Source organism: Argentina silus (genome assembly GCF_951799395.1).
Source record: "Argentina silus genome assembly, chromosome: 15".
NCBI classification, from domain to species: domain Eukaryota; kingdom Metazoa; phylum Chordata; class Actinopteri; order Argentiniformes; family Argentinidae; genus Argentina; species Argentina silus.
In genome coordinates this window covers 3,316,985-3,388,905 of record NC_139669.1, presented here as the reverse complement: position 1 = coordinate 3,388,905, position 71,921 = coordinate 3,316,985, and the positions used below count along the sequence as shown (strand labels likewise).

The window sequence follows — 71,921 nt, the reverse complement described above, 5'->3', positions numbered from 1 at the left end:
TAAGCCTTTGTTTTTTTAACTAGCTTTACTCAGCGGAAGTAAAAGGGATTATGAAATACGAGAGAGGATGCTACGTGACTGTCTAAAGTTCACTATGTATTTACTGGACTGTGGACAGATGCTCAAATTTCAGCCTTAGCTTAGCCTGATAAAAGTTTTTGCTTTATTTTGTATCACTTTATAAGTGCTTTTTTGTATATGTGATATAGGTTTTATATCTGAGTAAAATAGAAGCTACTGGAGAGGGGAAGGTGAGCTCCATGATTTATAGTTGCTGCACTCTCCTTGTCATCTAGATTTGTTTTTGTTTCAGCAAACATGAACTCATATCATTGCAGACCCGCTCTCTCCCTTGTCTATCCCTGTACTGTTGTCACTGTCTCTGCAACACAAAAACAGACAAGAACACAAGAAACTAAAACAAAACAAATATCAATTTTAAGATTTCAGGTATTCCTCTCTGTGCTCTCCCTTGCCTTTGGTCTTTTCAGTAACATCCTGTTTGTGTGAGCTCAGGAGTAGAGCCCCTGTCTGCTTTGTGTTCCCATCTGGCTGCAGGTGAGCAGGTCGCCAGGTAGGTATTTAACATCCCCTCCACAGGCCTGTCTGCTCCACTTAACACCTGACATACCCCCTCCATGCCGACCTCTGACCCCTGACCCCTAAGTGACAGCCCGGGAGACGTCTCTTAGATACCTTCCTCTCTCCGCGCCCCTCTCCCTTTCTTCTCGGCCGCTCTGTGAGTGCTGCAGAGTGAGACAAGGTGAAAGGTATCCTGGCGTTTCTGGAGAGGGGGGCTGCACAGGTGTTCCTGCCTCCACACCTCTCAAGTTCAAAAGTCATTCAGTCCTTAGCAACCAGGGTAACAATGCCCCCAGTCAAACAATGGCCCCACCCCCCCTCCCCCTCCCCCACCCCCCACACTACCCTCACCCTGAGGCAAACAGTAGCCTCTGTCACTTTAGGGAGGGTGTATGGAGTGTGTGTATGTGTGTGTCGGTGTGTGTCAGTGTGTGTCGGTGTGTGTGTGTGTGTGTGTGTGTGTGTGTGTGAAGTGCACTAATCCATGTACACCTGTACAGTATACCGTTTCATATACCTCTATGCTCATATTTATCTTGTCCTTGCCGCTGGCAATGAAAACACACATGTTATCCCGTCTGCAAATGCCCGCACACACTACATATGCATGCAAATGTTAAGTGATATCACACAATATTATTCTTATCAGACCCTCATTCCATCTTAAAACACAGATCACCAAAAAAGCTCTCAGCCACAAAACATCTGAGGAAAATGAAAATAAAAACAGAGAGTAGAGGACAGGGTCATGCTTATCTAACGAAACAACCCCCTGTATCATGACTGAATCTGTCCTTCATCTAATATATAAAAAATAAAAAAAATCTCAAACTCGTCCACATTTCCTGGCTCCTACAGGTTTATGGGGTTCAGAGAAATGGGAGTGGGTCCAAGCATTACTAGTAACATTAGTGTCAGTAATTTAATGCGCAGGTGTGAATGGATTCTCAAACAAGCCGGGGAGGCCCCCGGCGAGGCCTGCGTCGGACCTCCAGGGCCAGCGGCAGGTTTAAATAAATACGCTGCTGAGCGGACATGTCGGCAGCTGGGGCTCGATATGGCCGCTGCTGTTTGTGTTGTGGCTTTGCTGGGGCGCTGAGGAGAGCTCAGGAGAGAGCAGGAGAGAGCAGGAGAGAACAGGAGAGACCAGGAGAGACCAGGAGAGAACAGGAGAGAGCAGGAGAGAACAGGAGAGAACAGGAGAGAGCAGGAGAGAACAGGAGAGAACAGGAGAGAACAGGAGAGAACAGGAGAGAGCAGGAGAGAACAGGAGAGATCAGGAGAGAGCAGGAAGATCAGGAGAGAGCAGGAAGAGCAGGAAGATCAGGAGAGAGCAGGAAGATCAGGAGAGAGCAGGAAGATCAGGAGAGAGCAGGAAGAGCAGGAGAGCATGTTTCTTGGGAGAAAAAAAACCCTGAGGGAAATAAGTGGCACCTGAAAACGTGCTACGTGCAGCTGCCGTGTGTGTGGACAGTTTATGAAATGTAATGGTTTCTGTGTCAATGTTAGCATTTAGCGCAGCTCTCCTGAATTCCCTCCCTCAAACCAACCCTTATATTTGCTGTGATTTTTTTTTTTTTGCAGTTGTATAACCCTCTTCCCTTGATCAGTTTACTAACCATATGTGTATATGACAGGTATATTTAGCAGGATATCTAAAAATAGTTTGACGCTTATCTTTTTGGTAATTTACAAAAACAGGTGTGAGGCATTTATGTGTAGACCGAAAATGTTTTTTTTACAGTAACAGAAAATGAAAACATACCATAGTTTGCTCTCATGGGGGGAGGAGGGATGAGGAGAGGGTGAGGGGGGTGAGGAGGGGGTGAGGAGGGGGGAGGAGGGGTGAGAAGAGGAGGAGGAGGAGGGTGTCCAGATGCCTGATGGGTCTGGTTGGTTCGGGGTGGTTTACGGATTAAGAGCTGAAAGAAAAGGAAAAGAGGAGGATCAGTTACAATGTTTCTTTCCAACCTGCCAGAAATCCTTCATAGATGGTCTGTCATTAAAACGATTAGGCCTGTTGATTCCTTCAGGCACTCAGCCAACATGAGGAAAGTGCACCTCTAAGTCCTGCTCTAAATCCAACGAATCCACGGAGAGCCAGGGAGAGACACCTGCAGGATATATGATAGTGTATATTTCATCCCATTCTTAAGGGCCAAGTGACTTACTATCATCATGCATTAGCTCACCTGACACCGTTATCATGATCACATCTGTTTTCATTGCAACATTACATACTGTTGCTTTAATATAAAAATATGGATGTGTTGAGAGTAGAGCCTAGCACTAGCTGAAATAAGGAGGATGTGACTCAAAGCATTGTAAGCCCTTCTAAAACTCAAAACGTAAACATGTCTAAAATCTAACAACTAAAACAAAATTACAACAGAGCATTAATTGCATCTGCTTGCGAACTTTCCGTTCTCTACCATGGAAAAGGCCCACCAAGATTGGTCTTTGTCAGTTAAGTACATACCTCACATTCAACTACAACATGCCTGAAAACATAACACCCCTGTACAAAAGGAGTTGATTTTGTTGTCATAACTTGGCCCTTCGAGTGCAAGCCTGTTAAGCTGTATGTTTTTGTTGCTACAGTGCTTTAGTTTGAAGTGGGGGCAAGATGGTGGTGATTGTCCCTACTGTGGAGGGGAGGCGTTTCAGATCATTATCAAACCCAATGGGCAAGACTGGGTGGTGGGAACCAAATCTACCAGCATCACCAAATATATGCCATTTAGCTGACGGTTTGATCCAAAGTGACTTACATTGCAGTGAGTGCAAACATTTTTTAGTATATATGGTCCCGACGGGGAATCAAACGCACAACCTAAGCGTTGTTAGCACCGTGCTCTACCCACTGAGCCACAGAGGACGACCATAAATCACCTCATCCCACAAACTGTCAGTGTAATCAAAACACATAGTATGTCATACACTCTGTCACTGTCAATACTGTAGGCTATGTTTGGCCAGGGCAAGACATGTCTTCCAAAGTACTGATGCATCTTGCATGAGAAATAGGCAGTTTGTTAAATATTTTCACATTGAAATGACAACACCATCATGAGATGAGCCTTTTGCAACGTGGACCATTGCATGGTATGTGGAGTTGAACGGTTTGTGTTATTACCCAAGTGGAAGGAGTTACTACATAGGTACTGGGGCAACTTAATGTAAAGTGTGACCAGCTTTTGCAGCATTTGCAGAACTCACACTAGCCAATAAGCTGGGGTTTTTTTTGGGGGGTGGGGATGGTGGGGGGGCCTCAGGTGTTCACAATGAGGCCAAGGCTACTGTAGCTAGCCACCTTTGTTAGCCTGACATTCATTGTGTTTCTCTCCTCAGCGAAACTCCCAGAGTGGGAGTGCAGGGCGGCTAGAACCCAATCTCCCAGCCTATGAATAGCAGGGCCAGAGAGAGGGAGAACAATGGCGAAGGGCTTGGGTGTTCCCTGTATCAGACACTCAGAGCCAGACCTTTGGATCATCCCAAGTCCCTCATCAAATATTCAGCTTCCCTGTCACTCGTCAACACCTTGGGAGACAGGGCCTTGGACGGGCCAACCCTTTTCACAGCTGGTGGGTCCATGCCATTGGATAGGCTAATGAGGGCTGCTAGCCAAACACGTCTATCCACTGACTGGGTTCCTGGACCTCTCCCCTCTGCTACAGTATCCTGTAGTTCCTGTAGTGGAAGATGCTGTTCTCCCCTAGCCAGACATGTCTACCCACTGACTGCATTAGTGTAACTGTGGACTGATGACTGTTGATACTGTATGTGTATGTTTGTGGTATGGTATGGTTGTTATTGTTGTTTTTACCACAACAAATTTCCCCTTGGCGACAGTGAAGACATTGATTTATTGATTGATTGATTGATTGATTGATTGACTGATTGATTGGTTGGTTGATTGGTTGATTGACATGTCCTACTGTATGTTCTTGTAGGGGAAGAAGCTGCTAGTATAGCCAGACACTGTGTTCTTACATTGACACTGGCAACAAGGCTCCAGTCAAAAACAAGAACACACTGTTTGTTGAAACACACTGCATTGTTTGGTACTGTATGTTTATAATGTATCCATTTACAGTATGTTGGTCCTGCTGTTGCTATGTGGTCAGATAGGCATCAGTTTTTTAGATGCCAAATGCCTGTAGTCTGGAGGGATCTGATACACTAGTATAGTATTTGTCCATCAAGAAGGAGAGGATTGGTTGATCGCTGGATCCTTCTGCCCATCAGTGATAGCTGGGCAGCCTACAATGTTTAAAAACCAGACTAAACAAACGGATCATAAAAAAAAAAAACTCTCTCTTTTGGCAGCTGCTCCTCCTGCTCTTTTCTACTCTATATCCCTGCGACGAATTTGGCCCTGCACCATTGTCAGCTTGTTATAACCCTGTGGCATTGACTAAGGGCTCACCTTCCTCCCAATGGGGATTGATCCCTTTTAAAAGGTTCTCTTGTGAATTTGTTCTGGAGAGGAGAAATAAGAAGAATACAAATATGAGGAGATAAGAGACAGGGTACCCGCCAGGCAATACCCACACCTTCCCCACTTCTTTATTGTGCCAGTTTTGGGATTAGTTACCAGAGACGGCAGATTTCAGTCAATGAATATGTGTCCTTGAATCCCCCTGTTACTCGATTTAATTTCCGTACAGCGGAGCATAATGAAGGGAAAAATAATTCCAGGACCTGTCAAAAAAAAGCTGTAAGTGGTGTTAAGTCCTGTCAGGTGAACAAAAGGGCCGAAAATATTGTTTGTGCCGACGATAACGACGATAATGTTTCAGGTGACATTCTCCCTCGATACACCTGAGACAGGTGACTTTTGCGTTGGGAGGATTATCTGTTATGGAGGATGGTGAAGTCCCTATTGTCCACAGCCAGGGATATGAATAACCCAAAGAGTTGGCTACAACAAGAGGGAAGACGTTGGCCTCTCAACACACTGAATGACAACATTAGCTCATCAAAATATAAGCATGAATGAATAAGTGAGGAAAGAAATACTTCAGGGTGGGGGGGTATACCTCCAAAGACTCTCTAAGGCCCCCTGACAATGTAACACTAGCACCGACTGGTTTATCAATAAGTGATTGGGTTTCCAAATTTGACTCAATAATTTAGAAGATAATTGGCGCAGCTTAATTGGTTGTGGAGCATAAAAGATTTACGGCGCCTCTTAAGTGTGCCACATCAGACCCCACTTATAATGATGACAGATGGCTGTTTGTTGGGTAAGGTGTCAGGTGGGACGGCTTTGTCATATTCACACTTCTTCTTGTTAGGGAGAAGATCAGGTTATTCCTCCCAGAGCAAGACACAGCTTCTCTTTTTTTATGGCTCCAACAGTGACGCTGGTGAATTATTAAAGCCCTGTTCACTGATTAAGTGCCAACCAAAGGTTCTGAAGTCAGACACCTCACAAGTCAAATGTTTGGTTTGTTTTTATATCAGCTTAGTTAAGTGCTTTGTGGAAAAGTTCTGCTGTGCCTTCAAGGTTCGAGAGGGAAAGGTTTTTATGGCATGGACGATTCAGATTTCAAAATGTTTTTCATGCCATACATTTTTGGGGGGATTAATTGCATCGCAAAAACTTATTAGAATTACTTTTGGTGATAAAAACGTTCGCAAAAGTACGACAAAATATGTCTTTGGCTTATCCCGGAAACCTGGTTAGCGATTGAATTTCCCTCCATCCCCTCACACTGACATTGCTCACATCACAGCCATGGTCGATGACCCTCCCACTGAAGGGACAGGGTCACTTTGTCAAGCCTCTGACACACAAGCAGGCCCTGTTGGAAATGGTCTAAGTTATGTAACAATAATATTCTGCAGTTCCGACCTCCACGAACAAACATTGCCCTCCAGATTGCCAAAACCCTCACGAGGAACATCCATCACCCTATTTTTATTCATTAGCACTACATTAATAAAGGGGTTAATTGCCCCAATCATTATGGCCAGGCGCATTTAAGCAGAAAAAACATCATTATTTTCAACTTTGCCAGTTCTCCAAAGCATTTAATCACTAATGATATGATTAGCGTTCAAAAACACACTCGAAATTAAGAACAAGCTTGTTGATTTTTTAAGAGTAGCTAGCTTGTGAAAACTCAACATTGCATAAGTGAGCGACACACACATATACACACACTTAATTTCTTTGTGTGTTCAACGTTTTGTACATTTCCCCTCCCTAATGGCCTAATAATTTGGGTCAGCTCATTAGCGGCGTATGAAGAGTTTAAGGGGAGGAAGCACCTGTTCATTTAGTTAATGAACTCCTAAAACACCACACTAAACTCTGGGGCATGAAAATAAACAGAGACATGGCCATGACAACATACTGCTCTCAAGACACACAAACCTTTAATGGCAGGCTGATACTGAAAGGTATATATCAGCTTTTGTATTTTTTCAGACCTACGTACATGCACACAGACCTCAGGTTCGGAGCAGCAGAAGAGGATTATAAATCAACTCTCCCCCTCGTTCCCTTCCAACAAAATAATAATGAAGAGACTGAAACCTCCCTCAGCACTGTTGAACTATTGAGTTTGGAATAATGTGAATATCCAAGAGGATCACTTTAATGTTTATGCATGTGTAGTGTAGTGTAGTGTAGTGTGTGTGTGTGTGTGTGTGTGTGTGTGTGTGTGTGTGTGTGTGTGTGTGTGTGTGTGTGTGCGTGCGTGCGTGCGTGCGTGCGTGCGTGCGCGTGTGTGTGTGCGCGTGCGCGTGTGTACACATGTTACCTGGGACCAGCGGCTCCACCCTGTCACCGATGATCGATGAGGTGACCTCAGGACGGACTTGGCCCGTGCAGCCAGGACTTTTGCCGTCATCACCACCGCCCCTGCTCACACCTCCCCGTGCTGGAAACCCAAGACCGCAGGCCACAAAGGGTGGTGTAAGGCATCCCAGCCTCTCCTCTCAGTACAGTAATTAACCTGGCTATCACCTCCCTGTCCAGCAGCATCCACAGAACAGCCAAGCAATCACCAGACACTTCACACAACAGACTCAGCACAGCAACTTGACCCTCAGCTTCTTTTCTTCTTTTGTGTCCTTTTTTCTGGAGTACTTCTCTTTCCAAATTAGCAGGGACAGCGGCACCTCACACTCCGACACGCAAAGTCACCACATTGAGTAATGGTCCAGTGTCATGGTTAAAAAAAGCTGATAGGCAACAGTACATTTGCATGACTGATTTCATATGGGTAATGTGGGAGAGAGAAGTCAAATTCCAGTGTTTGAGCTTAATAAATCATGGACTGCAATTTCTCTCCAGACCTAGGCTACTTTCATAGTAAGAAAACATTAAAGAATGATTAACTTTTAGTGACCCATTCTTGCAATTCAGGTAAAAAAATATATATAACCGTACTAAATAGCCAATAAAAATCTGAAATCTCTCATTGGCCCGTGTCACGACAAAAGCAGGTCTTAAATCAAACACGAACAAGTTTGCGTTGTTCTCAGTACACACAGGCCGTCCAGGAACTCCAACTCTCCCGGTCAGGTCACAGAGGAGAACCCTCACGGCCAGTTGTCCATTCCAGCACCTCCATTTTCACCAATCATTTCCTCTTACTCTGGATTGGTGATGACCTCAGAGCACGCTGGTTCTGATTAGCAGTGCTGGGCACCATACAGAAAGATGTGGAAGGTTATGTGAACCTGTGATGAATACGCTCCGAAAGAACCACATGCCCCAGGTTTCCACACTGCCCACATTGTGTTGGACAGAAAAGGGAATTCTTGCGTCATTTCACATTATGTCAATGCTCTCTTGCCACCCAATGTGAATGGGGACGATTCCATTTTCCAACAAAAGAGTATTTTATCTTCAATTTATCTTTATCTTGCATTACATTCAAGGGCCAAAGTGCAGTTTACTGTAAGAAAATGTTATTTAATTCACTTATATTTATAAAATCTTGCTTCCATAAAAAAGGTTTAATGCTGCAGTGCGTTTAACAGTATGAAGCCTCTGCGTAGCACTGTTAACTAAACATTCCTCAAAACACCTGTAAGAAAGCTGATACTCCTAACTCTTTTGTTAAATGGAGTCGGACAGGACAGAAGGACCACACATTTCTGTGTTTTAAGAGCTGGTCCCAGGAGAGAAATGGACACCTATACCACGTCATTCACTGGTGTCAATGATGGACACTTGGCATTGACATGTCATCTCTCCCTGATCCATTCTCTCTCCTCAGAGGAGTCTGTTGTACAGATGGGAAGCCTCAGTGAGCCTCAGTATAAGGCAAGGCCTGGTAGACTACACCGTGCCAAATTAATTTTCCAGCAAAAATGTGTAGCAAATGTTCCACTCTGTCACAAGTGAAATGGGACGTATTTAAGGTGCCAGTGAACATGGAATTAGCAGACTTGCCCAAATCCAGAAATGTCGTGCCCTCTATAATAAGCAGTAGTAGTATTCAATTCATTTTGGCTATTCCCCATAAAAGGAATAAAGTTAATCCCTGCCCTGCATATACTTTATACCACAAAATGAAATGTTAAAACGTTTCAGAGTACACTCACGTTTTCCTGTGTATAATACACTTTAATAACCCCTAAGTACACTTTTGACGAGCTACAAAGCTTCAACTCCAGACAAATGCTATTTTCAGTGAGGTGTAATGAATAGCACTTAAAGTCCCTGAAAGACTCCTGTATCAAGTTTTGGATCCATGGTATTTTTGGGAACAATGAGAAATGAATCACAAAGCGAAAGAGATTACGACGGGCGGATTTGAGTAATGTGCTTGTAATCTGCCTCGCTTCTGACATTTTAGCCACACATTATAAACTTTTTTTTTTTTCATGCCTCTCTGTTTATTGATGGGACAAGCGGTGACATCCAACTCGGGTCCCACCCGCCTCATTGTCGAGGCACGCCACCCAAGCTTGGATTGAGGCACTGGGAAGTGGATAAGTGCCCAGGTGTTTTGTAATTGCAGTCATTTTTTTAGTAATAATATCATTGTGGTTCCATCTAATGGAAGAGATCTTTATCAAACACATGATCCACACAGAAAGGCCTCTTCAGTAATGAGAGCCCTCTATTATCACCATAGAGAAGGACATGTTCATTAATCAAAGGCTCCTAGACAAGTTAGCCTTGGAGCGGACACACACACACACACACACACACACACACACACACAAAAACTGACTCACTTACACACGCACCTACGCACACACGCACGCCCACACAAAAACACACAAACACACGCAAATGAATTAGTAACCTACCATCATAATCAAATGTGTGGAGAAATAATACCAGGAAGAAGTGTGTCTGTGAATAAAAGAACTAAAGAGGAGACTTTCAGTCTTCTGTCCCTGCAGTGTCTCTTTTGGAAGTTGTGCTTTTTCTGGCTGGTCCTTTCACCAGACCGACTGACTATAAATATGACCCTTCTGATTGCCCACATCCTCGCCCCTGAAATAAATTATCCTCTATTCAGCCAGAGCAGAAACCCGGCACCTTTGAGGGACAGTGCAGTCTGGCACAACAAACCAAATATCCACAGGCTGCAAATGAGGGGAGCAGAGTTCTCAGAGCACAGTCCCTCTGGACGCACACACACACACACACACATACATACACACACACACACACACACACACACACACACATACATGAATGCACGCACAAACATACACACATACGCACGCGCACACACACACACACACATACACACACACACACACACGAACGCATGCACAAACACACGCACATGAATGGACGCCCAAACACACACAGAAACACACTAAATGACATCCAGGCCCTCCTCAATCCTCTGAACTTGCATGGGAACGTAGTTCTGGCACACCTCAGTGTGCTGGCTGGCTCTGGGTGCCAGTAATGGCCACTGTGGGGCCTGCCTGCCTTGCCTTGCCAGTCAGTCCCCTTCCTGCTGGCCCGATGTGCTAGAGAATAGGATCCAGTGTGGGGACCAGGGGAATGGGGCTCATCACAGGGGTTGACTCAGTCCTCCCGAGTCCCTCAACGCTGTGGGTCTGGCACACAGCACAGGTGGAAAACGGAAGAGAGTGAGTGGGTAGTCGGTAGGGTGTTGGCCCCGCTCTGCCCACCAACTTTTGGCCACCACAACCATCGAGCTCTTACTTACTTGTCGTGTGTGGTTTTAAGACTGTCATCGCAGGAGTTTCACCAAACGAGAAACCCAGTCAGAGAGGAAGGAGAGGAAAGAAAGATGGGGAGAGAGAATAAGAAACAGCAGCACTGCATTAATGGTGCCCATAGACTCTGAGAGAACACAGAACAGTCTTCAACACAGAGCGGAGAGTACTGAGCCTCCCATACAGAATTATCATGAGACCAGTTTTATACTAACAACCCCAAAACTTCTGGAACATTATTGGAAAATTATTCTCCCTTTTCATTTAGCCCAACACATTTCTCCTCGTATGGGGTTATCGATTACTGTGTCGGCTAATAACTGAATATGAAATGGAAGCAAATAAATGACAAAGACAGTAATTTACAAGTAATTGACTATCGAGGAAACAGGTAGACAAATAGACAGGCAGACAAATTCATTTAGACTCAAATCCCCACTCTACCCTCGGCAATCTGTCAAAGCCTTACCCTTTTCCCTTTGCACTGTCATCCTCCTTCTATTATTCTTTCCTGAGGTCTTTTTTGGGGGGGATCTTAAGTTAGGTGTTGTGCGTATTTAAGCTAGAAACAGGCTGCAGTTGTTTTCTTTACTAAAACACCTGTCCAAACAGCAGCAAAGCCAAGGGTGAGCCTCAGCTGTCAGCCTTGGTGACAGCTCTAGACAAAAATTCAGCAGAGACGACTCCAAAGACGACCACTCAAGCGGAACAATGCACGTGCGCTGAAATGACTCTAGCTGTGTTGCAATGTCTCATGCCTCTTCACGCCAGCGGTGGGATTCATTCTTCATATTCATCTTAAAAGTCTTTGTTTTCCTCGTCTCCATGGTTCCCACCACCCTTTGTAATTTGTCTAAATACGAAAAGGTTTTAGTGACGTTGACTCAGCAAAAAAAGTTACACCTGAAACCAAAAACCCTCTTTTAGTTTCGTGGAGATGACAAAAGCCCAAACTATTTAGTGATTAATTAATACAGCTTACAACCGCTTATAAAGGAATTTGTATCATCTGTCCCGAGTGGGCTTAGGACCTGTTTTCAGTGAAGATTTAAGGAACAAAAGCCAGGTGTCTCATTAGCTTTTTGAGTCTTAACTCGGTCTGTATAGGTGGGATGCTTAATGGTGGTCGAGTTACACTTCTTATGCTTGAATTTCAAACACATGGCTCCTTAATCTGCTATTCCCGACTATAGGCCCTACCTAACCTCACCCTCTCGCCACGGTGTCCGATCCCTTGGGGTCCATTCCAATGGTTTCCATTGTCTCACCTGGGGTGAAAAATGGCAATGCAGCCTTGGCCTGAGACACATATATGGCTATACATCCACAGAGATGGCATTACCTTTATTTCTTGTTTTAGGAGCATTACTCTCTGTCACTTCATTGTCTGCAAATCAATTGCTCATCCAGACCTTCCAGTAACTGCTCTCTATATTAGTGTAACAATGCAAAATGGAACCATCTTGTGGTGTAATGGAAAATGTCCATTCACTCAGGCATGCACAAACACACACACACACACACACACACACACACACACACACACACACACACACACACACACGTACATGCACACACACACACACACACTCCAGGGGACAAAATGTTTGAAAATCTATATCATAAACACTTTGAAACAGAAAAAAAAATTCCAGTATAAAAAAATCACAGCATTTCAGTTTTTCCAATATAATCTTTATTTTTCATATACAAACACACATTTTCTGTACCACTTTAATAATGTTCACTAAACAAGCAATTTCTAAATGTACAGAGAATTTGACATAATGTTTTCATACTTGTATATTGTTTATAAGACCATAGGTCATAGGGTGTATGCAGAGGCTATTCCATCCAATAAGAGGAGCTCTTGACATCCCATTGAAAAAGGAGCAGCTTTGAAAATATGATCGTCCACAAAACAAAAGTAGACCTAATAAACAAATACATATTTTACACATAAGGCGAACACCATGGTTTACCAAATGAAATCCTACCATGTCACCATGTCTTTGTATTTCCTGTTGCAATAAGCTGTGACACGATGTTGACATCCTCTGTGTGCAAGTACACCATACTGGTCCAAAGAAAACATTTATTTTGACAAATTCATACAAATAGACTTCTTTTCAAGGATGACTATCCTTACAAAACAACTCATGCCCATATGCCATTTACTTATTGTTTATAGTTTGGCTATTATTCAGCTTGTTTGGTCAAGAAGAAGATCCTACGAAGCACTTCATGTGTGACAGCAGCTCTTCATTGCAGACTTCTGTTCTACAACGGACAGTTGAATAAGGCTAGAAACAGGTAGCTAACATGAGGCTAATTGTCATATGTTTGGGCTGCTCCACTCAACATACCTTAACTGTCTATCCATCGTCTACCTTCATCAAGGTTGAAAATAGCAACAGCAGTGTCTTCTGCCAAATATATCTACCCAGAATAACATGTAATTCTTGAGTATTGACACAAAAATAAAGTTTGGATATTGCATGAAACTGCAATGGCTAAGAGACGGAGAACAGACGAGCTAAACGATGGAGGTCAGGAAACAGGGGTTATGATTTGGGGGCCGGGTCACTTTAGCTAATGTACGGATACAAACTAACGCAAGAAAGTCAGGAAATCACAGTTATTTTGTTGTTAGGGACGTTACCAACATCTTAACAGAAATAATTCAACATCTTGAAAGGGATGGAAAATCTGACATTTGTATGAAAAATAATATAAAATGCCATGCAAATCACAGGACTGCTTAGGGCTTAAAGGTCCAGTATGTCGATTTTAGTTTTAAAATAGTGCTAAGTGGCCATGTTAAATTGATAGACATCAAGGAATGAGATCACATGATGATCATGCCTATTTCACATTTGGTGTGTTTACAAGGATATACAAATGTTTAGAAAACGTAGCATATGCCCATTTTCAATTTTTTTGTATGGCCATCGGGGGCAGCAACACGCAAAGCTACACACTGGACCTTTAAGATTCCAAGCAAGCTGCCCGTCGGCGAATAAAACACAGTAACTAATGTTCCTAAGCATCTATCCCTTTCTTTAACCAGGATAACACTTGGGAGCACCATGAAAGCAGAAGCATTACTGTACGGTGATGACAGGTTCTTTGAGCAGACTTTTAGGCCAGCGCTTAAACAGTATCAGTTCAAGTGATAAAACTAATCATACGTACTAATCAGACATCCAGGAACATAATGCAATAGCAGTGACAGAGGGAAAACAAACAACATCATCAAAAATACACTTTGAAACACAGCGACTTTCTCTGTTGGAGAAATCAACTTTATAGCTGCTACATACAATCAAATGGTCCCTCAACATGAAGATGACAAGGAGGACGGTAGAAAAAGATGTCAAATGTTCTTAATTAAGATGCAGAATAAACAGTGTAAAACGATGGAGGATGTCCCATATGCTCTCAGCACAGTTAGTGTTTAGATAACATATGCTGTAGCTAAAGCTGATTATCACCCAAAGGAATCATTCATAGAAATATAGATGGATTTGTAAGTCTGGCATATACTGTAGGGTCAATTCTAAATATACACACATACTGTATAGAAGAGAGAACACATACAAATCTTTACATATGCAGTATTTGGTCCAATGACCCTGAAAACCCCAAAAAGCAATACTGATAGTAAGCCTCAACAGCTTTACTGATGACTTGTGCATTGAGAAAATGTGTGTGTGTGTGTGTGTGTGTGTGTGTGTGTGTGTGTGTGTGTGTGTGTGTGTGTGTGTGTGTGTGTGTGTACACAGTAGAGAGGGGCAGGCTCTGGCTATGGGCCAGTGTGTGGGGGCAGCCTGCTGGTCAGAGACCCTCACTGCTGTAGTTAGTTTGTGGAACCTCTGGCTGCGGCTCTCATCCAACGGGGGGGGGGGTTAGGGAGGGAGGGGTTCAGGGAGGGGCGTCCAGGGGCCAGAGAACAGGTGAGGGGGTCACTGCAGCAAACACATGGAGCTGCGTGGGGGGTTGATTGTCCTCGCCACAGGCTCCTGACTGTAGTTCACTATGTCTGCCTTTACCACGCGCTACAGACAAACAAATACAGACACACAGAAACAGAGAGCAGTGTTATGAGTATGCAAAACAAACTGTATGTTTACTGTACAAGTAAGTATATAAATGTGCTTTAGAAAGGAAGACAGAGTTGCTCTGCTGTCTTTTCACAGAGGCGTTCAGCTCTAAGCCAATCAGGAGCTTAGAAACACAGGTCAAACTGAGGTCAAACTGACAGAAAAACTCTGAGAGCCAAGTCCCAAGTTTCCCTCCATTGACTACCTACTACAATTGTCTACATTTTAATTTGATAGTATCCATATACAGGGTGAAGGTAATTGGTTTATGTCTGAAGGCAAAATAGGACCAGCCTGAACCAAATTATCCCCCATGGTTTTCAACACTAACCATCTAAAATCACCATAACTAGTACTACAACCACAATGACTACCACTACCATTAACACTACAACTACTGTACTTTGAAAGACGCAACTAATAACTGTTTCTACACCAGAGACACAAATAGATATACTTCAACCTGTAACCATATCTACATGTGACCGAGCACCGTAGACATACTTTGACTACTGAACAGAACAGATTTTGCTCTGATTGGGTTCTTCTCTGATGGAGCCTTCATCCTGAGGGTAGTCCACCACCTCAGCTTTCACAATCCTCTGAACACAAGACGACAACACACCAGATCCATGGAGAGGTGGAGGCATGGAGGGATGGGGACACGGGAGAGGAGAGATGGAGGGAGATAGAGAAGAACATGACAGTGCATATAGGTAGAGGAGAGATGGAGGGAGAAGGACAGGAAAGTAAACAAAAACACAGACAGGGAGAAACAGAGGTACAGCTGGTTAGAATGGAAGACGGGTAGATGTGGAGACAGGGTCATGGGGTCGAGGCAGGGTCATGGGGTCGAGACAGGGTCATGGGGTCGACAGCGAGAGAAATTACAAAGAAAAGTGAGAAAAAGAAACAGGAGAGCAAACAAATGACAAGGTTTGATGATAAAAAAAATTTAAAAAATAAATTTAAAAAAAAGGAAACAGAAATTGCTCCAACCAAAATACACATTGGCCTGTGACCCATCACACCTATATGTTCAATCAATCCTTTCACAAAGAGTCCAATAACACAAATGAGGCTAAATGAGGAAGCATAATTTTTACAATGAGGACATTTCCATGGCGATGTCCCTGTGAGTCAGTGGCAAAGGGCTTACTGTTAATTTAACCCTGTAAGCAACCGAACTGATCTAGGCTGACACACAGTATGAGCAGACCTGAACTGGAATAAGGAGCCAGCAGCACAGAGCCGAACCCAGACCACATGGTTGAAAGGCAAGCCCTGGTTGGCTGTGTGATTAACGAGCCGACGATGCCGGGTGTCGGAGTCTCGGAGCCATCAGTGGTCTCAGTATCTGATCTCTCAGACAGGGGACCATGATGAAGTGGGCTCCCAGGCCGATAAGATCTGGTTAGGGGTCGCGACCCCCATGTACCGCTCTCTAAACCTGACAACTAATAATGAGCCTCCTCTGGCCCCCCCAGCAAGACCCTGAGCCCTGACCTGCTCAAATCCCCCCCCCCCCCTCAACACCATCCATGTTACTACAAATCAGAACGGCATCCCTTCATATCACTAGCATTGCAGAGCAACAAGGTAGACAAACTGGAAGAGCTGGAATCTCTTCTTTCTTTGTGTGTCTCAATCTCCAGTACACCTTTTCTCTGAACATCTTTGCCCTAAACCTCTCCCTTCCATCTCTCTGGGTCGTTGAGATGAAAATACACCACTGAAGTGGAATATTCCTCATTGTAAACATTGTAAACATTATAAACATCACAGACTGAGTTGTCGTCGTCCCCTGTGTCTGCTGTGACAGGCGTTTTTGACTGGCGGATCAGACCAGGCCACTCACCCCGCTTGTTTAGCCTGGATTAAAGCACTTGGGTTTATTGAGACAGCTATCACAGGAGGTGATGGAGGGGAGGGGAGGGGAGATGGACGCCTTCATCAGCCCCTGTCTGTTGAAAGCAACAAGGCTGAGGTGGCGGGTGGTGGGAGGTATGTGTGTGTGTGTGTGTGTGTGTGTGTGTGTGTGTGAGATTCCCCACCCAGGTCAGTCCCTAGTTCCCTACCCTTCCCTCCCGGAGTTCCTCTCCCTCCTCTAGGGGTCCTGACCTCCCCATAGCCCCTGCCGGCCCCATCAGCCAGTCCCTAGCCAGTGTGTCTCCAGCCAGTCATACTGTATCACCACCAGGATTAATGCCTTGTGTGGGAGGAGGTAACCCCGTAATCCCAGTGCTGCCACCCCACCACGGGGCCACCTGGTCTGGGTGGGTGGGTGAGTAAGGGCCGAGGAGGCCAAGCTCGGAGGTCCCCTCTCAAGACCCCATCGGCAGGAGATAAACGCAATAAATCAGAGGACGCAACCTAACCTTCTCACCCTGCGTCGAACGACCTCTAACCTCTCACTTCACACACTAGTGTCAACGTGGCTGTGTTCACAGATGGACAGTGTCAGTCACAGGTAGGGCATCACAGGAGTCAGACATAACACGTTGTGTTGACACAACAACTGCCTTTTTACAGTGTGCAGTGAACTCCATTGACCTGACACACTCCTGTTGACCTTGCTTATGGCTACACGTGGTTTGGCTGACAGTGAAGGAGATGGTGCCATACAGCGTAATCACTGGGATGTAAGAAAGTGTCTGATGCAAACAGACAAGGCTCACCTGAGACTGCTCCATCTCCGCTTTGTTGAGCTTCACACCCAGAATCTCAGCAGCTACTCTCTGGAAACACAGGAACACCTGAGGGAAGACAGGAAAGAGGAGAGTCCAGAAAAAAAAGAGAGACGCGGAATAAGTGTGAAACATCATTCATACTCAATCATCATTCTATTTCTTTTTTTGCTTCTTCCTCCTTGAGAATATCATGCATCACACATCATCGGTGAACTTATGGTATGTGAGCCACACTTTTGATGTGATTTAGTGGGTAATAAACAGCGACTAACCGAGTCTCCAGACTTGGCTGACACAAACTGACTGATCAGGCTGTTCTCCTGGCAGAAGCGCTGGTGTTTGTCAGCTTTCACCGTCCTCATATGCTCCAGGTCGACTGGGGATGAAAACCGTGACATGTCAGCAGATTACACAGATTAGGGCAGGGCAAGGCTTCACCCAAGGTTATATATATATATATATAGTACCAGTCAAAAGTTTGGACACGCCTTCTCATTCAATGTTTTTTTTTTATTTGTATTATTTTCTACATTGTAGATTAATATTGAAGACATCAAAACTATGAAGGAACACATATGGAATTATGTAGTAAACAAAAAAGTGTTAAACAAACCAGAAGATGTTTTATATTTTTCAAAGTAGCCACCTTTTTGCACTCTTGGCAAGGTGTGTCCAAACCTTTGACTGGTACTGTATGTATGTCAGATATACTGACATGGTGAACTGTCTCATATCTGTTTTGTTTACACAGAAAAAGATAGGGTTAACACTGGGATTCAGATACACGTGACCTGTCTCATTTAGATGGATAACAAGGAGCCTAGAACTGCATTGTTGTGCTTCACTATGTGTTTGTGTATAGTTATTTTTGTTATTTTTCCTCTCTTTTTACTCTAAGGGGGGGGGAAATTATCAATTCAAAGACCCCATGGCTCAATTCCCAGCTGGGCTGATTCCTGCTCAGTGGTACACAGACATTCCATAACATAGTACCAAGTCCTCAGTACAGTTGTACCCTGCAGCGATGCACCTTTACCTCTACCTCTCCATGACCTGGGACAGTCAATAGAGCCCAGCTGTGGAGGTAGTTAACACAGACGAACACGGGAGACTGCAGGCTACCGGTGGGTATGGGTGTCTAACACAGAGAATACCCTATGACATATAGTGCTTAATGCAATACTGGAAGCAGGCCTTTAAGGTGAACACATGGTGCCCAAGAACTGGGTCTGTCACCACCTCACTGATTTACTGCGATAGGCACAATGACAGAGACCTTCTTTTCTAGCCATTGTGCTCCGTGTCCCCGTGCATTCCACTCCTGGGCAGTGATACCCAGCATGCTTTGCTTGTCCCGTTCCTCAATGCCGGGGTCACGCCGGGGTCGCTAGGGGAAGTCACCCGGGGGTCCCTCTGCTGAAAGCAATAGCTTCCCTCTTTATTAGTGTCTTTGTGTGACAGGGCGACCACGCCCGGTGTCTGGTGCATACGTGTCTCTGGGAGCCGGAGGAGGCGGAGGAGGAGGAGGAGGAGGAGGCCCGGCCTACTGTACTGGTGTTGCCTTTCTCCTCGTCTCGCTTCATTCAAGCCGTCAGTGTTTTTTTACCCCGTTCTCATGCCCCCTTCCTCTGTGTGTGTGTGTGTGTGTGTGTGTGTGTGTGTGTGTGTGTGTGTGTGTCACAGGTAAATGTAAACAGTGCCCTCCGATAACATACAATCACATAGTTAATTGGAAAATATGATCGCCATACACAGCCATTATCAAGAGAAATATGTTTAAAAAAACAAAACTAGTTTTAACTAGTTTTGTTACTGAGTCTTGTTGATTATTTTAAGAATGTTGATAATATAACTGAAAAAAACATCCTACTGTATAAGTCAAATCATATGAGTCTCAAACATCATCACACAAGACACTGAGCAAAAAACCTTTCGATTACTACACACACACACGCACACGCACACGCACACGCGCGCGCACACACACACACACACACACACACACACACACACACACACACACACACACACACAGCATTTACTCTACGGCCCAAGCAGGTTGCCATGTCTTTCCTCCCCACAAGTAAACATGGCTGTCTCATAGGCGTCAGCACGTTATTAATTCCCGTCATTAAGAGCCGAGGTACCCCTCATGCTACTATAAGTAAACTGTGCTAATCCTTTGGATCCTGCACACTTGGGAGAGGTTATCAATCATGTGTCACGGTCAGATTAGCCAACATTAACACACACAGGGCCGGGACTGGGGAGTGGAGGGAGAGTGGCAGGGCACTGCAGGTTAACCTGACGACGCGGAAGACCAATGAAGACAGAGCAATTAAAACGAAGGGAGTGAGGTTTCTCTGCTGCTGCCTTAGCAAACACACTGAAGTACAGTACAGTACAGGGACAATACAACAAGACAGTCAGTAACAATGTCCACAGTGGTACGAAGCAACACATCATTTTCAAGTACACAATGTTGATGAGGCTGGTAAGTCCACTACATTAGCCTGGTGACAGTTTCACAAGGTTCCATTTGTCATAAACAACAGGCAAGACAGATGTTCCATTCTTCCATTATTCCCATGTTCAGTGACATGCTCTGAGCCGGCCCACAGACATGGGAGAGTAGTCGTGTGTTATTCTGCTCCGGCTCTGACGGTCGCCGGGAGAGCTCAGTTATCACGTACCCCACACAGGAGAAACGACACGGACCCAGAGACCCAGAGACCAGCAGAGCGAGAAGGACTTGAAATTCTCTCCCACACACAAATAAAACAAAGGCGTATGTGAGAATTTGGATGAATAGAAATGGATGTCAATTAATGATGTTTTTTTAATTTTCATAAATCTCAAGACAATAAGAGTTTAGCAGTGCGGTATAAATTACTGTCAGTAGAGCCTACCCTTACATTACAAACATGAAACCCCTGACAAGCTATGCGGCAATAATCAATCAACCCAACTGTCTCTCAAATATTGTCTTGCAGGACTAACAATGACAATGAGCAGACAAAGAGAAAACATTGTACAAATTGTTACAGAAAAGGGAAAAAAAAGTGATTCTTCTCCCAAACAAAATCTAGCCACATGTGTCATCCTGTCTGAGGACACTGACCGCACTGAAGCACTAATCCTACATTTTTTGGTGTTTCTGTCTGGGTTTTTTACCTTCTTAATGTGGCCATTTCCACTTATCAGGTTGAAACAATCTTCAACCGACGATCTGGTTTCCCTCCATTTCTGACAAACTGTGCATCAGGTTAAATGCCCCCAGGAAGTGACTGCAAACAAAACTAAACTGTTTAGGCCTCCGAGCACATAGAGATAGCAGAGTGGCCCATCAGTCGTCGTGAGCGATGGCTCTCCCTCACCCCAGTCACCGCCAGTGTTTACTTTAAAAGTCTGCATGTCATTGTGGTGCATTTCAAAACACAACAGTTGGGAGACAGAAATCTTTGGAATGAATCTCTGGTGTATACCCTATTAGTCATACAGTACCGTTTTAGAAAACGGTACCATTTTAGAAAACGAATAAAAGGTCAGAGTGGAGACAAATGAACGGTGTGGAAATATGTTGTTCCAATTGTTTCCGAGTCAAATTATCAGTTTAATAAAAAAAAAAAAGATGACTTACTTTAAAAATGAAAGATTTCCTCAAAGGAATCCGATTTGGGCACCAGTGTTTGTGTTGTATACATTTGGGTCAATCGAGGAGTGCTCCCGGGTCGTGCTGCAGTGGGAAGTGGAGTGCTGTGTGGTCCCTGGCATCATGGCTAGAAGCGCGTACGGTGGTGATACAGGGCCCTGGTGCCCTGGCCCACTGAGCTGACTGCTGGGGACCAAGTGGAACATTTAATCGAGCGAGTAACTGCCAGGGGATAAACTTGACCCAACGCTGTTCATCGCCACCAGCCTCATTTAAACCAAACAACTGTTAGGGCACTGGGGAGGACGGGGACTCCTGGGGTGGGGGGCCTGTGGGGGGGGGGGGGGGGTCATACCCCTCTAGTGAAAGTTGCAGCCAGGGTTTAATACAACCTGAGGGAGTACCTCTCACTTCCAAAATTACCTCACTGCGCCTTGCATGCCCTTCCTTGGGGCAGGGGGGTTCTCTTACCCTTTAATATAACTTGGGTTAGAGTACGTTTTGGGTAAGTTGTCGGCCTCACCCAAACCTTTCCTTTAAAACAGTGTACAGGTAGGTAAACATTTCAGATGCTCACACTGGCCCGATATGATACTTCTCTGCTTCCAAATCTACCAATTCTCCCTTCACACCTGCAGCATCATAATGACTGACGGCCCACTATGCTATGATGGGGGACAGGGGCCTGAGATGCAGCTTTACTAGTAGTATTCCCTTTGTTCGTGTTGAAGATGGACCACCACCAGAGCCATTCAGTCCTGGAGGACTAGACTGAAGCCTCTTAGACATGGTAAATGACATAATTCTGCTGTTCTTTGTTCATGCTTCCTTCTCTCCCCGCCGATATATGATATAGAACCCAGTATAATTGCAAGCGACATTTTATTTACTGTTAAAATGACTGTTAAAGGACATGAGGAAAATATATAGAATCTCACAAAACTCACAAGCGTATAACTGAATATTCTCACTGTGAGCTTTAATCTGTTTAGTCATCGACTGACCTTTTTGTGCACGAAGTGGCCAATAAAACAAAATCGTAACGTGAAATCATGCAGTAAGTTTGAACCGATTAGTACCCGACCGGTTTATGTGACATGAGCACAGCTCATAAAAGCACCGTGATACGAAATGTTAAGAGCTTCGCTGCTTTGACGTTTGCACGAAGAACAACATGAACATAATAAACGTCACGACATATTTCACAGAATTCAAAACAGGACCTTATGCGTGCCGTTTGGCTATGGTTTTATCTTCTTCAGCAGACTCTGGCTATACTGCTACATTCTACATTTTAATCCTTAGAGTAGAGAGAAGCGTTAAAACTGCTGGGACCATATATACAGAAAAATGTACGCACTCACCTGCAATGTAAGTGGCGTTGGATAAAAGCCTCAGCTAAATGGCAGATATTAAATCGTCAAAGTCAGTCTTGCCTCTAGAACACCATGCAGTCTTTCAGAACACGCAGTAGCCAGGGTTTGGAAGCCCTAAATGCTACTCTAGTGCATTTTTATTGCCCTTAAACAGTCTAGCTATTGTTTACAGCAAGCACTGTGTTTATTTTTAGTGGATTGGAGGAAACTGCTATATTTGATGTTAAAACTGTTAGTATGTTAGAGGAGTACTGACAGTACGTTTTTTTCAATATTTTCTTAATTAAGGACATGCAGTATTTCCGTAAAAACATGTTGTTTTCAAATATAACACATTGCAACCCAAATCGTATACCCTGTTTAATCTCTAGCTAATTACCTGGATGAGCTTTATGGCCCAGATTAATCTCTAAGACGAACAGTAAAACACGGGAGGGTGAGAGCATTTGTGACTATCGTTATTTTCTGTGTCTTAGAGAATAGAGTGTGCAGAAGGATGAGGTGCTGCAGCCTGACGTTGTCAGGGTGAGCGAGGCCTGTGTTAGGGGCCTATGGGGGGGGTCCAGACTGCTGACAGAGACAGAGCGCTCTTTGTGCTCCGGCACCCCTGCCCCGGTGGCCTGAAGCGGGCCAGCACCGCCGGGGGACCAGCTTTCCTCCAGGTCAGAAGTGTTCTGTCGACAGCTCATTGATCATAGCTCATCTTGTCACCCGACCGTTCTTCACAAACGCACGCGCACACACAGACAGACGCACGCACGTGCACACACACACACACACACACGTCCTCCAAACAAACACATGCACACGTCCTGCACGCACACGCACACGCACACATGCACGTGAAAACATAATCAGATACTCTACAGTCGCCTGTAAAACAACACTGAGCAAGCTCTTCCTCCCCCGTGTACGAATGTAAACCGGTGAGTCCAGCGGTAGCCGGGCGTTGGGGGGCGGGGCCGGGGGTGCGAGGCTGTCACTGCGCACAGTAAAACACGGGGGCCGCGGGCCCCGCCGGCCGGGTTAACGGGCTCCCAGGACCAGTGAAAGTGAACAAAAGGCCCAGTTCTGAGCCGACCTCACAAGACGCTGGCCGGGGTTTCACTGGCCGTGTCCTCTGAGCTCTCCTGTCGCAGTTAAACTAAGTGGACTTTTATGGCCGAGCTGTAACACACAGCACTATGAGCCATGAGTGTGACTGTGGGCCATAATAATCACACAGAGAGCACCGGGAGCCTTCATAATTATACACATCACATTACCAGAGGCTGATTCATAATTATATGGTTTTCCTATGAAACATCGTACATTGTAACACATACCGATTTGACCATAGCAATCTCAGGCTAAATTCAGATGGTTGTTAATTCAAACATAGCCTTAGTTAAAGCACAGGTAACACTTAAATAAATCATAAGCTAAAAAGTGAGGTGCAATACTATTACCCAATAAATAAAAGGGAGAGGACACATGTACTTTGAATGTTGTTCCAAATAACAGTCAGAAACACAACTTTGAGCCTTTCAAACCGCATGATTTCAAAAGAGCCTAGCTATTTAAAAGCAGCATCAGGCATTTATCCAACGCTGGGTAGGCCAGGCCAGGCCTGGTCCAGGCATTCCTCCATATCAATGTTGTGGAGAAACTAACAGGAATAAGGCGCAGTTTGACCGTGGTGACGGTTCCAGGCTGCAGTGGGGTCAGGTGGCTGAGCAGTGCTGTGCTGTGCAACTCAAATTGCCCATGACTTGCCACACAAGAAGGCATCCGAAGACTGATCATCTACTGCATGTGCAACAATATTTGCTTTATGGATGGCTAAAACGAACGAGGACTTTCCATGTTACTGCAGGTTCGGGAGTCAGGGGGATGAGTGTGTGTGTGTGTGTGTACGGACATGTTCGCAATGGCGGCCATTTTTTTTTCCATTGGTGCCTGGCTTATATGCCAGAAAGTGTTGAGGAACCTACCCAATCCCCTTCATCCTCCCATACACTCACTGCAACCTGAAAATCCAATAACAACACAGTCTTCTTCAGAAGAGAGCCCACTTCTTCAGCCAATGCGGTTTGCGCTACGAATCTGATACAACAAACACTGAATTTAACCCACGTTTCCCTTTCAATAAAATGTGAGACAAAAAAACAGGAAACGCTGGACTTGCTGTATACTGTAAACATTCCAAATCTTTAGCCAACCATGCACCGTCCCTTACTAGATTCTATACTGTATATATAATGTTTTACGGTGTCAAACCTGCGGTCACCTTCCCCGCAGCGCTACACACACACTGCTGACGTGTGCGTCCTCTATATCTAGAGAGGTGGGGGGGGGGGGGCGGGGCGGGTGGTGGTGGGGGGGGGGCGGGCTGGGCTTTTGTCCCACCACGTCTATTGTGGCTAAACCGTCCCCTTGGGGGCAATTAGGAGCTTTTAGTTTGTTGTAAGAGGACCTAAGTACGAGAGGGCAGAGCCAGGAAAAACATTTCTGAGCTAAACCAAAAACAGAAGCGCATTGAGCTCCTCCGGGCTCCTGGACTTCTGAGCATCTCTCTATTAACAAATGTGCAGGCCTACACTGAACAGACAGGAACTGTGGCAGCTTTACAGGGGCAGGGGGGTGAGGGGAGTGACGAGAGGGGGATGGGGGGGGGGGGGGGGGTCTTCAAACTCCACCCTGGGCCTTGCCAAGAGGGCAAACAACTCTGGACGGACAATGTTGGTGGCGGAGGCAAGTTATATGAGAACCGAGGGGTTTTGGGAAATACACGTTTTAGCTTTTGCACAGCCGACGGGGAGACGAGGAAGAGGAGCGTGGCGGGCGATGGTGCCCTGCCGAGCAGAAGGTGCTCGCATGCCATGCATGTTGTTTGACACAACAGTGACACGGAGCCAATGAAAACACATGATTGTGAAAGGCAGCGAAAGTCAATGTGTTCGTTCAAACTTGTGAACGATAGTGTAAGTGTTAGTGTGCGCGTACAAGTGAAAGAGTGTGCGTGCGTGCGTGAGGGAGAGAGAGAGAGAGAATATTGGTATAAACTCTCTTTATGCAACAACCTTATCTTCCAGCCAGTCGGGGGGGAACATTTCCCATGGCGAGCTCGTGTGCATCTGCTGGAGTGAAGAGCGTCAGAACCTCTGTGCTAAAAGGCATGAGTGATGAGGAGGGGTTAAGAGAACTGAACCCATTTAAGTCACCCAAATAAGGACTGTGGGAGCCCATGATGGATGCCCTGGAGGTCCTCAGGGAGAGAGCGCTGGAGAGGAGAGAGGGAGATGGGTGGGGGTGGGTGGGTGGGTGGGGGGGGGGGAGTGGTTGGGGGGCAGGGGTTCAGTGGTCTTGTCTTAATAAAAACAAATTTGCTTGATAAACGGCATGAAAAGAGGGTTACACAGTTCCAATGTCTACGTAAACATGCCACTTGTTAAATCTATTCTATAAATGACACCGGTAATGACCTTGGCCTAAACACTGTATTTTAGGGTTTACGATGATCGCGAGATGTCCCGTAGAATGATATATAGTCTATTTGCGCAGTCTTATTGTCAATATTTATGGACAACATTATAACAGCCAAACATAGCTTTGCATCACCATCGTATGGCCATGGCATAATCGTTTAGGAATTATTTTGTACTGTTTGACCATCAACTATTAGCAGCCAAAGCTAAATGCATTTGTTGGACACAATAAAACAAATATCCAAAAGTAAGTAGTCCTTTAAAACCTCTGGTAACAGGTCTCTCTCCAGGCCACATACTGCACAGTGCTAAAGGAAAGCACTATGGTCATGAGGGAGACTACTCTACTCCACATCAAGCCAACATTTTCCTGAGAGGATTCTGTGTACCAAACGGTGTTACACTGGGCTGCGCTGTAATAAACAGTTATAGTATGTTTAGACAGACCAAGAGCTTAGCATTCTTCCATTACCCGTGTGTGTGTGTGTGTGTGTGTGTGTGTGTGTGTGTGTGTGTGTGTACGACTGAGTGTGTGTGTGTGTGTGTGTGTGTGTGTATAACTCTGTATGTGTATACACGTGTGTGTCCTCAATAAAACATTTCATTGGCTTCCACCCTGAATTGTTACAAGTGGTGCCATTATTTAAGCCAAGGGTCTGGGCAGCATGTGGAGGGCAAGGGTATGCACAGCACTGGGCTTAACAAGCACACTTAACCTGACACGGCCACGCTGGGCAGAAGAATGGAGCGGCTGTTCCCCCGCCACGGCACGGCTGAACAGGGCAGGAAGGCCACAGTAAAGAGAGAAGAGGAATGAGGATAGCATCCTCAATAACAAAATCAGACTAGTCTATAAATTCTATTAGGCTCAATGTGCAGTCTGAGTATGAGTCTTAATTAGGTGTTGGCGTGATCAGCAGAGAGCGGTAGGTTTAATCTGAAGAGGAGAGCATGTATACCGTATAAGGGTCAGTTTAGTTTTGAAAGGTCTGTTAAACCCGTTGAAGTGGTGAGGTAGGTACACTTCAGAAATAAGAACATGTGATAAGTCAAATTCATAGAGAAACAACACTAAAAACTGAGTGTTGTTAAAGAGAGAAATGATCTCTCAGAAGACATGCCCCCTAAAGGACCTAAATCCATACAGAGAGCAGATATTGTTTTTGTATGCTCCTGGATCTGTCTGTAGTTCTATTTCAGTCGTCATAAACATGCTCTGAGGGTTGCTTCCCTCACTCAGACTTCATGGGAACCTACAAAAAAAGAATCTCAACACTGGTCACCAAGAATGCTGTATATTTTTTGTTTGACTCACTGTAAATGGGTGCCGGCCACTCGGTTGAAACAGAGAGCTATGATACATAAAAGTGTTAGAGGCTCCTCAGCAAAAGAACGAGAGACGGAGGGAGGGAGGGAGGGAGGGAGGGAGGGGAAAAAGAGAGAAACCAAAACAGAAATGTCTGTGTGGGCAATTCCCACAAGATAGCAAGACTAACTCTCTCTTCATGCCCCCTGAAAAAAAGCGGAGTCCGTGAGTCCGTGAGAGGGTTCAGGGATTCATAAAGTCTCGTAAGGTAATTGATTGCTCCTGGTAGGGCAATCTGTGTGGGATTTTGTTTTTCTTTTTTTTCAGACTGTAGGAGCAAAAAAAAAAAAAAAAAAACACGTTCTCAGCAATATAGCCATTAGGAGGAGACAGACTGGGTTGGGGGGGGGGGGTCTCTGCCAGTAGGGTACACACTGCTTAAATCCATATTACAGTATATACACACACACACACACTCATCCGTACACACAAAATGTAGCCTAGCCTAAATACAGAGGCGCCCGTCGTTAGGCCCCGGGCATTAAGAGACGCATCGAATGCAAAGACAAGAGAATCCGTTCTAGACAGGCGAATTAAGCCGTGACCTACGGCCCCCGTTGAGTAACATTAGAGAGAGCTTCCTGTGTAGACACCACTCTGTGGACCGTTCATCATTGGGAGGGGGGGAGGAGGAGGAGGAGGAGGAGGAGGAGAGCCGTGGAGGAGAGAGGGGTGGGGGGGGGTCGACAGCCATCATTGCACACACGGACGCTTACTTTACAATAACACGGCGGCAGGCTCGTCTCCACATCTGTCAAAGGGATGTTTAAAAAGAGTCATCATTATTAGTCTTTTTTTTTTTTTTTTTTTCTAACATGGGCGGATGGGCGGAGGTGGGGTAGATGGGGGGGGGGGGCAGGGGTTGGGAGGTAGGAGGAGGTTGTCTGGTTATCATCCAGCTCCTCTCCTCACTCAGAGTCGTGGCCAAGGCTGGGGCTGGGGGCAGGGGGCAGGGGGCTTGAGGGGTACTGGGATTGAGGGGTAGGGAGGTTTGGGGGGGGGTGGGAGTGGTACAGATAAGAAGAGCCCTGCAGCCTCTCCACCAGGATCTTAAATCACAGAGCGTCACTCCCCAGAGCACGCAGACATCACCGCTCCCATCGCCCAGGAGACCCGGCCCAGCTCTGTCAATTAGCTTATCGCATGTCCATTCTCCCTGAGCCCTAACACACATATCTGTTATCATCAAGCACACTCCTACACACACACACACACACACACACACACACACACACACACACACACACACACACACACACACACACACACACACACAGACACCATAGAGTAGGAGCACAGGGGCATAAGAGGATACAAATAATCAAAAAGCCCAATAGACAAATACTTACCCTACATAAACAGAGGTAATAATAATAATATATATATATATAAAATCAAACAAAAATCGACTGAATATTCTTCAAATAACACGGCTACACTGCGACTGGCAGTGAAGCTGTGCGGAGTACATAAAACAGTGAATAAAATTGTAACGGGACAAGAAATGCATCTTCACTGAGAGGAAAATGACATTCCCATTCCTACAGCTCTCTGAACATGACATTCCCATTCCTACAGCTCTCTGAACATGTGTTGAACATCTCTGAACAAACACGCTTGCCTCCTCTGCTGCACTCTTTAGTCTATTTCACGACGCATGAGAGTTTGTGTATGAGCAGACGAAAGGCATAACGTGTGTGTGTGTGTACGTGTGTGTACGTGTGTGTACGTGTGTGTGTGTCTTACTGATACTCACTTTTGTTCCCCACCAGGGAGACCACAGGCTGGACGTCAGACTCCTCATTGGCCTTCTTGACCATGCTGTACCAGTCCTCCAGATTCTCAAAGCTCTGGTAGTTTGTAATGTCATACACTAGAAGCACACCCTGTAATAGAGGACAAGAGAAAGTCACACATAGATTAACCTGGCGCGCACTGTTCCGTTATTCAGATCTGGGGAGATTTCTGTTTGGGTCATCGCTACAATAATCAAATTTGAGATAACAAACCTACAAATATTCCAGAGAGGTGGAGTGTGAAAAAATGGGCAGTAGGTGGCACTAGTGCCTGAGGGAAGCCAGCCTCTTACCCCCCTCACCACCACACGGGCACGGGCACGCGGACGCACGCGCGCACACACACACACAGACAGCCCCAAGAACATGGCATATCCTAAGCTCTCTCTAATGATGATCTCTGAGCTAGCCTGGCGTTAAAGATGATCCATATCACAGTGAACAAACAGAGAGACAGGCTAAGGACACACAGCAGGGCTCCTTCTGAGCCGTCTGTCCCCAGGCAGAGCTTTGTCCACAGAGCCAAAAACATTCAAGGTAGGATAATGGTGGGGTTGGGTTATCTGGGCTTCACAGAAGCAGCTATAGTGTCTGGGCTGGTAAATGGAAGACTGCGGTGTTGAGGGTGGTTATGAGGTAAACTAGCCCTTCCTTCATCTAATCCTCAGCGTTGTCAGTGCAAGTGTAGACAGTGTCGGAGCCACCAGACCGTTAAAGCTGCTGTTTATATGTACGCAAAACGCAATCAAAACCCGGGAGCACTAAACACAAAAGCGCAACAAGTTGGCACGAAGTGCCTCGACAAATAGCAACGACGCGGCCTGTGTTTTTGTCATCCACTTGCTGCCTTTTGCCATTTCAAAAGGAGAGAATACAAAAAAAACAACGAGCCAAAGGAAATCTCTCCGCTCTGCGTCACGAGACGGAGTGTGAATCCCTCGGTGTTAGGGCGTCTGTTTCGGAGACACGCGATGTCACAACACACAAGGCCGGTGACGACAGTTCACGTCAGTCACAATTGCGTTGCGTCGCCACCGGTGGCCCGTGATTGATTACAGCCCATGGTGTCTGGAACAATAGTCATGAAAGCTCCATAAAGCGCTGGGGAGAAACCTGCGGAGCAAAGTATTCTAATGTGGCATTGACATACGACACCTTGTTAGGGCCGGAGCAAACGCCCGCACACACACACACACACACACACACACACACACACACACACACACACACACACACACACACACACACACACACACACACACACACACACACACACACACACACACACACACAGCAGGTTGAAGGGTTGTCTTGTTCTCTACATCATATACAGGCCCAGGCTCTTCAGACAGACAGAGTCTATAGCTTCCTCTTTAAAGGAGCCGGTAACAGGCATCAGCAGTCTATAGCAACAGCAACCGCTTACGGACGCTGCCTAGAGGAGGGCAGCTAACGCAGCTAACGCACAGACAGACACACTCCCATGCTAGCTTTATTGCAGTGTCAGCACGGGCCTCTCGCTGTCACATTAATTAACACATACGGTCATTTGCTCACAAAGAATGAAGTGAGAACCAGGATGAGAGAGAGAGAGAGAGAGAGAGAGAGAGAGAGAGAGAGAGAGAGAGACAGACAGACAGAGAGAGAGAGAGAGAGAGAGAGAGAGAGAGAATGCATCAATCCTTCTTTACATACTGTAGTGCGTATACAGCTGAGTATTGGAACTTGGCTGCAGCCTACTCAGGGTCCCGTGGTACTAATATTATCATAAAAGCGTATTAATTACTCAGCCTAATAGAGAAACACTATTACATTGTAAATGGGTTACAGTAAAACCTTCAGAAATCTAACATGAAGAACGATGGACCACCTCGAGAGAGTGAGAGTGAGAGAGAGTGTGTGTGTGTGTATCAAGTTATTTTCATACACTACCTGCGCCCCGTAGACGTATTTATCCAGCATTTTCCCTCCAATCGTTTGTCCACCGATGTCCCATACTTGCAAGGTCACATTCAAGTTGCCTGAGGGAAGAGAAAAGGGGAAAATTAAGACATTGGTCATGAAAAACGTAAGCTAATTCATAGTTTCAAGCAATAGGTCCTACAATGGAATTTGACAAACTACAATACTTTCAGTTTTTTGGCTTGACATGAAAGGTCCTTTTTCGGATTATCAGCTTTTATTGACTCAAGAGTGAATGTAACCTGATAGACTGAAAAACAATTGTAGACAAAAGCTGATGGTTCTGTAATTTGTGAGCTTTCCACCTCGGATGTTTTTGTCCTCTTTAAGCGTTTAGGCGTTTGTTTGAACAAAGCTCATAATCTCAGGGAAATCGCGAGTCAGCCGTAACTGGAGCCTATATTTTTCGGGAGGGATTTCTATAATAAAAGTCGACGTTGTTCATGTACATATTGGAAACAATAAATCAGAGATTAATCTTTCATTCTAACCGCTCTCTTCTGGCAGGTCACCCACGATCCACATCCAAGAATATCCAGCCCAGAGATTCAGGGGGATGAATAGGTATGCTTACCCTGTAATTTAAACATTCTCAATACCCCGGCAAGGAGAAGGAGAAAAAAAAAAAAAAGCACTTATTAGCCTGGGAATAGCTGTTTGCATTGTGCCTTTTTCTGCCAAGTAAAGGAGAGTGAGGAGAAATATATGTGGTGTTAAGAAAAATAGGGATAATTAAACAGAAAATAAGAGGAAAAGACGACTCCTGCTCCAACGTGTGTAGGAGGGAGGGAAGAGAGCAAGACTGAGGGAGGGAGGGAGAGGGAGGGAGGGAGGGAGGGAGGGAGGGAGAGAGGGAAGAGAGCAAGACTGAGGGAGGGAGGGAGAGGGAGGGAGGGAGGGAGGGAGGGAGAGAGGGAAGAGAGCAAGACTGAGGGAGGGAGGGAGAGGGAGGGAGGGAGGGAGGGAGGGAGAGAGGGAAGAGAGCAAGACTGAGGGAGGGAGGGAGAGGGAGGGAGGGAGGGAGGGAGGGAGAGGGAGGGAGGGAGAGAGGGAAGAGAGCAAGACTGAGGGAGGGAGGGAGAGGGTGGGAGGGAGAAGAGAGCAAGACCGAGGAAGAGAGAGAGAGAGAGAGAGGGAGGGAAGAGAGCAAGACCGAGGAAGAGGGAGAGAGAGAGAGAGAGAGAGAGAGAGAGAGAGAGGGAGGGAGGAGAGGGGTACAAAACCAAATCCAAATAAATATTTTCTTCCTCTGGAAAATGAAAGGAGTGGTTGAAATAAGAAGAGGAGGGAAGACCAGACAGTGAGGAGTTTATGTCGGCGTGATGAGGGCCCTTCATTGGGGTGGAGCGGCGATGGCGGGCAGAACGTTCAGTGTGTGGACACGGCTGGACAAGTCGACCCCCACACGCACACACAGGTCCCCGAGGAGGAAGGAAACCCAAGTGTTCACAGTGACTACATCTAGACTATACAGTGTCAATGTAAAGCTACATTGAAGAGTGCAATGAATAACAGGCCTTGGTGTTGCAGTATGCGAGCTGGGCCTATACGCTCCCATCCCCTCTGCACTTGGACATTCACTTTATTTATGTTTCAAAGATTCACGCTGACTCGACAGCAGCAAATGTTTTCATGCTTGATGGCGGGCCCAATGTGTTCTTTCTGTTTATTGGCGAGAGCGAAATCCAATAAATAAATAAAATATTTTAAAAAACACTGTTCTATGCACAAATGCATCCAAAATGTACGTATCACACAGACATGCCTGCCTGCAAAGATCAGAAAATGAAAGAATAGCAGAAATTATCAAGTAAATTTCCACCCATGGTCACCCCCCCCCAAACCCCCCCAACCCCCCCACCCCCTCCTCCCCCCTCCTCCTCCCCCCTCCCTACCTCGTTGGTTTGGCAGACACATCTGGAAGAGGTATTGTTATAAAAAGCACACACAGAGGAGGCTGTTGTGTGCCAATCGGCCTTGCCTCACCTCTCCCTGCGTTGGAAAATGTACATTAAGTTTGACAAGCCGGGCCTTCATGGTGAGAGGGGCCAGCTCCCAATATACTCTACCCCATCTTATAGAGACCCTCACAGCCCCATAGCGCCCCAGAGACCCGACACAACTCATCCAATATAAGGCAGGGTGAGCAAGTGATGGGGGGGTCCTAACGAAGCCCTCTGACAGACCACCCAAATCGAAGCAGGCCCACCCCTCCTCTTCATCAGCTCATCATCACCCAATTCCCCAGAAAATGTGCCATTTAACAGCTCTGGTGTTGAACCGAGATCTGGGTCTGCTATCATATCTACAATATTGATCCAGATGCAGCCTACAATACAAGGCCTGTACCTAGACAACACTTTTATCAGAATCACAAGATCGACTGATTTCGCATGATTTCTAACTGTCCAAATGTTCACTAAGGTCAGCCTATTTGTTCTCTCTTACAAAACATTTTAGAGAACTTTTTTGGGGGGGGTTTCCCTCTCCTGACATCTCATTACCAACTGAAACTGAAGTAACAATGAAATTGAATATTTTCACCAACTCCCAAATCAACAAAAGTGATCATATTTTCATTTCAGCACTTAATTCTCCCTCGGTTTATGTTATTTTAATAGCAATAAAAGAATGGAACCACTTTGCAGACTTTTCAAGCTTTATACCTTGGCAGAGGTTTCAAAAATGCAATGCTGAAAATCCCCATTTTATATGGTAGGAAGTCCAAATGGAGTGCTTTAGTCTTAATATAGAATTTAGTCAATAAACATTTATTTTACACATCTAAGGGGATACAGAGCGTGGCTTTATTTCCTTGGGTTTGAAAATAAACAAATAAGAACAGGAATGTTTTATGTGGTGCAGAACAAAGATCAGTTGAGCCTAGAGGATCAACGATATGAATATAAAATGCTAAATGTATTTACCCTGTACTGTGCCCACAGAATTATGTGCAAGACTTGCCTCTCTGGACATAAGCTGTCCATTGGCTTCATGGAGGAAAAAAGCGCCTGGTTGTTTGCACTGGAGAGAACAGCTTTCAGAATGAATAAGGCTGAGAAGTGGCAGACTCCACAATGTGGTGCGACCAAGAAAGACACATTCAAAGTCCTGACTTAACCTGAAGAACAAATCGTTCCTACTACCTGGAAGCGCTCGCTGCGTCAGGAAATTTAAAAAATGAACAAAATAAACAAAATAAAAAGATTTACAAAACTCAAAGAAGATTCAAGGTCCTCTTATGTAAAAAGGTGTAATTATTGACAAACTGAATTAAACAAGCCTAGGCCTACTGTATATGTTTGCCTTTGATGAGGGTGAGGTTTAATTTAACATAAATACTAAGCCATACATATATAGATCTTCTGACTAAAATCTGATGACCACTTCATCATTCTAGAACTGCATGCTTCATTTGCAGAGTTTCTGAGCATTAAAACTAGACACACCTATGACAGAAATTTATAATATGTTTCCGATATGCAATTGTGGATCTACAGTGTGTGTGTTTTTGAATGCTTGTGTCTGCGTGTGTGTGTGTGTGCGTGCGTGTGCGCGAGTGACTGTGTGGGTGCGCGTGGGTGTGTGTGTGTGTGGTGAGGTATAGAACAAGCTTTCACTCCCAAAGGATTATGAAGGTGTGTTACCTGGCAGAGTTATTCTCTTCAGAAAGAAATCCAGACCAATAGTTTGTTTGTACTGTTTCCCGAAGGCCTCCTGCGCAAACCTGGTGGCGAGTGATGTCTGAAACAGAGAGAGACACCGCTAAGACCCTTGCTCTGCAATTGAGAAGGATGAAAACATTTTGGCGACGTTTATTAAAATTGGTTTAATTCTATGGCTAGCCTAATAAACAGTCTTCACACATACACACACACACACACACACACACACACAGTGGTGCTTTGTTAGGGTGCGATGTAAGACAACAATCGATTGACTCCCAATAAATCAGACCTGTACTTTTTGTACGTTGAAAACAAAATCGAAGTTCTGCTTGGAAGACGTTGGTTAATTCTAACCGGTGTAGTTCCAGTCAGCTGTGAGACACGCTGAAGGCAGCCTAACTGCCTCTGCTGTCTTTACAGAACCGTCACGGCTGTGACTGCGAAAATGAAAGTGAATTAAGAAAACAGGTGTCCGGGTGATGTCTCCAAAATACAGCATTAATAATTGCACCGAATTAGAAAACTCCATCACTCCATGTCACTTTGGGGTATAAATGTCATCTCATAGCCTGGTCTTGAATCCATGGGAATTCACTGCACACAGACCTGACATGCCAAGTTTAATTCATTTTGATGGATGAGGGCAAAAAAAAAAAGTGCTGGATGTCTATTAGCTATCTTTAGAGCAGCGTGCTTACGTAAACACAGAGGGATACTGAAACAGTGGGGCTCCCTGGGTCGTCCTGTGGTGGATTCAGTTTATGTACTACTTGACAATCACTCAAGGTTATAGAATTTGAAATAAATTGTTACTTGAACTCCACAGAGCATCCACTTATGTTGCAATCTAGCTCAATTTGCTTTCAGGTTGTGCCAGAAAAAGCATCAAAAATGCACCAAAAAAAGACTGAAACAGACAAATACACCAACAGGCAAGCATTATTCAATTCTCTTTGCGCCATAACAACATGCCAGACTTCAGTTTCAGTTGTTAGGTTGCTGCACCCTTTAGACATCCCTCTGTCTCCCAGCGTGGCTTGCTGATAGTCATGTGAGCTTTCTCCCATTTGAATGTACGGGGTCATTCTTCATTATACACAATTCTCAAATACCAATACTTTCTTTATGGACCTATATAGGGAGCCAGTGTCCATACCGTATGTTTTCATTAAATCAAACCGTGCCTACAATCCTACGACTCTATCCTATGAAATTGTGCATCTACCTCCTGCACCTGAAAATGGCCCGAAAAAGCTGCCCCGTTGAGCGTGTCACCAGCTCGACGGTGAGTGAAAAAATACTGGAGGTGACTGACGCAACAAGGAGAAAATTGGCCATTTAAGTAGCCCAAACAATCACTGACAACACAGGAATAACCAGTCCAGACAGCAAAAATCTATTCCACATGCTCCCATTCGCTCAGCCAGCCATTTGTCTTGGCATTCCAGTAGCTTGGCTCCCATCCCTTTCTGTACTCCTTTTTTTCCACCATACAATTGGAACTAACCGGGGCATGTAAAAGCTGGCGTAATCCAGACTTCTCTCCAATAAGGGAACAGCAAAGGGTCACCAGTGATACCACTGCCGGGAAATGAGGGGAGTTCCATCGTGAGAGAGGGGGGGGTGGGGGGGGGGGGGGGGGGTGGAGAGAGAGAGAGAGAGAGAGAGAGAGAGAGAGAGAGAGAGAGACTGAGAGATGACAGCCTGTGTCCACGTGACGCAGCTCAAATACTGTAGACTATTTCAATATTACTAATGTACTATGTTACTGTATGTTAACACAGTGTTACTAGTTTTACAGATTTAGCCAAGTATACACAGGTTTAGGGGCCACTTTATGTAAACTGTTACCAACATCTGTAATGCCACAGGACGTCGGATGGAGCTGTGAGCGTCTATATTTTGGCAACTTCTAGGCCTACCTCAGGTGGTGGACAAGCCTTCACACATCTCCCTATATTTCTGAATGGACAACCGCAAGTGAAAATACCACGCGAGATGGCGTTCAAGAAAAAACGGATCCGATTGCAATTTTCTGAGCAAATTGACATTAATAAGGGGGGAAAAGGCATTCAAGATGTCAGTCACCGGTGCCTGTTCAAAATGGGGGGTAGGGGTCCTGTTTTTTGCCTAAAACAGACAAGCAGGTAAGTCATTCAGACAGTGATGAACTGACACCTGGCAGCCGCGTGAGGAGGATTATTAATGTAGCGTATCTAGTGGGAACTGAGTTCTGTGTGTTCTCTGTCCGCCCGAAGAAAAAGCAGACTTTTCAGACTGAGAAGAACATTCATTTTTCTCATTGAGCCTCCTCCATTACTGCTACATTCGTTTCCTTTCTCAACTCGTCCCTCGAAGGAAGGAAAAATGACATTCAAGAGAGGCTAGCGAAGCCAAGGAGCACTTAGAATCACTGCAGTACATTCACACTCAATCACTGGGGGATTGAGAGACGCACTGAAGAAGAAACATTGCTGCATTGTCATGACAACCTTTTCGCTTTGCTGCAAACAAGTGTGTGGTATGACAAAGAGAAATGTCTGTACTATTGAGAGGTTACCTGCTTCTGAAGAAGCTAACGCACAATCCAGCCGCCTCCTTATAAGCATATCAATCCTTAGGCCTACGTTGAAATAAGACTGTGGAAGAAAATGTTGACACGTTCTAAACACAAATCTTTGAAGTAGCCTAGGTCTAGCTTTCAATATGATCTAAAATGTGTATACAAGTATAATTATTGTCCTTAAAAAACGTGCATGGAGTGTTAATGACCATTGGCATTTAAATATGCCTATTTGTCTTCATTTAACAAAGCACGCTATACAAAACAAAGGCCTAGGCCTGCATCAACCGAGTGAATGAATGCAAATTACAGAATAAAAATGACATAATAGTGTTATTTATGAGGTCAATAGTTTGAATGATGACTGCTTTATTACTGGCCTCAAGGTTGACAGTGAGCAACAACCACTCATACATTGCGTAAACATTTCTACCACAATTGGTTACATTTATTATTTTTTTTTTTATTTTTTTTTTTAAACAAGAGAAGAAATAGAGGAGCATTGACTGAAAGCTTATCATTAAGAACACAATAAATGCCTATGGAGGTTTTTTAACAAGAATAACAGTGAATGAGTCTTTAAAGATGTGTGCAATCTGGAGCAAGGTCAATCCCATTTCTGCAGAGACTCATCCCCCGCTGCTTCATGTGAAGGAATCGGTCATTACTGCAAGACCACAGCCGTCACGTTAAAGCTCTGCTGGTGCAGCAGGGAGTCGAATGAGAAAAAAAACATTGAATAGAGCATGTGGCAAAGAAGAGATTTAGCTTTAGCAGTGTTCACTTGTTCCTTCCTCCACAGCTAGGATACACTATAGTCTACAGCTTTAAAACTGTTAGGCCATGTTGGATGATTCCGCTTCTAGAACAACTTATTTCAAATGAATCTAAGACGGTTTTTTAAACACAGACCACCAATCCAATATTTTACAAGATCTTCGAGCCTATTATTTTCTGATTACAAACCCTTTATTTGGTGAGGAAAGTGGCCCAAAAAATATGTGTTTCTGTTTCCTTAACTTTCAGCAACTAGGCAATAAACCACTAGGTCTATCTAACATAGTATTGTTACAGTAGGCCTACTGTCCAAAGCCCTACAGAAATCCCTCCAACAGCCCATGCAACATGGATTAAGGGCCAGGTACAATTAATAGGTTTAGAGGAAATGATCCAGACTTAGATCCACACTACGCTATATTTGAAACTGTTTCTCAATCATCCATGTATAGTAGGCATACCTCAACCATCTTGACATTTGTAAATTCTCAAAATGAAGTTTGTTTTATGCCCAGAGGAAGTAAGAAAAAAATGTCTACAGAATTCACAATTCTGTGTGTACGTATCAAACTAGAATTTACAGCCCATTGAATTATTGCATTTTGTAGGGCCAAGAACAATGCACTTCAACTGTCCTAAACTGAAGCATAGCACTACCCTTTGGAAACAGACAACATCAGGAATTCAGTTCAAGGTAGGAAACACTGAATAACAATCCAAAAGGGGGAATTCTTCAGTGTCTTTTCCAGACTGCTTAATGTTCCTCATTCATGCACTGTAGTAATACCATCTGATTGTACTGAGCAATATCTTGATTAGGCCAAGTTGTTCAGTCACCTGAATCAGGTGTTAAATGAACACGTTTCCCCTATGGCATGGCAATGCAAAGAAGAGGGCAATGCACACAGGCCACAGTGATGTAGCTAGCTAGTAATAGTAACATGGACCTCGTTTCCATACCGAGTTCCTGTTGCACATAATGAAGTCGTATATCAGACGGTAAAATAACATACATAGTACCTATCCTTTGTGCTGGTCAAGGCAACCGAACCACTGTAAAAATGGGACTCGTCTTGACGAGCATAAGCACAGCAGTTCTCTGTTGCAGTGACAGCTAACTAACCTGTCTAAACAGGGAGCCTGTACCTAGCCAGGGTCTGGCTATGCTAGCTCACTGGTGTTGATGTTCACTTGTTAGCAAGTCATCTAGCTTGTCTCTTTAGCTGTAAAATTATTATTAGCTAGAGAGCTCGTTAAATGCTAAAATACACGGTTTGCTTCGCTGTGATCTTCGATATCTATCCAGTTAGCTTGCTAACCTGCTAACGCTAGCGAAATGTCAATAAATGTGAAAACCCCTCACCTTCCCAGATGCGCCGTCTCCGATAACCACAATTTTAAGTTGCCGGTCTTGACTGTCCTCTTCGGAGTCCGACATGGTGCTAAACTATTTTGCTAGGATGATTGTATTTGTTATAGAATAAAATGACTGCTGTTTTTAACAAAATAGTCAAAGCTTATTGAATGTAGCTAATCAGATGAGGATTAAACAGACCAAGCACTAGGCAACCAGACGCCATTTTTCCTCAGCCACTGTTGCTAGGCTGCATGTTCCATTGTAGTTGCGTCTCTTGTACTAGCTGCTGGCTGAAGACACATCTATGTTTATAAATTATTGCACGTTTATAACAGTTTTTGGTATTTCAATTTGTTTTATTGTATTACTTATTCAACCTAAGGGAGACCAGTAAACTGTTTGGTAAAATTACAATGGACCAGTCCCATATCATGACGCGTCCCTGTCGCTATGGTAATAGAGGTCAAAGGTTGAGAGGTATTTTCCCAAGAAAAAAATATGAATTTTAGAGTTATTCCTTCTACCAATGTATTCTACCCATTTTATGTCCGTTAATATCCACTTACACATATAACATTGAACCAAACGTGTTGTTTAGCAAGAAAAATCTGACAAAAACGCTCAACATCACAGTAAATTGATAAGCCAAAATTCATTAAAGGATCCATCATAAAGCAAAAACCTACACATCTGCAAATGATCAGGTGTTTCTCGATGGTCGAGATGCCAGGTAACCAGACATAGACTTCTTTGTACCTGTATTATCTTCATAAGGGATCATTGCTTTCCTCAGTCAGAGTCGGCTAATACAGAAGTGGCTTACCTTTATTTTGTTCCTCAGTCGCCTAATCAATGAGATCTGAAGGCAGCCGTTATAAGACATGTTGTGTACCAGAGTCTACAATTTGTATTTTAGATGAGATATTTTCACAAGTAAGACTAAGTGAGGGTTGTAAAACATATTAACATTACATTGCTTATCTGCAAGCAATTTGCTATGTTAAACCGAAGTTTAATTATATACAGTACCAGTCAAACGTTTTGGACACACCTTCTCATTCAATGGTTTTTCTTTATTTTTTATTATTTTCTACATTCTAGATTAATATTGAAGACATCAAAACTATGAAGGAACACATATGGAATTATGTAGTAAACAAAAAAGTGTTAAACAAACCAGAATATGTTTTAGATTTTAGATTCTTCAAAGTAGCCACCTTTTGCTTTGATGACAGCTTTGCATACTCTTGGCAAGGTGTGTCCAAACTTTTGACTGGTACTGTATGTATTTTTATTTAAAATGTTTATTTAAGTTCTAGACCTATACATTTATATTGTATGGCATCCCGTTTCATTTTGTTCAAAGAAAGGTGCATATTTTGCATGTGTTGCTTTACTGATAGCATAAAGGTAACACTTACGCCTTTGTTGTGTTCTGCTCACGGTCTCAATAATCAAGCATAATGGATCACAAAATGCATTCAGGTGATTTAGAAAGCTAAAGCTAATTCCCGTTTTCTAGCCTACTTTTCATGCACTTTATGCATATTGTGGGAAAGGGACAGACATCTTGCTATGCGAGGTAATTCAGAGGAATTTGCACCTGGGTCGTGCTGAGCCAGGTGGCAGTGACTGTCGGGTCAATATTGGCCCATCAAGATGGTACGTGAGGGTGCCAAGACAGATGCCTGTGAAATAAGAGAATTGTGGGGGTCTTTATATGACAGCTTCTCAACTGGACACAAAAAGACGAAGATGCACTGCAACAATACCGAACATGATTTGTTTTTGTAAGAGAGACATAGCCCTATGTTACCACCACCAAATAACAACACTGCTGTAGGTCTAAATGTTGCTAAGAAAATCATTACAGATTAAGATGACAATGGTATTGATATTTTTGGCAATGTCTTTCATACAGTATATGTTCTTCAGGAAACAGATACCATCAGAAACCTCATGAATTGCCAGTTAGAAAATGCCATCGTTATAGTACCCCTCCTAAAGTATCGCCTACCGACCAACCCTGCTTAAATAACTGACACCATGATCGAGGAATTCTAAAATTGAGGACCTAGACTAACATGTACAAGTAATATTTCCTTCACACGTATTTTTTATATATCTATTTGCTTCCTGGATGAACTATTGGAGATGACAACGACAATATGTGTATGGGATTACTCACTTTATATTAAAGATGCATTATGTTTCACAAGCATTAAAAACGTGACATACTGCTGCAGATATGGGATTATTATTTACTGGGTTGGATTATGTATGGTTTTTCATGGGATTTTACTTCCAATCATGCGCATCAATACGGGAAGAAAGCCTGTACAGATAGGAGATACTGTCAGGGGCAGTATCGTTGGGAAGACGGGCATAACATAGGTAAATACAGTACTAAATAAATCAGGTTGCTATAGAGCAGGATGGAACAAATAACATTGTCGTACAATAACTTGTTATTCAAATAGAGAATTTGTATTTCATAAAAAAAAACATCTATGCAATTCGATTGATACAGCTTTGATACTGAAAAAGTAAATAATGCACACTTTGTTATTGCCTATTTCATCACGTTGTTAAATCCAAAAGATATTCGGTGTGTGTAGGCTATTTCATGAGACTAAAGGGTGTGCCTGGCGTTGCCTAAATGTTCAACAGTAGCCTAATTTAGATTATCGTGGTTATAGCCTACGTTTCGCTTGATACATTAGTTACATATGTTTAATTTGATTTCAAAGTGTACACGTATTACACTCATATTTTTGAATAATTAAAATATTTTGCCATGCATTATTCATTCGGATATCATTGGCGTTGCCAGCTGTATCATGTAACCTAAAATAATCGCATTTTCTGCCACATACGAATCAAGTGGGGAAAAAAACATTTATACTATGATAAAACATCAATCATACCAATGTACCAATCATACCAATCTTGTTCTGTTTGCATTCATACAGAATATATACCTTGGCCCTTGTAAACCAAACATATTTAGTTTAATGATTTTCATTAAAAAGTTAGCCTAGTCTATACATCCTTACATGTTCAAAATGTGATCAGCACACCAACAATTAATTATTTTAATGGAATCATTCACAGATGTCTTTAGATCACTGAAGACGGCGCACATGGACATCGCACGCACTTTCCTGTGCAAAGTCCGTTATGCGCTGTAAATTATGCGAATAAGATATACACTAGGGCTGGTTTCCCGGATTCAGATTAAGCCTAATCCTATAGACTAAAAAGCATCTGCCATAGAGATTTCCAATTGATAGTGTGATTTACTCCAAGACCATGACCCCCCCCCCTGCCCCCCCTCCTTCCCCCAAACCTGCATTTCAAGTATTTCTGGATGCGTCACAGATCACCCTGCTGAAATGTTTTTGTTGTTTGAAACATCTTACCATTTTATTTTATAGGGAGGGTTGGCTTCCAAGTTTCTCCATTTCCGAAATTGGTCACCTCTGTTGAAATGCGCTGACTCTACGGTCAGACTAATCTTTCACAAATATGTCAGATTTAGACTATCAGTTTTAAATAACTGTTGAATTGCATTGATCGATAGAATTTTCATGTTACGCTCAGTTAATTTGTTAAAATGTTTGTTGAGGCTATAATTGGCGAAATTAATGTGATTTATTAACAGTACAGGTTATTCGGTTGTGTCCATATTCTTATAGGATGATACAAGTATAGGCTACTTTGATTAGCCTACATCAGTGGGCTATAATCAATATATTTTTCAGGCTAATAAGCCTACTCTTAATTATCTGTGTTACGAACCTTACCTCAGTCATAGCTACGCTAAAAATAGGACTAACAATTTCCCAAATAAGATGCATGTCTTGTCTTCACTGTTAAAGTGAGTTAAATGTTTAAGTTGTTTTACCTGATATGGCCTATTCTTCACTGGGTCTGAACATATATCAAGATGTTAATTATATATACTTAAGTCATGGGATAAGCTGTAGCCTATATTGATGGGCAGAGCTTGCATAAACCTCACCGAGCCCAATGACTTTCCTGCTAGAGGTTAAATTGTGCCATTTAGTATGAAATTGAGCGAGGACACCTGTTGGGCATTTTGCATTTTCATTACATTTTCCTGACTAGGTCCCCACAGTTATCTCGCGGAGGTTGGAGAGCGAACTGCTGCGCATTATAAAAATCCATACTCTACAGACCAATATGTCTACGTTATTAATGTGTCCCTGGATGTTCGGCCGATTTCTCCAAACTCAGTGAGACATAGACATACATACTATGGCTGTGGGTGTCATAGGCTACACCTTTCGTGTAAATATTGTCCGCATCATGAAAAATTGTAGAATCCCACCGGTCAAATTTAGCAAAAATATGTCGCGTTTCTATAATTGTGCTATTATAACCTGGCATTTCTAAATATTATTTAATTAAGTCATACGCACCGATAAACTTATCCGTGCATACTGAAACATGTGGCCTATGGATTAAAGTGTCAAATAACGTCATATTAAATGCCAATTTTCTATCATTAAACTCGCAACTTGATCTGGAACAACAACTGGAACATGTCTCTGCGAGAAAAAATAATTTCGCTGATTAAGTCCCATTATACGTGTCAAACGAACTAATTTAACGTGTATGGAATTGTCCTTGACAAGATCTTACACAAAATATACGGGCATTCATGGGATAGTAAAAGTGTACCAATAAACTGGAAAAATTAGACATGTTCAAGTTTTAAACCTTGTTAAAATATAATTCGCTCTGTGTATGTGTGTGTGTGTGTGTGTGTGTGTGTGTGTGTGTGTGTGTGTGTGTGTGTGTGTATGTGTGTGTGTGTGTGTGTGTGTGTGTGTGTGTGTGTGTCTGTGTGCGTCCGTGTGTGTGTGCGTGTGTGTGTGTGTGTGTGTGTGTGTGTGTGTGTGTGTGTGTGTGTGAGAGAGAGAGAGAGAGAGAGAGAGAGAGTCACACAGATATGTGTGCGCACTGGCTAGGCCGATAGCCAGGCTATACTGTATCCCATACACTCGTAAAATCATGTACTATAATATTCCTAAATACTGCAAGATACAAGCTACTCTGCAAGGGGCTATATGGAAATACAATGTACAATGTGGCTATGTTGTTTTGGGTTTCAGATGCAGACAATTAGCCCAGAGGTGACTTGATATTTCGGGGTTGCCTTAATTTTCTATTTAAATTGATTTGAAAGCTAACCCTAACCCTTTATTATTTGTATCTATTAAGCAATGTTAGGCCTATTCAGTTCGGTGACAAATAGATCTGACAGAATAAAAATGAAATTAATATAAAAGGTAGGCCTATCATCTTTGTCCCAAAAAGGAAAAAGAAAATATACATATCAGGCAATCTTCTGTTGGTCTGAAGATAGGACTAGTTTCCCATTAATTTAAAACCATGTTAGTAGGCCTATCTAAAGTCTATACTTTAACTGGACAGTTTTTTACTATTTGTTTGTGATCAAATAAACCGTCCACGCGTCTCAGAGTTCGTGGGACTGACACCAGATTCCGTGCACATCTCTCAAATGAGAACGCCTCTCTCTGAGATGTTTAAGAAGTAATTAGAGCGAAAAAACAAAATTTCAGTTAAAAGTGAACATTCCGCTTCTATAAAACCAAGCAATAATAGGCTATCCATATCGCCATGGCCTGCTACCACGGGTCTCCATGGTGCCCAGGGCAGGCCTGAGATGACAGAGCTGGCTGAGATTACACCAGGGCCGAGCCAAGGTGCAAGCAATGAAATGTCTGAGGGTGCAAAACATAGCAAATACGGGGGATGTATAGTAAATAGGGATGTAAGTCATTAATAATCGAGGTAGGCTAATTCATAATGTCCCAAGGGAGAAAAATCGGCATGCGTAACTTCACGTAGCCTAATAAGGTTATCCATAACTTGCGCATACATCTGGAAGTCATATAGCCTACGCATAGAAGACAAGCTGAAAGCTATGATGAATCAGGTTTAAGTTTAAGTTTTAAATTATTTAAATATATAGATTGTTAACGTTGAATTAAAAGGATAATTCACGCTTTTACACCTTATGTCAGATGGTTCCTTACCTTAGTGGGCCAGGAGAAACTGTAATCCATGCTTAAGTTGCAGAGTTGCTTCATCGCCATTAATTGGAGGTGATTTCATTTGAGGTGATTTCATTTGAGGTGATTTGGCCACAAATGTTTAACTTTTTTCTGTTCCCCATATCACTCCCATTATTTGTTTTGTTACTGGTGGCTAAAGTTAGCTGATGTTAGGAGTGGCTACTTAAACAACTCTAAACCATGGATTACAGTTTCTCCTGGCCATTAGACTATTTTGAAGTTAAGGAAACATCTGACTATAAATTGTAAAATAGTGAACTATCCCTTTAATCTAATTGCAATACTTTCATAGAATAAATAGGCCTAAGCACACTCTACATCAACAACAGGGGCTGACCAAGAACGTAATTTTCTACACTTAATTTGGCCGACAAACAATCAGGACTTGTGTTTACATTTCACAACATACTCATGGTTTTCGCATACACGTATGCCTATTCCCTCCAAATAGCATGCAAACAGTTGGGGGGGGGGGGGGGGGGTCTAATGGTTAGACAATGGAATGGGGTTAATGCACACCAATGTGGGTGTTTGCATTTCAACGATCAAATGTTGAAAGGAAACTGCCAGGATATTTCACTCTATATCAGATATCTCCTTATGCTGGCATGAGACGGATATGCCGTGTCAAGGGATGTGGGATGGCCTTCCTTTCCTATAATGCAGTATAATGCAGTATTATTCTCTCTTAAAAATTAGATGTAGGCTATGTTTAAGTTTTACAAGACGAGCAATGGCAACGACATCTTTGTAAACTGGTGGCCCTGAATGTATGTGAGAATTTTGGCAAAAAAAATCATAAATTTAGTTATGTATAGAATCACTGCATGGATCTTACATAACGGTTGTAAAACGGTTGATATCATTCTTGTAGGCTCTTGGGCCAATTTGGGTAAGTTTTGTCAATGGGATGAACAGCAGGCCGTTGACGTTTTTCTAAAATGACTACTCAAAAAGACAGAGGTGGAAAACAATTTCCACGTTATTTTGTAATTTCTCTTTCTTAAAGAATCTTGGTAGTCCGGTAAATATTTCAACCTGAATTTACACAACATTTTCAATTCAAATATTAGGCCCTATGCGCAAAATTACGGTCTAATTTTCTATCACTGAAAATAGGATAGGTGACATAAGCCGAGGACATTTCCTCTACCTCCTTAACCATCCTCGAACACTCGGGTTGTATATCTCTCCATGTTGACATACACCTCGCAGGTCCCTGTCAGTTTACACAGCTCGGGAATCAGGGAGCCATTAATCATTGTCTGGCAGGTGTGTAGGAGAGGCGGCTCGGGAGGTTACCTTTATGGCCTACCTCTTGAGTGAGTTAACAACACTGCAGAACATCTCCCATTGAAACTCCGGCAACGAGTACATAAGAAACGAGTACATATAGGCCTATATGAGAGTCAAAAGTAGGTTAGCTATAATTATGATGATAATGAGGATGATGATATAGGCTCTAAAACTAGACCAGACCTATATTTGTAAACTAGGCTGGGATAGTGGCTACTACCACCACAGTATGATGATTAGCTTAATAATGAGTCCTCGCTTTGGTTCTTGTGTTCTTTATAAATAAGTTCGGTCACACTTTGCATTTGGTTGCCTCTATACCTGTGTAGCTCTGTAATCACAATATTGTAGTAATATACTGGTACACAGTAGATTACACTGTGTAATTGCATATAGGCCTAATCAACCATATATTAGAGTAATTACAGCGTACAAATAGGAAAATGCAATTTAGTAAACATTGTAACATGACGTTCATTCAAGTTTCTCGGGAAGATACAATGTTGGCCAAGAAAAATGTTACTCTTGACATTACTATTGAGAGCTGGTTTTCAAATCAATGTATCCGTAATCAATCCAACCGTGGACTCCCCAAAACAAAAATAGTTCCGCTAACCCTTTGGTTTCGCGCCGGAACGGGAATTAGTTCATTTCTATAGGGCTACATGTAGGGTATCATTTGGCATTTAATTAATAATTCCTGGACTGTTGAGTCCAAAGCTCTAATGAGTCGGCTATATGTGCGCCCGTGACCTTAGTACCTTCATAGGCTATGGAAGAAAATTAGGCTGCTCATCATCAGCACATGCTAACTGGACATAGGGCAGGCCTACTTAAGAAAACATTGAACTGAAGGAAAAGGAAAGTGTGCTATTTATTTGTTTGGGTTAGACCTATTACGATGTAGTTGCAAGCAATTTATCAACACAATATGTGACCATTGCTTAGCAACGTGTAACGCAAAGTGTAACTACCAATTTACAACTTTAGGTTGGTTCAGTAACTGGTAGGCTAAGGCTGGTAATAAATACGTCTATACATGTTTTTTTTTATTTATCATTAGCATATATTATGATGATGATGACGATTATTATTATTATTATTATTATTATTATTATTATTATTGTTATTTATAAGGCCCACAGCAAGTGAGGTTAACAATTTACTTACACCGCATGTTATATGTCAATAAAACCCTAAATAAGGACATCCATATCATTTTAGGTAAGGCTTGAGTCAAACAAGACTAGTTTCGAAAAATGTATATGCCTGATATGTTTTAATGTTTGATTTATTTCTAAATAAACAGTTAACAATTAGAAAACAAAAACATTTTTAACAAGAGTTCAATGGTTACTGTTCCTGCACAGTTAATGTCATAAGGAAAACAAACCTTCAAATCAGTCGGATATACTGTATGTCCACACTCTATCTCTATGTTTCGAAAAGTGCCGAAAATCTTACCGTTACCCTACACCCGCAGCAAGAAAAAAAGTAACAGAATTATTCGAAAAGCTGTGATACTTCCAATGCTTGCTCATAGGAACTAGGATAGGCCTGCTCTGAGAGGTTTACACTCCATACATTCCAAAACAATAGCCTATAGTGTCATCACGAAACCAACACAGGTGACATGTTCAGTCTAGACACCATGAAGCAGTTCAAATTGGAGGCATTTGGCAAGTTAGGAGTTCATTATACCTCTCCCTTTTTCTTCTCAAGAGTCGAAGTGAATGCCTCGTTTTCCTGGGAAAAATAAATACAATGTACAGAGGGCTATTCAATTCTCACTGGTTCCCAGCACAAGCGGAGAGTGTCCATGCGGGGAGGCAGTATGCGTAGGGGTAGTAATACGACGGCTGGAGAGACAGGAGCGGAGGCCGCAGTAGTTCTCCGGGGTTGTACTGTCTCTGGTCGTCCCGAACTAAAACTTTCACCGCCACTTTCTTAGCTGCTGGGGCCGATGCCAACATATCAGCAGCCATTTGACGACGTTTCGTTTTGTATCTGCGGTTCTGGAACCATATTTTGACCTGCGTCTCTGTCAGCTTCAGGGAGGCCGCCAGGTCGGCTCTCTCGGGCCCGGATAGGTATCTCTGGTGATTGAACCGCCGCTCGAGCTCGAACACTTGAGCGTGGGAGAAAGCAGCTCGCGACCGTTTTTTCCTCTGTTTGGGCTGGTCCGAACTTTTATCACAATTCGCCTCGTCTTGGTTGTTGGAATCTGAAAGAAAACATTGATAGTATATGTTATAAACGATGAATAATAACGCTATTGACATTGTTTTACATCGACCAACATTGGAATGGCCCATAGCGCTGAAATGTATCAATATATATCTCAAACAAAACACATTCATGTACAAACCAAAATCTCGTGGCGATATAAGTTAATGACATATACATTAAAGCCTAACAATAAGCCTACGATACCATAACATCCTGCTGGCTCGTGCGTAAAAGGGCGGCGCACACGGGCGAGTAAACAGGCACATGCTTTGTAGGAAATTGACTTGGGTGGCCCAGAAAAAAATATTTACTGAATGTGAATAATGGATCAAATGACAGATTCACTGGATTTTATAAAGTACTGTACAATGTATAGAACAAATATAAGTGCAGTTACCCGAGGCATTAGGTTCACAGTCACTGAGACCCTTTGCGTTATCGACAGCAGTAGACTCATGATCCGTTTCTTCCAGCAAACTTTCTTCCAGTACATCTGAAGCAGGATCCCCGTCTTTCTCTGATTTGCAAACGGCCAGCGTCTTGCTGTCATTGTCGTCGCTGAGACCTGAATCCGAGTCGTAACTTTTCTGGTCACTAGCCATGCAAGCCCCCTCGTCACTTCTACACGCAGCGGTAAAGTCCTCCGACCCAGTATCAATTCCCCCGAATATTTTCCAACATGCAGTCTTTGAGAAGCACATGTCCAATTCTGGCAAGTGTCTGCTGTCCTCTTTTTTGTTCAGAATGGCTTGGATGGAGAAAGGCATCAAGGAGTTGCTGCGCACGGCCATTTTCAAAAAGCAACGTTGCTGTCTTACGAATATAGATAAAGATAAATTGACAAATGTCAAATCATCCACATTTTATTCCCCTTGAAGCGCTATAACTGCTTTTCTGTTCCTCCCCAGGTTTGTATCTCATTGCATTCCCACTGAAAAGGCGATGGAAACACAGTGCTTGTATCCCGAGGCACGATGCTGCTCCTCCGCATAGCTCTCGCTTCAGCCCAAGCTTGCTCTGGTTTCCTGCCCTTTTCACACTGTTCTACTATCCAACCTCACCTGTGACTGACAGCGATCCCTCTCCGTTCCCTATTGGACTAGAGGAGAGGAAAGTCGCTTGGTTATTGGCCACCGTAAATTACGACACACTTACGACATGTCAGGGCAATAAATATGCCTTTTGAGCAGGTTAACCCTTAACCAGCCAAATAGGGCGTCCTATAGGGCATCCTATGTCCAGGCATGTAAATAAACTGCACATTTTGTTTTTTACGCATGGGGAGACCTACAAAAGTGTAGCCAACACATTTATCAGCACCTCTAGTTTGTATAACAAAGGAGCTTCTCCGCCTTATACAAACATGTTTGCTTACTGTATTTGTCTACCAACCATCACCAGGTAAGCCTCGCTCGGTATAAAAGGTAAACCATGATCGACTCAAACTGGTGTCAAGTTCATTGACATATTCTGACTGACTATAACGTAGGAGAGGTGCTGTACAGGGAAAAGACTACGGTTTATGATTAAAGACATGACTTATATAAGAAGCATCCATTAATCTTTTACTGAAAGAATTGAGTTTTTTTGTGCGTGTCTGCATTGCGCATTACAGCTTTAAAGGGCATTTATGTTGTATTTTTTCATCGGCTGATGATCTTTTTTATTATAGTTTTTCATGGAAAGATGTATGAGTTTTAATGCATGGGAACGTGTTGTTAAGTATAGGCATGCCACACAGACCTCGGGTAAGCCTATCGGGCAGTGCAGTTTTATAATATTAATATTTAATATTCCTCAAAGACAATTAGCTTTGAGCTTGGATATGGGCCTAGTGTGGCTGTGCTTTAAATTAATTTAACGCGGAATAATTCTGGGATTGTCTCACTTGTCAAACGATGTTTATTCAGATATATTCAATTGATTGATTTCAGAAGTTATGCTCTGTCATGTCATGTTCATTTGCCTTATCAGAGTAACATTGTCCTTTTAAATACTGTTATAGGCCCAGACAGCTGTGTTATGTATTTGCCATCCGAATATAGCCTAAAATAAATCGTCCTAATATTAATTCAATAGGTCGCGTCTCATATTTATTGATTTATCCGAAAATAAAATACATGTAAATGTTAGTAGTAAATGCATCGGCGAAGGCATCATCTCGGCCTACTTTCACCAGAAATAATAATGATAATGAACATGCAGCCATTTGACATATTGTTATTATCATTATTGTAATGATTATATAATAACAATAATAACAATAGTAATAATAATAATTATTATTATTATTATTATTATTATTATTATTATTATTATTATTGCTGTTGTTGTTCATTAATTAGCCCTGGGATTAGGTCTACAGCTTAACATGATAACAATGTCAAATTGTTCGGTCCACTACGCATATTAAACAGATCTGATACGAATATTAGGGTAATATTTTTGATTAGTACAAATCAGGTAGCCTAATAGTAGGTCTATACATATTATTAATGACCAAAAACTACGTTTTAAGTGAAAAGTTATGGCTTGTCAAAAGCCGCAAAAGACAGGAAATTAAAAATGAGCACCCCCACCTATAACTTCACCTACGCACTAACAAGGTTTTCCAGCACACAGCTTTGATACCTGCTATAGTGTTGTTGTATGTTGTACTTCAAACAACATGTACTCACCACTGGGCAGGTTACTTAGGATTCAAATCTTCTCTCAAACAGCCTACTTCATACTGTTCTCCAAGATAGTAATTTATATTTTTGCATGACAAGGTTCAAGTTCCTTTTATTGCCACCCAACCTGGGTTGGTGGAATTTGTTTTCAGTACAGCATACACTGTGCCTGACGTACACCGGCCGCAGCATGCGACTCCGTTTATTGTATTAGTCTATTGATTTGTTTTCAGTTTTTCATTAAACCTAGACTGGATTTTTCACTATCCGCCTTTAACTTGAATCAGAAAATAATGATTGCATTTGATAAAAGGTGAACATCGTGATAGGCCATTGGCCTACAGTGCAATGTTGTTATGTTACTTAATTTTATGCTATAAAAGCTTTAACTATTCTTAAAAAGTCCATAAATAAGATACCAATTCAAACGTTTTATGGTATTGATGAAGGACATCAACGCGTTCAGGGCGTGTCTCCAGAAAAGACAACACACGGATATATCATGCTCTATTGTATTATAAAGGTCTAAATTATCTTCTCTTCATGTTGACTGACTGAAAATCACAATCGGTGTGTTTGATAAATCCTCTCGTTGAATATGCCCGCCATGTCGGCCTACTGCTTTTCATGGTATAGCATGCCTATAGTAGCCTATTTTTGGATTGTCTTTTAGATTGATTCGTTTAATATGCACAGAACCATGACGAGCAGGCCAGGGATTTTACCCGTGAATCTGATCCTAATTAGGTATATTTATAGATTTCCTCTTTAGCCTTCCGATCTTGTTAACACGTTTTAGCATAATTGCAGCATTTTTCAGGGACTTAAATCAAGCTTCTTTAACTGTACGGTTCTGGGAAAATATACTGGATGTACAGGAACTCGTTCCAGCCCATCACTAACACACTTACCTGTTTCAAACAATCATTTAATCGTGGTATTCAGTTTGGGCCAAGGTTAATTGAATCAGGTGTGTCACTGGGCTAGAATGAATGCCTAGCACACAGTAGCTCTCTTGGAGACCCCTGATCTATATCCTGGGTAATATTAGCGGACATCAAATTATTCATAAAACAAAAATGTGTCGTTTATTTCCAGCTCAAATTAATGTATTGTGGACAGACAATGACTGTGTTATCCATTTTGGCCTGACTCTAAGTAGAGTTGATCAATGATGTAATTGGCAAACCTGTTGCACGTATGTCCTCTACCATCTAGTGGTCACTGAGTATATTACTTTATCATTTGCATATGTGGCACTCCTTAATGAAATGTACTGTTCTGTGAGGACAGAACACAACACAACATGGGAGGTGGATACATGAAAGAATATCTTGTGGGATGTCAAAAAATGTGTCCAAAATGATGATAGGCAGTAGTTCCCCATTGCAAAGTTAATGAGTGTGGTGTTGTGAGAAAACTATTGGGTGATAATAGTTATCGATGGAGTAACACTGTCAACAGGCCTGTATTCATTTGTGAAGCCATGATAAAATAAATCAAATAGCAAACGCAAAAACCACTGACAACATCTGGAGTTTTTCAAACAGTCACCTTCTAGTGTCCTTGTCCTTGCTGTCGGAGAAAACAGGTTTTTTTTTACTGGAGAAAACATGGGTGGTATATCCTAAAATGATGTCTTTGCATGGGTCCTAAACCTGGGTTATAGATTACCTCATTTTAATTTGATTTAAAAACAGTACTTTTGTTTACATATAATTAATGATAACATTTATTACACTCATATAGTGTTCTTCTCAATAATGAAAAACAATTGTTTTTCCATTGAGCATTTTTTATGACTATATGTTTTATGACTATATGTTGAGTGTTTTTTTTCTGTTTTTACAGGAAGTTCCATGTTGATCTCTACTCCAACCAGATGGACCTAACTTCAGCTGTCTTAGTTATATACCATGTCTACTATGTACTATGTAATTATTATTACTTTGTTGAGCCACGAAGGGAGGGTAAAAAGATGGGACGGTAAGGAGTGAATAGGATGGAAAATTAGTAAAATGGAGAACTTGTTCACGTGCCAGAGGTCTACATACTAGTGACTCAGTCTGGCTATCAATGTGATGTCAACCAGAACTCCCTGGGCTCTACTGTGTTTTCATAACCAAACTGGGGGGACGACCAGGAAGTAAGTAGCTGTAAGTGGCAGGAAATGTAAACAGTGCAACAGCAGTTTTGTACAGCGAGACAATAAGAGATAAATAGTAAGCGATATGCAATAAAAGCTGTAAAAAAAAAGCTCTGTGTGTGTGTGTGTGTGTGTGTGTGTGTGTGTGTGAGAGTGTGTGAGTTTGTGTGTGTGTGTGTGTGTGAGAGTGTGTGAGTTTGTGTGTGCGCGTATGGAGTGAAACAAGACTGATTTAGCAGCTTTGTAAAGACACCTATTTGCAAAGAGAAGTCTGTCACAGCAGTTGAAACATATACCTCTGATATCACTTTCTAACGAGCGCTCCCTCTGCTGGCCGGGGAGGAAGGGACACTGACTGACAAAGGTGTGAGGGACTAACAGGTATGTCAAAGGGCATATGAGATGTGTGTCAGGGGCATGTATCAAGAAGATTATGCCCAGAAATAAGATCCCTCTCTCCCTTTTACATAGTATTTACCAACTGCTTCATAACTTGTTGGGCCTCATAGTACAATAAGGATAAGATGGTGGATTAGTCTCCCACATATTTTCACTCATTAATTACCTCTGCAGTGTGATGACACAACAGAGGAAAACGATACCATCAAAGCATTACGAGACATGAGACTTAATGGCAACATACTGTAAGACTGTCTCTGAAACGCAGCTTATAACTGTAATCTTATGTTTTTAACAGAAATTCTGGTTAATCGAGCAGCATGACAGTACCATGGTAACCTCTCTGTTTCCCCTCCTCTCCAGGGTGTGTGTTTATGACAGGTCTTGAACCTTGCGTGCTGGTATGGGGAAGGAGGCTCGCAGCACGCCATGCTCCCCCTCCCTGAGGAGAACTGCTGCCAAATTGTATTCAGATGGAGCAATGCATGAGAGGGCACTGCCAAGAGTCATTTGCAATAAATGCTCCCAAAAGGTCCTCTGCATTTCTCACCAAATATCAGATCCACCATGATAGCACCCTTAATCAACTTCAACACTGAAGAGTGGAAGGGGTTGGTGGGGGACGGAGAAGGAACGGCAGCGGCTGTAAGTATGCTTTTAGTCGCCTAAGTAACGATTGAACCCTCCTAATCTTTTTTTTTCTTTCCTCAAGAAAAATTATCCTTGCATGCGATGGACCACTAAATGGAAGAAGCCCTTTGGACGGCACACTTAATACTGTAAATGGAACCAAGAGGCCTAGCACTACCCTCCTCCTCTTGGAAGTTATTCAAAACAACTCAGCTTTGGCTACATTACTGGGCCCACACTGAAAAGTACAAGAGCACTTTTTAGTGGGGGGATAGCCCACTGTTACAGTCCAATTAATTTGTGAAGATAGCACAGACATGATTTATAGTTGATTTCGGGCGTGTTCTTACTGACAAACAAGCTCCCATCTGCCTTTGGCACGCCACAGACAATACATGCAACTCAACACATTCATGCAAGGCTACTCTCTCTTCAAGGGCCTGGTTGCCTAAGTGCTCTGTGACCAATCGCTTTCTCTTGCGCTCACGCTCCAATAAAAATGTCCTTCAAAGGAGAGAGCCTATTGGTGATTGTTGTCTTTTGAATACACACAAGTGTGGTGGATCTGGTTATCAAAGCTCCAATGACCAATTAGACATGATTGAGTTGAATACACCTTGAGTCAACAAGGAGGATAGCTGCACTGCTAGCCACATAACATTTTAGCTCAATACTGCTTATATAGTAGTCTAGTTATTATGGAATTGATCATGTAGCTTGAGTGAGCTTAAAAGCGTCTAAGATTCACCCTATTTTACCGTTGCTCCTTTATATTTGTTGAAAATAAAAACCAGTGAACTTGCATTGTGCTTTGCTTTTATTATTTATTTAATAGCCTGTGTTCGGGAACCTATTATTTCGGATCTCCTCTTTGCTCCTGGGGTTAACAAAGTGGTGCTCTCTCTATGCTACGCTTTCTTTGCAAGTCCATTGTATCCCATCTATTCCTCCCTTGACTGTGTATGCTGCCCTGATGTCTACCATGGCCCTTGACTAATAAGGATAATAATATTAATATTAATTAATATTCATAATATTCATGTTGTAAACAGATCAACAACCTCTGTGTATATTCAAAAGTGGTAGAGCACGCTGGGGAGCCACCTTTAGCCCCAGGTCTGGTCAATGGTGGCCTGCAGAACATTGCCACCAACCTAGTCCCTTTATATAACTATAGTTTATTTCTGTATACTTGTTGTCTCTGTACATTCTTGTCAGATAGAACTCAAGAAGCAGCCAGAAAAAGAGTGCCTATAGCTGATAAGGCTCAAAATGCCAACAGTCAAGCTTAAGTCAGGGGATTAAGCTCTCTCTGCCGTAACCACCGTATTCTTTCAATAATGCACAGGGAAAAGAAAAAAAACCTCTGAGCCTCTACCCCCTCTTGGCTGCCTGTCTCTATTTCTGTGACTCTCATATGAAACACTTCTGACGTTAAACACCTGTTAACTTTTATGTCTTGTGAGAGGAGCGGCTGAATGGAAGGCCATTATGTTCAGTGCCAGTCGCCTGTGCCAAATCCCAGCAGAGGAAAGACCACTCCCAATATGGAGGGGCTCGAGGAGTGAGCCCCTTATCCCAACAGCCGAGAAACAGCCCTGTTAGCCAGGCAGTCTGGGAGGATCCCTCCTCTCTGTTCAAATCCAATAGTCCTTCTATTTCATTTGACAGCTAGATGAAACCACACTGGCTTTCCAGAGTCCTCACCAGGATCAAGTACATAGCTGCCCAGCAGACTGCCCTCACAGACACTCATGTCATGTCAGAAAGAGCTCTCATTTGGAGGTGAAGCTCTTTAGGACAAAATATATGAATAATCTGATCACAAGGTCAATCTAAAATCAGGTGGTTTTAAAAGGTGAATATCTGGTACCAAAGGAGTCAGACCCACCCATCAGCATATCACAGTCATATGCAAGAGTGTGGCTGAGTTGTCTAGTTAGAATATGTCTGACTGCACTGGAGCAACCAAGCAGTGTGATATCCCTACTGTCCTCCTACAGTGCCTAAACCAGATGCTCACTGTCCCCAAACCATAAATTCAGAGTGGTTTCAGACAGGTAGTCATTAGTGAACGAAAGCCCCCGGTCCCACTAATAGTATCAATCACTGAAAGGAGTGTTTGTCTGCCAGACCCACTGGCTACATGAAAACTGATCCAAAACTTTAAAAAGAGGTGTTAGGCTAATATTTAGGGATTGGATTCCTGCACCAGGAAATACCTATGAACACCTTAAGGAATCGGATTTAGCATTCCGCAGGAATGGTCGGAAAACTCCATCCAGTCCCCTAAAAAACCCTTATATACCCCCTTTCAATGCTTTTGGATTCCGTGAGCTCAGGTGCAGTGATTATTTAAATCCTTGTAATGTGTTAACGATCGAGGCATATTTCATTCTTAGCTTGTCAGTTTTATCCCCCATTAGTAAGCAGGAATGTCCTCTCCTCTTCTCCCCTCACCTCATTGGCTGAGGCCTCTGCTATTTACACACCACAGACAGCAGATCCATTCAGACAAGGCTGAAGAATAACAGCTGGGAGATACTAAAATGAAACGTGTTTTTATAGCCTCCGTCTACAATGCTACTTATTTACCATCTCATCTGGAGGTTCTACCCAAAGACAGATATACACACCTCCTCCCCTCAACAGGTGTTCAGCAATACAACACGGATTTAGCACTTCACTAACGGTCTGCTACAGTAGGTTTTATGATGCAGCGAGAATTTGTTAAAACTGTTTCAGCTTGATGGTACGCACAAACACGAGCATGAAGTGTTTAAGGTTTAAGTGCCATGTTTATTTAGAAAGTGATCTGTCGCCATGCAATTTGTGACGATTGCCTGACACATTCTACCACGTTCATAAAATCTGAGTGAAACTCATGACTGAATGACTGAAATGACTCAATAACTGAAACACTCATTTAAAAAGTAATACAGCAATTGTTTTTGTTGTTGTTGACCATCCAAGAGGTCATTTATTCTCTTCAATACTGACAACAAGGCATATTTTACAAAAGATAAACAAAAATAGAATTCCATCAATACGATAAGCAGTGACGAACACAAGCAAATCTACATGTAGTAAAAAAATGAAATAAAAAGCATAAAAACACAGGGGGAAAGGGTAAACACCTTTACATTCATAGAATGAATATTTCCATGTTCAAGTCGACAGTAACAAGTAGACAGTGACAAATGGTAAAAGTACTTGACACTAAAACAGTTGATGCTTCCTATAAAACATTAATGCTATCTTCATTGTGACTATTATTTCACAGATCGAAGAAATACAAAAACACACGAGTGTGGTGCCAAACTGAAGGAAATGCATGTAACTGTATGACAGTAAGTCATTAGCCAAAGTTATCTGTGACAAAGAAGTTAGCAGTTAGCAGTTATCTGTGACAAAGAATGTTCCACCCACGCAGCCCCAGAATTCAAGTCATCGAGACTCCGTACATAAGACCTCTGATTGATCACTAACACTCTAGTTCTTGAGGCATCATTGACTAAAAGATGAAATAACAGGGCCAGATCTAAAACATATGGGCATCATGTTCAAGGTATTTTGGGGGACTTGCCCACAAATCCTTACAGAGCTTTAGGTCCCGCTATCATAGGAATGTCTATAATAGTGTACAGAAACTGAGCTTAAATACAGTCGCTGCAACACCGTGAAAATAGCTCCATGAGCTAACTCCAGGTTGGGTATCTTTTTGGGCGACCGCCTTGGATGATTGCCAAACTTGTTCAAACACCAACTCTTACACAGTTGTCTTATCTCACCCATACAAAAGATTGAATAGTTTTTTTAGTTTTTTTTTATATCTGCTCAATGAGTAAATTAAAGTAAGTTCCCTTCATGTGATATTTTGCAAAACAAATGATGTCATTTACAACTAAAATTATATATCAAAAAGGGAATCTGATGAATGTTCTAAAACCAGGGCTTGGAGTAAAGCAGTCCATTGCTGTGTCTTGTCAGGTACCCCCCCTATTTTGTTCATCGCTTGGTTCTTTTGGAAGGGGGCTCCTCAGATTTCTGCCCCCCTCTAGTGCGCACTGCTGGGGGGCTTGCTTCACGTTTACGTCCTGCCTTTGCTGCCGCTACAGCCTGTCCCCTCGTCCCTCTATAGAGGAAAATGACGGGCACAAGTCAGTATGTGTGACAGGATGTCATACTGAGGTAATGCTCAGTTTGTATTTCCAATAGATGTACTTACACATTAACTTACCGTGTGTTTGTAGTGCTCTCCTCTTTACCGCTGAGTTTACTCAAAGCCCGGGTGGATGGCTTACTTGGTTTCTTCCTGGGGAATGACACAAAAGCAAAGCAGCTTTCAGGAAATAGCTTTCTCATGTGGAAGAGCCACCTAACTTATACAGGAGACAATATGGTACAGAGACTATGGTCCCTGTATTGTTTGTTCTGACCTTTCATCATGGAAATGTGAAATGTGAAAAGTCAATCATTCTCTACATGATGAACTAATGTAACTAATGTAGAACTACAAACTAATGTAGAATTACATGTAACTAATGTAGAACTACAGTACCAGTCAAAAGTTTGGACACACCTTCTCATTCAATGGTTTTTCTTTATTTTTTATCATTTTCTACATGATAAATGTAGATTGTAGATATTAATGTAGATTAACATTGAAGACATCAAAACTATGAAGGAACACATATGGAATTATGTAGTAAACAAAAAAGTGTTAAACAAACCAGAGTATGTTTTATATTTTAGATTCCTCAAAGTAGCCACCTTTTGCTTTGATGACAGCTTTGCACACTCTTGGCAAGGTGTGTCCAGACGTTTGACTGGTACTGTACATGTAACCAAACAACGTTATGTTTATACCTCTCAGCCTCAAGTCGAGTTACAGCCCTCGTAGTAGTTCTGGTCTTGGTCCCCTCATCCTCTTGTTCCTCTTCCCCTTCTTTCTGCTCGCTCTCTTTCTCGCCTGTCTTTTCTGCGCCTGGGTCCTCCGGAGTCGCTGCTGTCGCTGCTGCTGCTGCTGCTGCTGCTGCTGCTGCTGCTCCCTTCGAGGGCCTGCCCCTCCGAGCAGGCTTCTTCTGAGGTGCCTCTGTGTCCTCCTCACCCTAGGAGAAGGACAACATAATCAGTTCAGATGGTATTTTGTTTTGCAGTTTATTTTTGAAGTGCTCAAAGTGGTTTGAATCAGTACAGGTGTCTACATACCTGGTCTGTTCTGTTCTCACTGGAGCCCTCTTCTTTCCCTTCCTCCTGCTCTTCAGACTGGGTCACTGGAAGAGAGGGAGAAAGAGAGAGGGAGAAAGAGAGAGGGAGAAAGAGATGAGAAGAGAGCAGGGCATGGGTAAATGAAGTGAAAAGTGTGTGTGTGTGTGTGTGTGTATGCTTACCACTGTCCTCTCGAGGTCGTTTATCCCCCTGCTCCTTCAGGCCACTGTCCTGGCTCTCGATCTCCTCTGGCTGGGACTCCTGCAACGCAATCAAACCACACATTCATACACAGACCTCCACAGTTCAACTGAACACACTAGTCCATTGTCATTGCCCGTACCCATTCATTTCCACAGATCTGAGAGGTCTGGATAGGTGTAAGCAATATGGTGTTGGCTCCACCTAGCCCTCCAATAGGCTACATGGAGCACCCATTATATAGCTTTGACCTATCCAGTCCTTTAAGATCTGCAAACACAGGGAGAGTAAGGATGTGGGGCTAGTGGGCTAAATGGAACCAGACCATGGAGCAGAACTTTATAGTTAGGTCTCACCTCCCCCGATTCTTCGATTTCCTCAGACCTCTTCCTCTTCACTGCAGGTTTGCCTGAAAGAACGAGACAGTTGATTAAAACAAAAGCAAGAACATTAATGCAGCAGTAACTGTCATTATGAATTAAAATACATTTTGTGTGTGATTAAGGACTCACGAGCATCAGAGGTCTCCTTGGACTCAGAGCTCTCTGCATCTTGGCTGGTCTCTGGTTTTGGGGTGGGAGGTTTACCTACTCTGCCACGGCGACCACCTCTCTTGGGTTCACCCTTCTCCTCCACCACCTCTTTCTGAAAAGTTTGGGAGGACATAACACAATGGATGCTTTGTGTTGCTTAGCTCTTTGTATTGTATGTGATTGAATGTGTATAACACTAAGATCAAACTGATCACATCTGTCGAACGGACCTCTTTCTCCTCTGGCTTTTCCTCTGAGGTGTCCTCTGGTTTCTCTTCATCTTTCTTTACCTCATCTTCCTTCACTTCATCTGTCTTTTCTTCATCCTTCTTCTGTTCATCCTTCTCCTCATCCTTCTTTTCCGCATCCTCCTCTTTGTAATTTTCTGTGTCCTTTTCATCCTTCTTCACTTCATCTGTCGCTTCTTTCTTCTTTTCATCCATCTCTTCTTTCTTCTCTTCATCCTCCTCCCCCTCATCTTCTTTCTTCTTCTTTTTACCTGTGCAATAAAATCATATCAGTTGTGTCCCTGATGAATGACGTACACATCAGAAAAAACAGAAACATCACGTATCTGATCACATATACAACTTTGGGATTTAGGAAGTATTAAATAGGCCTGACACTGACAGTGTTTAGTTTATCATCTTACTTGATATGGAGGGTTCTTTGGCTTGGGCACCAGAACGCCTGCCTCGGCGGGCCGGAGTCTCCACTGCTTTCTCAGGCTGTTCAGAGTCATACCACATGCTTAAAACAAAGCCAGAACTGACCGAAACAAATCACTGTTCACCTTATGACACACACAGACAACAAGGGAATGAAACACTCAATATTAAATGTTGACCTCTTTAAGCTGTTCCTCCTCCTCAGCTGTGGTTTTAGAAGATCGGCCCCTGCGCGGTGCCTTTTCATCAGTGTCCTATAATAGAAGAAACATTTGAGCAAGGGCAATACGGGGTTGCAATGTGTCCGTATAGGCATGGTTAACTTGAGAAAGTTCTCACCTCAGACTGTTTGGACTGCTGCTCTCTACTGTCCTTTTCGTTCAGATCCTTACCTGATAATTTGGAGAGAAAAACATGTAAACAAACATGTAAAAAAAGACAGTACTTCACAGAATGGAGCTATCCACCATCCAGATCTGAGAAGCTGTGAATCTTTGAATTGAATAATGAAAAGAGGTCATTACTTTCACTCGCTCTTAGGGACAACATGATTCTCTTCAGTGTGTCTCAATGTATTTGTCTACGTTTTGATAGAATGCAAACAAACAAACGTACCAGAGTCCTTGGCCGTGGTAGCTTTCTGATTGGACAGCCTTGGACGGCCTTTGCGGGTCACCCTTCCCTCTTCCCTCTTGTCCTCCTGAACACCAGACAAGGTGTCAAAAGAGATTCATGTATTTTTCATATAATAAAAGATAAAGAAACATGAAGGGCAAATGAGAGGGTTACCTTTTCGGACAGGTCAGATCCCTTCTCGTCTTCCTGTCCGTCTGACTTGGATGCAGTACCTGCAACACACAGTCCCAATCAACAAAGTTCCAAAAATAAATAACACAAAACATACCTACAGGCAGAAAGGAGAAAGGACCGTTCAGTTAGAGAAAAATACAACAAATTTCACAGACACCTGTGGATGAGAATAGATGGAGATGGAGACTCACTGGTTTGTTTGACCAGTTTGGACTGGCGCCCTCTTCTGGTCTCTCTGACCGCCTCTGGCTGCTCAGGTGCATCAGACTTCACCCGAAATACACAGTGAACAGTTTAGTTCATATGACAAGAAAAGGCCAAGCTTGTGTTTTGTTTCTCTCTCCCCTCCCTCTGTTTTTATCTATTCTTTCTGTAAAGTGCATTGTATTACATCTGTGTATGAAATGTGCTACTTAAATAAAGTTTGATTTAATTTGAGTTTAAGCTAAACATGCAAAATTATGTGCGACATTACCATTACCGAGTACTTACAGACTGTGGGTCTGCCTTTTCCTCTTGTGGTTCATTCTGGTCTTTCTCTGAGAGGGTGATAGAAGGAGAGATATTGACCTGACTCTCCTCCATTTCCATGGGAATCATCTCCGTTGTGCCATCCACCTGTTATTCAAACAACAGTAACAGTAAAGTAACAGTCAAGTGTTTTCACTGAAACAACGTCAATGGTTGAGACTTCCATGTAACAAAATGATTAAAAAACAACTCACGTTTGCGTCTTTCTCTGTTTCTGTGGAACCAGCCTGGGCCTCATCTATGCAAAGACAGAGATATGTAAAACAACTACGAAACAAATCATACATTTATTAATTACATACAACATGTTTGTGATACCATGCAGTACCTTCTTTACTGGGTATGTCGGCTACTTCTTGGATGTTGAGTGTATCAGCAGAGGTAGTTTCAGACTCATCTATGCTTCCAGCATTCTCTTTAGCCACCTTGGTTTCAGACACAACGTCACCTGGGGTAGCAACAGCAAAGAGGGGAGGTAAGAGAACTGGACCTCGAAAACCAAGGAAAGCCATAATGTCCAGAACTTTGGACTTGTACTCTGACGTCTTGATGAGGGGTTTGATGAGAATGTAGAAATACCATACAAATCTCATACCTTGTTTGTCCAATGCTGGTACCGACTCAACACAAGCAACATCAGCTTGGCCTGTTTTCTCCACCGTTAAGTCCAGAGTAGCTTTATCCTCCTGTGTGAAAGAGAACACAAATCTCAGAGTAATTTTTTTAATTCAAATTAATTTTTAAGAGAAATAGAAAATAAACATCTAAAAGCCATTCTCACCCGTGGTACCACTTCAACGATTGTTACCTTTGACACCTCAGTGTCCGAAACATCTGCAGAGAGAGAGAGAGTTGCTTATTTGTAACTTTTAACTAACAATAAGCACTTGAGATATGCTTCAACACCCTCTGATATTATGAACAATACAATTAAAATTAGGACAGACAGAGCCACATTACCTTGAATAAGTGACTGTTCATCCACTTTTGGCTCATCCCTTTCCTGGGATGTCACTGATGACGATTCAGCAGTTGTGAGGTCACCCTCAGCCACTTCCTGAACATGCACAGGACCTTCCCGCTCTTTTTCTCCAGGTGTGGGGGTGTCCGTCATCTGCGGGGCAGATATTGGCACATCCGTAACCACCTGTGTGTCTGTCGTGATTAAGCTAGGAGATACTTTGTCAGGGTCCATGGAGAGTAGGGTTAGAGCTGCTTCTTTCATCTTGACATCCGCATCATGGAAGGAAAGCTCTGGGCAGGGAAGTCCTCCCGCTTCCTCTCCGTCATCTCCATGCGTAGCCCCAGCGATGTCACCGCCTTGGCCAAGCCTAGCGTCTACCGAGGCACAGACGTCCATCAGAGTCAGAAGAGCATCCGCGTCCGTTAGCGGGGGCCGTGGTGGTTCCACCTCACCGAGCCTCGCCTCAGCATCATCGTCCTCCGGTTCAGGGGTGATGTCACTTAAAGCGTCGTAGGTGTCATCGGAGACCGAGGGAGTGACAGTGGCAGCAGTTAGGTCAGAGTCTGTGCTTGTGTCCTTGGGTAGAGCAGGGTGTTTCTTAACAGGCTCTGCCATCTCAGGCGGAGGTGAGGAGATGGAAGATGACCGTGAGGACTTCTCAGACCTGTCATCTCCTTTATGACCTTTCCTCTCATCTTGGGTCACTCCTCCTTTCTTCTCTGGAACTTTGGCCTTCTTCTCAGCTGTTTTCTTGGCATTCTTACCGTCCGCCTTCTCTGGTGGGTTTTCCTGTGACGCCCTCTTGTGTTCCTTTATGCTTCCCTCTCTTTTTCTTTCCTTTGATGCGTCAGGTCTGCTGACAGATACTCCTCCTTTACTTTTAACATCCAAACTTTGACCTTTCTTATCAGTCTTCGATGAGGACTGGACTTTGAGGTCCTCCCTTGATTTTGAACGGGACTTTTCCGGGACTTTCCCCTTAGCTCCATGCTCCATCTCCCTGGACTTTCTGGGATCTTTGTCTGTTTCAGTGCTGGACTTGGCCGGCTTCTCACCTTGCTCTGCTTTAGGTCTTTCTTTCTCGCCATCCTTGCTGTCGGACTTGGACTTGGGTTTCTCTGTGTGTTTGTCGTCTGTGTGACTCTTAGGCCTCTTCAGTGCTTCTTTGGGGTGTTTCTCCTTCTTCTTCATGCTCTCAGCTCCAGGCTCCATGTCAGACCTCTCCTCAGAAGAACCAGTGGAATCTGGGAGGAGCAACTGCTTAGGGTCGTTCTTATTGGAGGCAATCTTCTCTCCTTTGGTCTTTTCCCTTTCTCTTTCTTTCTCTTTTACCTTCTCCCTTTCTTTTTCCTTCTCCCTGAATTTTTCCTTATCTTTCTCCCTGTCCTTCTCGGCTTTGGTGGTATCAACAGACGGAACCTTACCTTTCTTGGTTGTGGCATCTCTGTGAGCCCCCTCATCAGGAACATCCTCTGACACAGACGCCCTACCCTCCCTGGCAGTCACTGACACTTTCTTATCACCTTTGACCTTAGTCTTCCTGTCCCCTTTGTCGTCCGAGGAAACCTTAACATGACCCCCTTCCTTTTGCTGAGGCTCATCTGGGTGGGCTTCACCCTTGGCTCTCTTCTCCGGCTTCTGCTTGTGCTTGGCACGCTCGTCCGACAGACTGCGCTCCTTCTCTTTACGCTCTTTGGAGTGCAGCTCCTTGCGGGACAGCCGATCAAACTTCCCAGCGGGTCGCTGCTTGAGCGACTCTTCGGATCCTTGCTCCAAGTCCAGGATGAAGGAGTGTGTCTGGCTTTTGTCTGTCAGTTTTCTGGGTTCGCTAGAGTCTTCTGAGACGCTGCCACTCTTCCTCCTGCGCCTCTCGTCTGATGAAGCAGACTCAGAGACCTTTCTGATGGACTTTGGTTGCAAGCTCTTCGAGGAGACCGCTTTTCCTTCCTATTTGATGGATACAAGAAAGATATATCATCACGAGATACCATTGTTATTCAAAAATAGGTCTCATTTCACTATAAAAAAAAAAACATCACGTATATCAAGGTGTTATTAATTCACAATAAACTAAAACCATGTTAAAATCACACGCTCTAACATGATATTAAAGACACTTACTTCTTTCTTCTTGCTTGAAATATCTCCCTCTTTCCTAAAGGATGAAAATTACTTTATTCACTTGAGAACATATGTGGTGCCATTAAGTAACAAATACAGTCATCCAAAGGTCTACACCATTACACACAAACACACACCTTGAGTCCCGCTTCCTCTTCCTATTGAGGGCCATTTTCTTCTCTAGAACCTTCTTCTCCTTGCGAGCCTCCTTGGCCCTGGGGTCCTGTGCTTCCAGGCCGGGGGATGCTGTCTCCTGCTTCCTCTTATCTGTACAGGGAGTTATCACAGACTGAAACCATCTAATCTATACTTTCAACTCAATACAACAACATCAGAAATATAAATCAAATTTACAGGTTCCAAGGGGGAAAACACAATAATAATATATGCATCTTATTAACGTTCTTAATATACCCTGTTCTTCCTGTTGAGCTGCTTTCTGTCTACGCTTCTCCTCCATGCGCTCCCTGTTCTGCTGTCGTTTCAGCAGCCTCTCCTCCTTATCCTTGGCCTGAGAGAATAGAGAATATAGAAGAGAGAGAGAGAGAGAGAGAGAGAGAGAGAGAGAGAGAGAGAGAGAGAGAAAGAGAGAGCGAGAGACAGAGCGAGAGAGAGAGAGAGAGAGATTGTATTCAGCCACATATTTGATCCCCAAATTCATCCAAGGCAGACATAAAGGTATTTACTTTCCATCAAAACCAGACTGAGGGTGTCACTCACCGCGGACCGTCGCCGCTGCTCCACAGTGACCTCATCGTCAGAGTCGCTATAGTAACGAGAGTAGAGGAAGGGTTTGTGTACGTAAGCCTGTCGACGGGGCTTGCGGTCTTTGTCATCCTCTTGGTCTGTACTAGTCTCCTTTTTCTCCACTGGCTCACCTTCAGATCATAGAGGACATTATTTATTTATTTATTTTTATTAATGACAAGAAAGCTTCAATATTGCATTCTCATATGTTACATTTCAACTTGAGATTTTGAATTGTTTTGAAACACTAATCTTAGGTCCAAATGTTTTGAATAAATTGACTCCACAAAAAATATGAGTCTTTAAAAATAAACACAAACAGACCGTCTGATGAAAGCTCTCCGTCCTCTGAAGTGTCTGATGGTGGCTGCTCATCATCACTCTCCTCCTCGAATGACGACAGGTCACTGGTATGGACGGAGCTCACAGTGATGTCACTCAAGCCGTCAAGGTCAGAGTCTTCCAGGGAATACTCTGATTAAAAAATAATAATAATAAAAATAAAAAAACACAATAACAATATTATTTGGTGCACAATAAGTCAATCCCTAAGCATTATTATATATTTGTTGAAGACTTAATCGTAATAAACAAACAAACAAACATCCATCCAATGAAGACAAGGCATCTTACCTTCTTTTAACCTATCTCTGGCTTTCTGTTTGATGTGGTGTTTCTCACTAGGGGACTTCAGTGGATCAGCATCCCGGGTTTGAGCCTCCTCTTTGGGCTTTCCTGTAGTAGTGCTGCCAGCCTTGTCTTTACCTTCCTCTACTTTGCCCTCTTCTTCCTCCTCCTGAGTCCCAATCTCCACCTCCTCCTCTGCCTTCACCTCCTCTGCCATCCCCTCCTTTTGAGAGTCCAGCTGCTCCTGTACCTCCTCTGTTTTCACCTCCATGGCCTGGACCTCTGACACAAGCTTTCCTCCTTCTTCTTCTTCCTCCTCCTCCTCCTCCTCCTTTCTTTCCTGGTCTTCTTCTCCCTCCTCTGCCAGACTCATGTCCTGTTCTCCTCCCTCTGCCTCATTCATTGGCTCCTCCCACACTTGGTCCCTCTCGGAGCCCCCCTTGCGGCCTTTCTCTCCACTGGAGCTGGCACGGGAGCTGGCCTCCTGGTTGAGGGTGGTGATGGTGTCCAGGATGGACATTGCATCACTGGCCATGGTGGTTGCTGGGACAGATGTGGAAGCTTGGAAGACAACAACATCATCATCATCATCATCTCAAATGTGGTGTGTCCAAACTTTTGACTGGTACTGTATATCTTTGAGATTGGCCTATATAAAATACCCACAAAAAAATAATGAAATAGATCAACCTTCCCTGTATCCCCTGAGGAATGGAGACAGGAACAGGTACAGACATAGACTTTTTTTTGTTTAAATCACAGCTATTTGTGTCAAAGTCTATTTACCTTGCACAGGTAGATTGTGTTCTGGTTTCTCCTCCACTTGAGGAGGTGGGAGAGGAGGTTCCTCTACATAGCTGCCGGGTGACAGGAATTGACGGACAACCCTCTCTACCTGTGGCCTGAAGGTATGGTTGATTTTGGGATCCACCACCTGAGCAACTATCCTGTCAACTCCCTGCTCCAGCATGCCAGACCTGCCACAGAATAAGAGTTTATTTTCACACATTTGGATGCACTAAAGCAGCCTAGCAAATGTATTATGAAAGCTTTGGTCGGGCCATGAATGCTCACAAACCACTTACTGTAGCACCAGCTGTCTGATGTTGTTTCTTAGTTGATTCTTGTTCAAGTGCGGACTCCATGTGTGGTTGGAGAGGTGATTGGACACAAAGTTGTCCACTCGTTGTCTTAAATTCAAGTAAGCAGGCTATAAATACAAATTTGAAATGCACAGTGAACACATGGAAAATCATACTGTTCTAGCTAATGCACCAATATAGTCTGTTTATCAACAGGCTTATCACAGACTGTGTGATGCACAATACAGGTACTTGTGGGCCAAGCTGACAAATGGGCTAGTCATCTCTGAAAGCTGAAATGTAACTGTTAGTTAGCTAGCGAGCTGATAATTCGCACATAATCATGTTTACTACTTTTCGGTCCGCCTCCTCGTTACCGTTGCTTCCATCAGACAGCTAGCGTTACCTTTGTATCCACGTCTGCCAGACAGTCCCTTCTGAACTGGTCGAAAAGACCTTGAGTTTTCAGATGATTGACGATCATGGAGACCAACTGTGGGTCTCCGGGTGGTAAACCAGCCATCTGTAACAATAACTCAGTTTTGAAAAGGATAATCAAATAAATAAATGTCAGAATCACCTGATAAGTAACACCCAAAGTTATCGGTGTTGCTAATATTTTGATTTGGAAGGACTCATTTGATCCGGAAGTTGAACAATATACAACCGGAATGAAAATACTAACGCTCTTTAGATTGGCGACCTCTGTCGGCAGAAACAGCAGCTGACACAATAGGCACAACAAAAGTTCCAGACATACTATATTATAGACATACTATATTCTGTAAAAGTTCGAATGCAAGTTAACAATCATTCTTTTCTCCCCCCGTTATTCTGATTTATGTCAAACAGTAGTGATATTACATTTCAGTATGGTCAACTCGGTGCAAATGTCCCCACCATAGACTTTTACTCAAGACCCCACACGTCGTTGTTTCGGTACATGAAAATGTCGGTACGGGCAGTAGATGGCAATGTTTACAAATTTCTCTTCTTGCATTTGTATCCACTTTTATTTGTATACAATATGCATCATCTGTAATAGCAAGGTGTACCTAATAAAGTGGCCGGTGAGTGTATATGGTATCAATGGTAACATGATATAATGCAACAGTAAAATGTAAGACTGTTGTTCCTATAAAATAATAATGAGCTCAATTTATAACCGGATGAGTCGATCGATTATCCCAGTATGAAACTTCGATACACCCTGCACTGTTGGCAGGAAATGTCAATGTTTGCGATAATTATTTAGTGACAAGTAACTGATAGCCAGGCACCACAACGATCCAGACCGGTAGGTAAGACATCTCTAAATGACTGCTCGGATTGCAAAAACGTATTGACAGCGGTGGGATTCGAACCCACGCCCCCGAAGAGACTGGAGCCTTAATCCAGCGCCTTAGACCGCTCGGCCACGCTATCATGTGTCCGTTATTACGACTACTGAGTCTTTTAGTACAATAGTGCGCAATAGTTGTTGTATAATTATTTACATTCTACATTTACACAGAAAAAAAAAGTAATTATACGGAAAATAAGTAGGGGTGCGAGTAGGAATTGTGTATTTGTTTCTGTCATTTCATAGTTTGTTGTATTGTTACTCTCAGTGGTTGTTATAAAATAAAATACAGATTTGATCACAAAAAGTGTGTGTTTGAGTTTGAAAACATATTTAATAGAAATTAAAGGTATCAGACAATTTTCCCCTTCACCCATTTCAGTTTGCTCCCGGCAGTGCTGTGGTTTTATAACTTTGCCGGATTAAGTTTGAGAGAAATAGTATATTGTCATGGCCATTTAAAATCTTGGAGGGATTAAAACAAAAACAATCCCACAACTAAAATGCCAAACATTGATAAATACAGACGCTAAACATGTAGACGAGACAACAAGCTGTACAGTAGTACATCACCAGGGTGACAGTGGCATTCAAGTCATGACATACCAAGACACTGGCAGTGTAAAGAAGGAGAGAAGAAGAAAAAAAAAAAAAAAAAAAAAGTGAAAACTGGTCCCTCCAGATGACAGTCATTCTACCACACTGGCACCAAGGCTTGGTTTAGGGTTTCTTGGAAGTGCAGACTGGGGGTAGAACTCGCCGTGAGTTGGTGCGCACCCATGGGTGGTCAATCACACTCTGCAGTGGGAGACGCATGGCCGGGCTGTGCCGAAGGAGCTTTGAGATCAGATCCCGCGCACCATCAGACACCACCTTGGGGAATTGCAAGTCCACCTACAACCCAGGGAAAGTAATTAGTCAGTCTCGCCGTCTACAATAGCCTTGGTTGCATATCTATATCCATTGCAATGGAGATGTAAATAACGATGCCATTTCTCAACTGTCAGCAAATGTTTCTAAATTACAAAGACATTCTTTCTCTCCATTTCTCTTGCCTTCACTCCAAAATATGCAAACCTTTGTGATCCTCTTGTATGTGTCAGAGTGACTGGCAGTTTCAAACGGGGGGTTTCCAACCAAACACTCATAGCAGAGTACCCCTATGCACCACAGGTCCACCTTTTCATCATGAGTGCGCCCCTCAATCATCTCTGGGGGAAGGTAGTCCAGTGTTCCACACATTGTGCGGCGCCTAGAAGGGGGGGGTGGGCAGACAAGAACAGTTGCAGCTTTAATGGTGACAATGACATTCCAAGATATGGTGGTCTACAAAGCACCATTGGTCCCCACATAATAGAAATACACTCAACATTAAGGGGGGGAAATGTGTTAGACTTGCAGTGAGTGACCGATAGAGAATACGCTAGCCTTGACCATGACCAAGACTGCACAGAACATCTTGATTAAATCCAGTTTGCAGCTGGAATGGGTTTCGGTGATTCCTCACCTCAGAGACGGAGCATGGACAGACCAGCCAAAGTCAGCAATTTTCAGCTCTCCACGGAAGCCCAGCAGGAGATTCTCTGGCTTGATGTCCCGATGAATTACCTTCCTCTCATGGCAGTACATCAGTGCATCAGACAACTCCTCCATGTACTGAAAAGGGGCATTTGCAGATATTAGATCACTTCTAGTCGGCTTTGAACAATACATAGTTTAATAAAATTAAGACATGTCAAAACTCATGTGTCACGTCTCATTCCCTAAACTGGTCCAAACTTACTAAGGCCACAATCAGACCATCATGCAACACATGCCAGCAATCGTAACTCAACTGCAAATACAACATCCTGTTACAAAACGTTACAATTCGAGTCATTGGATAGAGAAGAAAACCAATAGATTCCTCAGAATTTAGATCTGGCTTGTGTACCAAAAGTCAGGTACACATACAACTACAGCCTGACAGATATCCGAGCACCGATATTATCTGCTGATATTGGCCTTTTACAGAAATCGGCACATATTCCTCTGATAATGAAAAAAAAC

General features: G+C 43.2%; 4 protein-coding genes across 5 annotated transcripts in view; all 4 read right to left on the bottom strand.

Moving 5' to 3' along the window:
• Positions 1 to 14,636: 14,636 nt before the first annotated feature.
• Positions 14,637 to 39,741, bottom strand: rab28 (RAB28, member RAS oncogene family; the record flags this gene model as incomplete). Of its 2 annotated transcripts, none has more annotated exons than XM_083686546.1 (7): positions 39,542 to 39,741; positions 34,818 to 34,914; positions 31,141 to 31,229; positions 29,169 to 29,298; positions 17,824 to 17,927; positions 17,540 to 17,617; positions 14,637 to 14,816 (listed from the first exon to the last, which is right to left on the bottom strand). In XM_083686546.1, the coding sequence occupies exons 1-7, from the start codon at positions 39,614 to 39,616 to the stop codon at positions 14,724 to 14,726; spliced, it is 666 nt and encodes a 221-aa protein (XP_083542672.1). In that variant the 5' UTR covers positions 39,617 to 39,741. The 2 variants fall into 2 exon arrangements, with proteins under 2 accessions (XP_083542672.1, XP_083542673.1); XM_083686547.1 differs by lacking the exon at positions 14,637 to 14,816 and adding an exon at positions 15,371 to 15,463.
• Positions 39,742 to 48,232: 8,491 nt separating this feature from the next.
• nkx3-2 (NK3 homeobox 2) lies at positions 48,233 to 50,225 on the bottom strand. Its single transcript, XM_083685812.1, has 2 exons — positions 49,586 to 50,225; positions 48,233 to 49,183 (listed from the first exon to the last, which is right to left on the bottom strand). Exons 1-2 carry the CDS (start codon positions 49,977 to 49,979, stop codon positions 48,747 to 48,749), a joined length of 831 nt encoding a protein of 276 aa, XP_083541938.1. The 5' UTR covers positions 49,980 to 50,225; the 3' UTR covers positions 48,233 to 48,746.
• A 7,699-nt stretch (positions 50,226 to 57,924) lies between these two features.
• bod1l1 (biorientation of chromosomes in cell division 1-like 1) lies at positions 57,925 to 69,147 on the bottom strand. The gene is made up of 29 exons (XM_083686194.1): positions 68,937 to 69,147; positions 68,534 to 68,658; positions 68,235 to 68,425; positions 67,455 to 68,009; positions 67,146 to 67,295; positions 66,795 to 66,952; positions 66,489 to 66,585; positions 66,212 to 66,341; positions 66,075 to 66,108; positions 63,950 to 65,900; positions 63,771 to 63,823; positions 63,585 to 63,675; positions 63,318 to 63,437; positions 63,184 to 63,227; positions 62,951 to 63,076; positions 62,650 to 62,725; positions 62,438 to 62,496; positions 62,264 to 62,348; positions 61,988 to 62,040; positions 61,828 to 61,902; positions 61,633 to 61,708; positions 61,211 to 61,479; positions 60,960 to 61,092; positions 60,804 to 60,856; positions 60,429 to 60,507; positions 60,247 to 60,311; positions 59,905 to 60,146; positions 59,276 to 59,350; positions 57,925 to 59,170 (listed from the first exon to the last, which is right to left on the bottom strand). Exons 1-29 carry the CDS (start codon positions 69,051 to 69,053, stop codon positions 59,044 to 59,046), a joined length of 5,409 nt encoding a protein of 1,802 aa, XP_083542320.1. The 5' UTR covers positions 69,054 to 69,147; the 3' UTR covers positions 57,925 to 59,043.
• A 1,031-nt stretch (positions 69,148 to 70,178) lies between these two features.
• Positions 70,179 to 71,921, bottom strand: part of aurkb (aurora kinase B) — a 5,290-nt gene continuing 3,547 nt past the window's right edge. The window contains exons 7-9 of the mRNA XM_083685786.1: positions 71,380 to 71,528; positions 70,950 to 71,124; positions 70,179 to 70,766 (exon numbers count right to left, since the gene is read on the bottom strand). Coding sequence (XP_083541912.1) covers positions 70,593 to 70,766; positions 70,950 to 71,124; positions 71,380 to 71,528 — 498 coding nt within the window. The 3' untranslated portion in view covers positions 70,179 to 70,592. The remainder of the gene's footprint in view (positions 70,767 to 70,949; positions 71,125 to 71,379; positions 71,529 to 71,921) is intronic.

What these genes read in the sequence shown, in the direction of transcription:
- bod1l1 (XM_083686194.1), bottom strand. Translation starts at nt 69,053, where the DNA reads ATGGCTGGTTTACCACCCGGAGACCCACAGTTGGTCTCCATGATCGTC. An exon ending in AAGAGGAAGCGGGACTCAAG is followed by an intron (nt 66,109 to 66,211) that starts GTGTGTGTTTGT and finishes TTCATCCTTTAG; the next exon opens with GAAAGAGGGAGATATTTCAA. An exon ending in ACGACCTCGAGAGGACAGTG is followed by an intron (nt 60,312 to 60,428) that starts GTAAGCATACAC and finishes CCTCTCTTCCAG; the next exon opens with TGACCCAGTCTGAAGAGCAG.
- nkx3-2 (XM_083685812.1), bottom strand. Translation starts at nt 49,979, where the DNA reads ATGGCCGTGCGCAGCAACTCCTTGATGCCTTTCTCCATCCAAGCCATT. An exon ending in CTGTGAACCTAATGCCTCGG is followed by an intron (nt 49,184 to 49,585) that starts GTAACTGCACTT and finishes GTTTTCTTTCAG; the next exon opens with ATTCCAACAACCAAGACGAG.